The 61,740-nt window shown below is 46.6% G+C and overlaps 1 protein-coding gene across 1 annotated transcript; it reads left to right on the forward strand.

Annotated features, from left to right (window-relative positions):
- Positions 1 to 10,703: 10,703 nt before the first annotated feature.
- Positions 10,704 to 39,011, forward strand: Lhfpl4 (LHFPL tetraspan subfamily member 4). The gene is made up of 5 exons (XM_021165768.3): positions 10,704 to 10,738; positions 11,025 to 11,237; positions 12,165 to 12,650; positions 30,803 to 31,039; positions 35,209 to 39,011. The coding sequence occupies exons 3-5, from the start codon at positions 12,245 to 12,247 to the stop codon at positions 35,307 to 35,309; spliced, it is 744 nt and encodes a 247-aa protein (XP_021021427.1). The 5' UTR covers positions 10,704 to 10,738; positions 11,025 to 11,237; positions 12,165 to 12,244; the 3' UTR covers positions 35,310 to 39,011.
- Positions 39,012 to 61,740: the final 22,729 nt, after the last annotated feature.

The following is a 61,740-nucleotide window of genomic DNA, read 5'->3' on the forward strand; positions in this document are numbered from 1 at the left end:
CAGGCTGGCCTCATATTATGTCAATCCTATGGTGATATTCACAATAGCTTTATTGTCAAACTGAGAATAGCCCAAATATACCTCAAATGGTACATGGAGAAATGAACGGATTCATCCAAACATTGGATCACTTGTCACAGTACTACAAATAAATAAATGTAATAATAAAAAAAACACACCAAAGGGGGATAAACAAGTAAATGGCTGCCTGGGGCTCAGAGTGGGATGAAGATCCAACATGGAAAGGGCAGCAGGGAATTCTGGGAGCAGTGGAAATGTTATGTCTATGGTAGTGGTTATACAACTGCATGTTTTTGTCAATACTGAAAAACATGTGTTTTAGGTACCTAATTCTTAATAAACTTGACTTTAAAATATTGTGCTTAGAGGGCTTTAGATAGAAACACAACCAAAAATATGCAAACGACCATAACAATGGCATAGTATGGTTCTGAGCTAAAACATTCCCCACTCTGTTTCTATGTAGGTGGAGCAGAGACAGCCTAGTTTATTTTAGCTATCCTGTTAACGATGCGTGTTTAAAAATGTAAGGGTAAACAATAAAGGGGAGAGTTAAAATACAGGCATGTCTGGCTTACCAACACCAATCTCCTATAGAAATCAAAACCGAAGGAAGCCAGGTTCCCATTATCTCTGTTTTTGAGACAGAGTCTCATGTAATCCAGGATGGCCTCAAATTTGCTATGTAGCTGAGGCTGGCCTTCAACTCCTCATCTTCTTCCCAAGTGCAGGAATGGCAGCTGTGTTTGACCATGTGTGGGGAGTTCCCATTGATTTTGTTGTTGTTTTGTATGAGACAGGTTCTTGCTTTATAGCCCAGACTGTCTTGAAAACCCATGGCAAGCTTTAATCCATTATTAAAAAAAAAAAAAAAGAAAAAGAAAAATGACAAAGTTAAGCACATTGACATCAAAAACCAATTTCCTAAAACATGGACAAAATACAATTCAACATCAGTATGTATGTGACAATTTAAAGTCTTAAGTTTCTTAGCTCAAAACAGTTTGGTTCTGGAACAGGATGGACACAGAAGCTAAAGCACGTAGGCCTTGATGTTGGGATCCAGAATGTGTTCCAACCTGTGATGTGTAAGATGTCCCTCCTAGGGTTAAAACATTCCACCTTGCAGGAAGCTCCTTGAGCTGGAAGCTAAACAACACAAACTAACTTCAGGAAGTCCCTGAAACTGAACAGGTTCACCACACCCCTCTCTGCCTGAATAAGGAATAAAAGCTGAGTCCCTCTCAGATGGAAGGGAGCTGGGCTGCAAAGAAGGTTCTCATTTAGGCCAATACGACTCAGACAAGCTGAACTGCAATGAAGCTCTGAACCCCAACATCTGCCTAAAGGGGCAGAAAATAGTTGAGCTGCCTGGAAGAGGTTTGGACCAACTGAGGCACCCCAAAAGGACACTCTTCAAGCAGTATGTTTCCGGTTTCCCAGCTTTGAGTTGTCACTGGTGCTGGGGTTGGACTTTGGTGACGCAGCTGCTTTTCAGTCATTTCTGCTCCATTAAGTAACCCCTCCCCCATATTCCTATAAGGAACCACAATAAGATTCACTGGTTCACCAGGTTGGACATTGGTGGCCTCTGTGCTTTGGTCAGTAGTGGGCTCACACTGTGAGCACATGTATGCCTTGAGTCTCTCCAGGAAATATTTTGTCACACAACAATATGATAAGTAATTGCTCTAATTCTAAGTTACAGGCCCATCCCTTTATATGTTCTGCTCATTTTTGAGACAGGGACGCACCATGTAGCCTGGATGGCCTAAAACTCACTATGCAGACCAAGCTGACCTTAACTCATAGAGATTCACCTGCTCTGCCTCTCGAGTGCTGAGATCAAAGGCTTGTGCCAACACCTGGCTTTCCATTCCTTTCTGACTTGAGATAAAAATATTGCTGAGTTCCCCAGGCTGGTCTTGAACTTGTGATCCTCTTGCTGCAGCCTTAAATAACCAGTCTGCATGGTATAGCTGGCATAGTAAGTCAGCTGACTTGTAACAAGGTGCCAAAACCTCTGGGGAAAGGAAAGTCTTACTTTAAAGTTGTTAGAAAACTCAGATCTCTGTTTGAAAAGAATGAAGCCGAGTGGGCCCTTGCTTTATACTGTTCTGTTATTTACGTTGAGCTTAACCAGAAGGCCAAGAAGTGATTGTTGCTTTTTTTGTTTTTCAAGACAGGGTTTCTCTGTGTAGCCCTGGCAGTCCTGGAACTCACTCTGTAGACCAGGCTGGCCTTGAACTCAGAAATCTGCCTGCCTCTGCCTCCCAAGTGCTGGGATTAAAGGTGTGTGCCACTGCCTGGCTTGTCGATTATTTTTTAGTGCAGGTCTAAAAAAAAATTGTTTTCATTTTTCTTTTCCTGTTTTCTTTTCGTTTTTTCTTCTTTTTTACATTCTTTTAAAAAAAAATCTATTGATTTATTACACACACACACACACACACACACACACACACACACACACATTATTGCTCTCTTCAGACACCAGAAGAGGGCATCGGATCACAACAGATGGTTGTGAGGCATCAGGTGGTTGCTGGGATTTGAACTCAGGACCTCTGGAAGAGCAGTCAGTGCTCTTAACTGCTGAGCCATCTCTCCAGCCCTTCCTTTTTTGCATTTTTTTTTTAAATGTAAGTACACTGTCTCTGTCCTCAGACACACCAGAAGAGGGCACTGGATCCCATTACATACGGTTGTGAGCCACCATTGGTTGCTGGGAATTGAACTCAGAACCTCTAGAAGACTAGTCAGTGCTCTTAACCACTGAGCCACTCTCCAGCCCTCATTTTTATTTTCTTAGACTATATTATTATTTTATCTAATCTTTTTAAAACTTTTTTCTTTTTTTAATTAGATATTTTCTTTATTTACATTTCAAATGTTATCTCTTTCCTAGTTTCCCCTCTAAAAATCTCCTATCCCTGCCCTCCCACCCCCCCAGCTCCCTAACCTACCCACTCCCACTTCCTGGCCCTGGCACTCTCTTATACTGGGGATAGAACCGTCACAGGACAAAGGGCCTCTTTTCCCATTGATGATCAACTAGGCCATTCTCTGCTACATATGCAGTTAGAGCCATGAGTCCCACCATGTGTTTTCTTTGATTGGTGGTTTAGTCCCAGGGAGCTCTGGGGGTACTGGTTAGTTTATAATGTTGTTTCTCCTATGGGGCTGCAAACTCCTTCAGCTCCTTGGATACTTTCTCTAGCTCCTTTATTGGGAACCCTGTGCATCATCCAATGGATGGCTGTGAACATCCACTTCTGTATTTGTCAGGCACTGGCTTTATCAGGCTCCTGTCTGCTAGCTCTTGTTGGCATCCACAATAGTGTCTGCATTTGGTGGTTGTTTATGGGATGGTTCCCCAGGTGGGGCAGTCTCTGGATGGTCCTTCCTTCAGTCTCTGCTCCAAACTTTGTCTCTGTAACTCCTTTATTTTATCTAATCTTCAAACTGGGTTTTAGGGCATTTGGGGGATGTATCTCAGGGCCTCACTATACTTAGCCAGTGCTCTGCGCTACACACTTGACCAACACTAGACTTGATTTTATCACTTCCTGTATTCTATCTCGGTCTTCTCAACTTCAGTAAGTAAAAAGTCAGGGTGATATACAATCCTGTTTATTTTGTTTTAGTTTTTATCGTGTGTGTGTGTGTGTGTGAGAGAGAGAGAGAGAGAGAGAGAGGAGAAAGAGAGAGAGAGAGAGAGAGAGCTCAGAGGCCAGAAGAGGACCTCAGTTCACTTGGAGCTGGAATTACAGGTAAGTTACCCTCTGTGGGTGCTGGGAACTGAACGTGGATCCTCTGTGTCTTAGTTAGGGTTATTATTGCTGTGATGAAACACCATGACCAAAAGCGACTTGGGGAGGGAAGGGTTTATTTGGCTTATAGCTCCACATTACTGTTATCAATGCAGTGATTTAAGTATGAATGTCCCTCATAGGCTCATACATTTGAATGCTTAGTCACCAGAGGGTGCCACTATTCAAAAGGATTAGGGAGTATGGTCTTGTTGGAGGAAGTGTGTCACTGGGGGATGGGCTTTGAGGTCTCAAAAGCCCATGCTAAACCCAGAGTCTCTATCTCTCTCTGTCCACAGATCAGGATGTAGCTCTCAGCTATTTCTCCAATGCTTGCCTGCATGCTGCCATGCTCTCCCCAACAATATTGGACTAATCTCTAAACTATAATCAAGCCTTCAATTAAATGTTTTCCTTTATAAGAGTTGCTTTGGTCATAGTGTCTCTTCAGCAATAAAACAGTGACTAAGACAATCATGGAAGGAAGTCAGGACAGGAACTCAAGCAGGCCAGGAACCCGGAGGCAGAGCTGACACAGTCATGGAGGAATGCTGCTTACTGGCTTGCTCCTCTAGGTTTACTCAGCCTGCTTTCTTATAGAACTCAGGAATACAAGCCCAGGGATGGCACCATGCACAGTGGGCTAAGCCTTCCCAAATCAATCACTAATTGAGAGAATGCCCTACAGGCTAGCCCTCAGTCTTGTCTTATGGAGGCATTTTCACTACTGAGATTCCCTCCTCTCAGATGATTCTAGCTGTGCCAAGTTGACATAAACCTAGCCAGCACGCTCTACTACAGCAGTATATACTCTTAACCACAGAGCCATCTCTTCTACTGCTTACTTATTTTTATTTCATAAATGTATGTGATGGTTTGAAAGAAAATGGCTCCAAGGGGTTCATATGTTTGAATGCTTGTTCTCCAGTTAGTGGAACTGTTTGGGAAGGATTAGGGGGTGCGGCCTCATTGGAGGAGTTGTAGCCTTGCTGGAGAAGCTATGTCAGTAGAGCTGTGCTTTGAGGTTTTAAAAACCCATACCAGGTCCAGTGTCTCTCTTTCCCTCTGCCTGCTGCCTGCAGACAGTATGTAAAACTCTTAGCTACTACTCCAGCACCATAGCTGTCTGCTTCTTGCCATGTTGATCACTGAAACTTCTAAACTGTAAGCACCAACTAAATGCTCCTCACATCAAGTGAACTGTAAAGACAATGTGTTAGTCAGGGTTCTCCAGAGAAACAAAATTAATAGAATAATAATCTATATTAAAGGGGGATTTATTATATTGGCTTACTGTTTGGGTAGTTCATCAATAGCTGCCTTCACCAGACAGACTACCATCCCAATAGCTCTGAGCCTTGAGGCTGGATGCCTTCGCATTCCCAATTTGGTATTGACAATGGAGGATTACTGGGGAGTCATTGGTCTTCAGTTCACATAGAAAGACTGAAGAAGCTGGGCTCTGCTGTCAGTGAAGAATGGCAGTGGCAGCAGCAGTGGCAGCAGTGGGGTGGATGAACTCTATAGCAATGGAAAAAGCAAATAGGCAAAAAGCAAATGCTTTTCTTCCTCTGACCTCATATCTAAGGTTGGCACCAGAAGGTGCTGTCCACATTAGGATAGGTCATCCCACTTCAAGTGACCTGGTCAAGCAAAGTCCTTACAGGTTCCAGAGACTTGTCTCTTAGTCAATTCCAGATGCAGTCAAGAGAATCACCAAGTCTGACAATCATAGTGGACAATCAAAGGATCCCCCTACCTCCTGTTTTTCTTCCTTTCTTCTTTTTGTTTTTTTGCTTTAAAATAAATTCTCACTCTGTGGCTCAGGCTGACTTTAGACATAGCTATCCTCCTGTCTCAATCTCCCAAGTGCTGGGACAATAGGTGTGCACCAGAAATTTTTAAAAACTAATTTATATATATAGTCTTTGCCAGTCACTATATATATATATATATATATATATATATATATATATATATATATAATCTCAACATGTAGTTCCCGAGCCATCATGGCCTAGAACTTACTATGTAGGCCAAGCTGAACTTAAACTCACAGAACATTTACCTGCCTCTGCCTCTCAAGTGCTGGGTGCGCCACCATGTTCACCTAGATTGTGTGTCTTAACTGGAAATCAACTTTTTTTAAAGCTTCATGAGGTCTCTCTGCTTAGCCTACTTGCTGTGTCTTCACATGCTGGTGTCTTGGCCTAAGTCAGTGGTTTATAGCCTGCGTATAATGACCCATTTGCCAAATGACTCTGTCACATGGGGTCACCTAAGACCATCTGCATATCAAATATTTACAGTATAATTCATAACAGTAGCAAAATTACAGTTATGAAGCAGCAATAAAAATAATGTTATGGCTGGGGGTCACCACAACATGAGGAACTGTATTAAAGGGTCAAAGCATTAGAAGTTTGAGAACCACTGGTCTAAGCTCTGTCTGTGTCCTAACTTCTTTTGTAAGGATGCCAGTCATCAGATGTCCATGCACGGCAGCTCATTTTACTATGTCTCTTCAAGTCCTATCTCCAACTCCAGTTACATTGCTGAAAGTTAGGACTTTAACATAGGAACAGTGTGACACACGATTCAGCTCCTTACACTATGAAAGGGCTTACTATAGGTATTAAATGGAATAGTACAAGTACAGGATGGGGGACCTAGATGGTAACACAAGTCGAACTGTGCACTTAGGCTGGATACAGAGCTTTTCTGGGGACCTTCTGTTCTGGGTGCTCCTCCAGCAGGGTCCTTGCCTTATGGTCTCATGACTTGATTTTTCTCTTTCTTCATTCCTTTTTTTCTTGTGTGTGTGTGTATGATGTGTGTGGTGTGTATGTGATATGTGTGTGTGGTGTTTATGTGTGTGTGGTGTATATGTGTGTGTGTGGAGTATGCTGTATGTATGTGTGTATGTGGTGTGTGTGTATGTGGTATGTGTGGTGTGTGTGTGTTGTGGGGTATATGGTGTGTGTGTGTTTAGTGTGTATATGTGGTGTGTGTGTGTGTGTTTGTGTTTGTGTGTGGTGTGTATCTGGTGTGTATGTGTGTGATATGTGTGTATGTGTGGTGTATGTGTGTTTAGTGTGTGTATGTGGTGTATGTGTGGTGTGTGTGGTATGTGTGTATGTGGTGTGTGTGTGTTTGTGTGTGGTGTGAATCTGATGTGTGTGTGTGTGGTATGTGTGGTGTATGTGTTTGTGTGTGGTGTGTGTGTTCAAGAGAGCATGCAAAAGCATTTGATGGTCAGGATTCTATGTAGACTGTTTCCTTATTTCGCTGTTCATTATCTTTTGTCGAGCTCACTGATTGCACTTGCCTGGCTAGCCAGGGAACCATAGAAATCCTCCTGTCTCTACTGTGCTGCCTGTATACTGCTGAGACTGGTGGGGCCTTTGTTTTTGTTTTTGTTGTTGTTGTTGTTTACCTGTGTTTTTTTTTTTAACATGGATATTGAACTCAGGTCCTCTTACCTACATGGCAAGCACTTTACCAACGGAATCATCTCTCCAGTCCCCTTCTTTTTAAAATTACTACTGCTGCTGCTGCTGCTGCCGCTGCTGCTGGTTTTTTGAGACAGAGTTTCTCTGTACAATAGCCCTGACTGTCCTGAACTCACAGGGATCTTCCAGCTCCTGCCTCCTGAGTGCTGGGATTAAAGGTGTGCACCACCATGCTCAGCTTTATTTTTTATTTTCTGAAAGTGTCTCATATAGTCAGGATTGGCTTAGTATGTAGTTCAAGATAAACTTGCCCTCCTGATCCTTCTGCCTTCACCTCCCAAGTGCTAAGATTAAACACATGTACCCTGACACTTAGTATGCATTCTCCTGGTTTCTCTGCCTACTGCCACTGCTGCTGTTACTGCTGCTTGCTGTCTGCCTTTCCAACCTCCCCAACCTCCTGCTTGCCCCTTTCGGTAATCTCCTTTGTGTTGAGAATTTGGTGGCTGGGTGTGTTCCTCCCTTACAGATGGAACCTGGGGTCTCATGAATGCCAGGAAAGCACTCCACTGGACTATACATCCCCAGCCTTATAAATAGAGGGGCTCCTTCCTGTTATATTGCTGGCGAAGTTGTCTTCCTCCCACCCCAGACTCTGAAGCATTGGCATTGCAGGTGCACACCACCATATTCCATTATAATCTTTCCATCCTTGTTCCTTCTTGGTTCCCATGAGATGTTCTTCCTGTGAACAGACCTCGTGTTTCCTTTCTTCAACTGCTGTAAGTTCGCCCTTTAAAATGGGACACATCCCGTCCCAGGCCCTTACAGCTTAGCAAGTGCATCTCTAAGGCTCCTGCTGTATCTCTTCTTTGGAGACGTCACTTATTATTAAACTTTAATGATAATCACTTATATTTATAGCCCTTTTTCCATTTACAAAGCTCTTTTCTATCCATTATCTCTTTTAATCCTCTCAGCATCTGTGAGGAGGAGGAAGTGTGCTTTTCTCTACTTTACAAATGAAGAAAATAAGACTCTCAAGAGTAACATCAGAACTTGGGAGGCTGAGGCAGGAGGATTGCTACAGTTGGAGGCCAGCTAGGGCTGCATAGTAAAACACAGACTAAAAACAATAACAGCAGCAGCAGCAGCAATAACAGTAGCAGCAGCAGCAGTAGCAACAAGAAGCCTGGGAGGGGTGCACACCTGTAATCTTAGCATTTGTGAGGCTGAGGCAGGAGGATCCCAGTGAGTTCAAGACCAACCTGGGGTATGTGTCTCAAACCTCCTCTCACATCTTCCCTCCCTAAGAAATGTAGTCTTTGACTTGTAAGCCACACAAATCATATGTGGCAGAGTTTGGCCTCACATTCTGGTCTTTTGGTTTTGAATAGCTCATGTATTAGATAGTCTTCTATTAAAAAAAAATCAAGCAAAAGCCCACTGAAGCTGGTTAATGCATGCCTACCATCCCAGCACTTGGAATGTGGAAGCAGGAGGACCAGAAGTCTGAAGTCATCTTCAGTTATGTTTTGAGTTCGATGCCAGTCTGTGTTACAGGAAACCCTGTCTCAGCAAATAACTAAATCAATATATAAGCTCCTACTATCTCTTTTAGAGAAGTGCAGATGAATTATTTAAGACTATTTAGATTGGAAACAACAACAAAACATAAGTGAAGCTGGCTTAAGTAGAAACAAAATTTACTGGCTTACCCCAGGGTCAATCCGGGAACTGGGTGAGAAGGGATCAATGGGGCCAATGCACTATTGTCAAAGAGGTGTGGACAGAACTTCACAGAGAGCCTCTGCTCTACAGAGGGAAACCAAGACCCAGTCCTACAAGAACTTGCAGTGAATCTTTGATGTCCTTTTCTTCTGGGTGGCTCAGCGTGGCTCAGCAGGCTAGGAAAGAATAGTTTAAGACAAAGCGGGGAACAGGGCAGGAGATTGCTTGGAAAGCACCCAAACTGGGAGCATCTGCAGCAGGACCCCTCTGTCTTCTTCCGTCTTCCGTCTCCCGAGTCCTCTTGACTCCAGTACCCCGCATTGGAGTGCCACCCTTCAGGGGGCTCATCCCTGCTTATTAGATGGGTGAGATGGTTTGTGACAGGTTGACAGGGCAGTTGTCTCCTTCCATGGCATGTCAGTGTTCTTCCTTGGCTTCTATCCCCAACTGCAAAATGGGAGGAGGTACTGGAGGAGATTGCTTGCCCCATCCCTTCTGCTCATGCTTCCAGGACCACAGGATCCTTGGCAGGTGAAAAGGAAGGCTCCTTCAAAGTGAGTGGAAAGAGAAGCCAAATTCATGCCAGTACTCCGTCCCTGGGGATGGTGAATTCACATGAACCTGAGGTCTCAAGTTGTGGAATTTGCTAGGTCCATTCTCCCTTTATAATCTGGGATTCAAACGCCTGTTTCTTATAAAGACATCAAACAACACCAAACCCACCCACAACCCCACCCTGTTACCACCATTTCTTAAAAGTTGAAAATACTGGTCTAGGATGTCGCTCTGTTAGTAGAATGCTCCTCCTGGTTTGATCTCCAGAAATGTACAAAACAGACACAAAACAAGCGTGTTGGTGCATGCCTGCGATTTCAGCACTCGGATAGAAGCAGGGGGATTCCTGCATGCTCAAGGCTAACCTGGTCTTAACATAGTGAGTTCTAGGCCAGCTAGAACTACTTAGCATACTCTCACCAAATAAAGCAGACTTTAACAAAATACATAATCAGAAAACAAAAACAAAAGACAAAAAGAAGAACCAAAAAAACCCTCAAAGACCAAAAGAACAGTTTCTTATCTCACTGGAAAAAGACAGTTAAAAATATGACATGAGTTTTTGCATATAGATATGAGTTTCAACAAACATACTTCTCTGTGTGGTCCAGTGTTTGGGATCCATTAACATGTGTATGCTCGAGCACACACACACACACACACACACACCCCTCTATAAAATGGGGCATAATTTGTCCACTTCACAGATAAGGAAACAGGTCCCGATAGCTCAAGTTCAGTTAGTTTGTCTGGGTTTCAAAGGCTAAGCAATGACTGAGTCAAGCTGCTTCCCAGGAGTGTCCCTGGAGGTGTTCTTTGGCCTAATCACCACCCTTGACTTTGAGGTGTTGTTGTTTAGATCTTCATGATGTTCAGACTTCATGGCTTGCATCGATTTGAGCACCGGGGAGGATGTAAAGGAAAAACCAGCTTGCCAGCCCCTTTCCCTCCTGGTTTTGGTACTCAGCCTGGGTCTTGTTCCCTGGCTCCATCTCCTTGTGCTGTGGGCCAAGGAATCCCCAAGGCTGGCGTGGGGTGTTAACAGTTTAGGAGTTTCCCTCTCCCAGGGGGGTGTTGACAGTTTCCTAGGAGACTCTGAAAACCTTCAACGCCTCTAAGACGCAAAGGCGTGGAAGCAGAATGGAGAGACTGGAGGCATTGTCATAGATGGTAGGTGGTAATCAGGAATCAAGAGATTGAGTTCAACGCCTATCAAATAATCCTCATTTCGTTCCTTCCCCCATTTCCACGGGCTTTGTGGGGAGCTGGAACCCCACAACTCAGGTTGACCGAAGGGAGTCCCAATAGTCAGGAGGCCTGAAGCCGGGACTGGGGTAGAGGCTGTGTTTCTGGCTGAGGGACCTCAGGGTCACCGTGCCTGACCGTACCTCTGACTGTCAGAACCTGGAGGGCCCCTTTCCCTCCTCCTCCCCTGCCCCCCTTCCATTCCTCTCAGTTCTTTACGCCCGCGCGGGAACGCGCCCCGGCCGCGCCGCGCCAGTGCCCGGGAGCGCGCGCCTCGGCGCGGGAGCGCGTCCCGGGGAGAGCCGGAGCAAGATGGAGGCCGCGCAGAGGACGCCGCCTGGGCCAAGGCAACCGCTGCCAGGAGCATCGAGCCCCGGAGCTTGAGCCCTGCCGGTCCCGGATCAGCCGTCCCGACTCGGCCCAGGTTGGTCTTCCCGCATCCCTTCTCCGCGGCCACAGCCTCTGCGCGCGTCCGGCCTGGGCGCGGGGCAGCGCCCCCCCCCCCCAAGCTCTGGCCCTACCCGGGCCCAGCCGCTCCCCCGCGCCAGACACGGCCCCTGCCCACCGCCCGCCCCTCCAGGCCCAGACTGCCCGCTGGCCTCGATCGCCTGTTCCCTTGGCCTGGAAAGCCACTCTCCTCGGCCCTGGCCCGCCAATCCTACACTACTCCCCCCCCACCCCCCCCCCCCGCAGCCGACATCCAGCCCCGGCTTCTAAGGATCCCCCCTATCCCCGCCCCCCAATCCCCGCCACAAGTGCAGACCCTGCAGTGTCAGCCCCTGATTCCACGCTAGCTTCATCCTGATTCCAACACTTAGCTCTGGGTACCAGCTCCAGTCTTCTGCCTGGCCCTACTGTAACCTTCCTCGTGCCCTCAGTACCAGCCCCTGACAACCTCTTCTCTTCCTTATAGAGAAGCGGCTATCCGCTTTCAGATCCCCTTTAGACACCCAGTCCCAGACCCACTACCCCTAATAAGAGCTCCAATATGCCCTTCCCAGCTCCCTCTATTCGATGCTTGTTAATGCTCCAATATTGATCTCCATCTTTCATTACATCTCCCCACGTCCCCTTCTTAATCCGGCACCAGTTCCCAAGCCCCCTCTTGAACTCCCCCACGAGCACTTTCTGGCACCCCCCCTACTTCCAGCTCCCATGTCCTCATCCCAGCCCCCCCAACTTTCCCATGACTCCTTCTCAGGCCCCCCAATAGGAGGCCTTCAAGTCGCCGCCCCAACACTGTCATGACCCCCTCCTAGCTCCCCAGTCAGCCCCCAGGTCCCCAGCTCCGCCTCAGGCCCCGCCCTTGCGAGTTCCTAGACTCAGGGCTGCTTCTCGCGTGCGTCCCCAGCTCCCGCCCCGCGGCCGGTGGTCAGTCCTGGGCCGGCGGCCCCCTGTCAGCCGCTGCCGCCGGCCCCGCCCCCGGGCACCATGCTGCCCTCGCAGGAAGCCTCCAAGCTCTACCATGAGCACTACATGCGGAACTCGCGGGCCATCGGCGTACTGTGGGCCATCTTCACCATCTGCTTCGCCATCATCAACGTGGTGGTCTTCATCCAGCCCTACTGGGTAGGCGACAGCGTGAGCACTCCCAAGCCTGGCTACTTCGGCCTCTTCCACTACTGCGTGGGCAGCGGGCTAGCGGGCCGCGAGCTCACCTGCCGGGGCTCTTTCACCGACTTCAGCACCATCCCGTCCAGCGCCTTCAAGGCGGCCGCCTTCTTCGTGTTGCTTTCCATGGTGCTGATTCTCGGCTGCATCACCTGCTTCGCTCTTTTCTTCTTCTGCAACACTGCTACTGTCTACAAGATCTGCGCCTGGATGCAGCTCCTGGCAGGTAGGGGAGGAGTGGGCGCAGGACCCTTAGCAAAGACGCTAAAGATGGGAGCTCTTTCTTGGAAGAGTCAGGGCTGGATTCCTCTTCTCTGTGTTAAGACACTTCAGGCCAGCTCTCAGCAGCTACTGGGGAGAACATTCAACAATAGAGAGCCACCTTAGGGCAGGGGACAATCTTTAGAATTGGTATTTGGATCCGTCATGTTGAAAGCTCAGGTCTACTGATGGATTAGCACTATGTTCGTGTTTCGGGGGTCTTTATTGACAGCCTTTGAGGAGGACAATTTTTTTCCAAAGTGAGGGGTTACTATAAGTATGATCAATTTCTGTTATGCTGGGGGAGTTGATGCAGAAATTGGTGACTCGGGAGACTTGTCTTGGACCTTGAACTCACTGACATTATTGGCTTTTTTGAGATTTGGTTTCTCATCTGTAAAATGATGCAGAGGAGAAATCCTGTCCTGAGAGTGGGGAGGCTATCTGTGGTGTTGGTACTGAGAAGATGTATGTGGAAAGCTTGCAACACAAGCCTCTGAAGAGAAGGTTTCCAACCATTTAAACGTACCCCTGACCCATATTCAGGAAGGGTTCTGTGCCACAGTCAATGGTGATGAGTCCTTTGAAATCTCTGAATTGTTTGGCTGGGATAGTCATCTTCCCCTAGGGCTCAGGGAAAGACCTTTTGGGAATGAGAAATGCTGAGACAGTTTCCCCTGATCCATTAGTCCTGTGTCCCCACCCACTCTTCGATCGCAATCACATTTTGAAAACTCAGCAACCTGGATATTTGCCTAATTGCAGGAAAGAAAAAGAGAATTGGACCGGGCAAAGTGGAGCCTAGGGACTGCAGGGTGGGGAAGAAGATGGGTAGAGGCTAGGGGAAAGTTTGAAGCCTTCCAGGGATGGGAAGGAAAAGAGAAGGCTTGATAATGGTGCATTAGAGATGCCTCTGTGCAGTAAGCACTTCAGATCGTTCAACAAGTGTTCAGCCTTTCAAAAGGGGTCCCCAAAGGAAAGGTGATAGATGGCAGCTTGTAAGCAATCCCGCCGCAGGGCGTATTGTAGGGACTTGTCTCTGCAGTGTGGTATGTGTTCACTTGAACCTTTCCATTGGAAAGAAATCTCCATCTTTTCAAGGAAGAGTGTGAGTTTTTCAAAAGGGCTGGAAGTCACTCAAGGTCAAGTGCTAAGAATGCAGTAGTGATTAAGACTTGTCACTTAATCAAATTAAGACTTGTCACTTGGGCTGAAGGCCAGATGTGAGGTCAAGGCCATGAAGCTAGTTTGCTTCCCCAAGTGGACTCTTACAAATGTAGGGAGGAATGTCTGTCCTACTGGGGGATATCCAAGGTCTGAAGATGTCTGATTGGAAGAAGGTAGTGTATGTTCAGATATGGACGTTCTTTTATTTTTAAAGGTTTCTTTTTTTATTTTTAGTTACGTGTATGTGTGTGGGGTAGTGGTGGTGATAAGGTACATTCAAAGGCAGTTGAGTGTGGAGGCCAGAAGAGGGCATTGGATCCCATGGAGCTGAAGTTATGGGTGGTTGTTAGCTCTCTGACATGAGTACTGAGAACTGTGTTCTGGTCCTCTGTAAGAGCAGATAGCATTCTTAAACATAGAGTGGTCTCTCCAGCCCTGAGATGTGGACCTGTCTTAATGGGACTCTTTAAGAACCATTGAAAGGAACAGAGAAAGAGAAATGAAGGGAATGTGGACATTGTTCCATGTGTTCCAGCGATGTGCAGAGGTGACAGCATGGGTTTCCATTGTGTTCTCCCCTGAAGGCAAGCTGGAAAGATATATGCTCATCTAGAAATCCAACTCATCAACTCTAATTTGGACTGTGTGACCAAGGTGCTGACCTCTTGGCCCTCTGCTCCTCTGTAATCCATGTGAGATTCCATCCTGGGATTTGATGGACAGTCCAACTGTGCGATCACTGAAATTTAACAATCTTAGCGATCAGCACCTTCAAACTTCATTTTCACGTCTCCTGTTTCAGAGAGGCAACTGCCACAGACCCGTGAAAGACTTACTCAAAGTCACACCACTAGTGTGGGAGTAAATCCAGTCTATGGGCAGGTTTTGTTGTTGTTTGGTTGGTTGGTTCTTGGTTGTTTTTGGCCTCCTGGTCCAATACCTTTTCCTTTTCCTAAGGACTGAGGAGGCAGTTGGCAGAGTTAAGAACTTAGGTGCATTTTCCTCAGAGGTTTCTGAGTTCTCTAGATAAGTGACTGATACACATTGCTTAATAAAGTGGCGTTAGGAAACAGGCCAGCTTTGGACTGCAAGGTATGGGTCACAAATGCCTTGATTTACAGTCTTTTTACTTTTTTATGACATTCACTTGGATGTGTGTGTGTGTGTGTGTGTGTGTGTGTTTATGCTGTGGTGCATGCACGGAAGTCAGAAGACAATCTGCAGGGGTTGGTTCTCTTTTCCCATCTCCTGGGACCTCAGTTGGGATTTGTGTTTTAAGGTCTGGTGGCAAGTGCTTTTATCCATTGAGTCATCTTGCCAACCTCCCTCCTTCATGGTCTTAAATAAGCCTTTTCAGTTTTAATCCCAGTTTTCTCCTGTGGGGCTGAGGGACTGTCAGTTGGTTGAGAGTGTATCTTTCAGCCTGTAGGACTCCTGCAAACAACTCTTTGTCTGGGATCATTATGCTCAGAAAGTGAGCCATCACCGAAAGTGACAGCACAGGATCAAAGCCTTGTTTGTCATATAGGAATTAGAATGCTTGTCACTTGATTCTTGTTCCTTTGGATTCCTGCCCTCCAAACATTTTGAAGAAAACCTTCTCATTGAGAAACTACAGATCTCTTTCTCTCCTTTCCTCTCCCTCCCTCCCCTCCCCTACCCTCCTCTCCCCTCACTCCCTCTGCCTGGCTATGTTTTGTTTTTCTTACCTATTCTGTGGCCATCCTGTGCACAATGCTACAATGCTGGGTGTCTTAGTCACTGTTCTATTGCTGGGAGAGACACCATGGTCAATGCGACTCTTATAAAAGAAAGCGTTGGTTAGAGAGATGGCTCAGCAGTTAAGAGCACTGACTGCTCTTCCAAAGGTCCTGAGTTCAAATCCCAGCAACCACATGGTGGCTCACAACCATCTGTAATGAGATCTGACGGCCTCTTCTGGTATGTCTGAAGATAGCTACAGTGTACTTAGATATAATAAATAAATAAATCTTTAAAAAAATAAAAGGAAGCATTTAATTTGGGGCTTGTTTACAGTTTCAGGGATTAGTCCATTATCATCATGGTAGGGAGCATGGTGGCACACATGGCCAGCATGATGCTGGAGAACTAGTTGAGTACTACATCCTGATCTGTAGGCAGAAAAAGAGAGACTGGCATCGACCTTTTAAAACTCAAAGCAAGCCCATTCCCAACAACACACTTCCCTTAACAAGGCCACACCTTTCAATCCTTCTAATCCTTTGAAATAGTATCATTCCTTGAACTAAGCATTCAAATATATGAGCCTATGGGGACCATTCTATTCACATCACCATACTGGGGTACACAGGCTAGCCCCGACTGTGCCAGTGTTGCATGAAAACCCAGACTTCCTCTTAGATTAGTTTGACTAAGGTTGAACCCAAATTTGAATTCTTCACATCTCTCCCTGTCTCTTCTGTCTATGATTACTGATCTCTAGTCTGTTGTATGTCTGATCTGTCTGTCCTTGTTGCCTATGTTTGTGCTGTGTTTCTGTGCTTGAATCTGTGTCTGTGCATGTGTCCCTCACAGAGGGCTTTGCTCTTTATTGAATAGCATAAAAAATATGGTATGGGGGGAAATGAGAAATCTTTCCAGAAATCTTAACAGTGTTTTAGAAGAGAAAACTGCAGCTGCTTGAGAACAGCAGTAAATACTGCAAACAGATGTGATCAACCTATGGCTACACGTGGCTTCCAGCACTTGTGAGATATTTATTGTGTAAATGTCAACCTGTTGACTGCATTCAGCAAATGATTATCACAACACATACATATGTGTGCCATACATACATACATACATACATACATACAATACTCTGGGTCAGTAGCATATAAGAGTACACAATTTAAGATTAAAGCTATGTATTATTTTAGGTTGTTTGTTATAATGTCTGGTTGCACGGGAACTCCAAGATATAATAAGATTGGTTACATTTTCTTTTTCTTTTTTTTTTTTTTTTTTTGAGACAGGTTTCTCTGGCTGTCCTAGAACTCACTTTGTAGACCAGGCTGGCCTCAAACTCAGAAATCCTCCTGCCTCTGCCTCCCAAGTGCTGGGATTAAAGGCGTGCACCACCACGCCTGGCTACTTTGTTCTTTTAAAGGCAGTTTAACCATAAACCAGAGCACACAGTAGGACAGCAAGTTAAGTACATAGTCTTAAATAATCTCAAGGCATATTATTGGCTCAGCTGCAAGGTTCCAATAAAGTTCTGTCCCTTTATGGTCCAGGGACATTTTTAGAAAAATGTACCACTGCATCCGACCACAAGAATCTTAAGCCTACGATGTGCAGTCCCTGCTCTCGGGAAGCTGACTTTCTACTTGGTTCTTGATATTGTCAGCAGCCCTGGAGTGATAGGCGACAGAAACTCAGCTCAACCCATCATAAATAAAATAAATGAGCAGAATTGGGTTTATTGTCGTATATGATTTGAAAGTCAGGAGTTTCTGACTTCATATGGCTGCAGATGCTCAGGTGACATCCGAGGGATCCTCCTATCCCTTGGTCCCTGTGCCGGCTCATTTTAAAACCCACTACTTCTTCTTTTTCATTTTCAATTTTATTTATTTTTATTTTATGTGCATTGGTGCTTTGCCTGCATGAATGTCTGTGTGAGGGAGTCAGATCCTCTGGGTACAGACAGTTGGGAGCTGGGTGATGGGAATTGAACCCAGGTCCCCTGGAGAAACATCTAGTGCTCTTAACCATTGAGCCATCTCTCCAGCTCCTAGTCCACTGCCTCTTAAAGGTAAAAAATAAAGTGGCTCCAACTTCACGTAGCTCAGGCTTAGCAATGACTGTGGAAAATGAATGCCAGCAGCCAAGTGTGGTGGCACACATCTTTAATCCCAGTACTGGGGAGAGAGATAAAGGCAATAGGATCTCTGTGAGTTTGAGGCCATCTGGTCTACACAGTGAGTTCTAGGGCAGCCAGGGCTACAAAGAGAAACCCTGTCTCAAAACACACACACACACACACACACACACACACACACACACACACACACACACACACTCACACAAAGAATGATCGCAGTAAAAGTTTCAAGGCTGAATTCTGTCAGCCTGACTCCTGCCAGGTAGCTGCCTCCTAACGAATCGTGGTGACTCTGTCTAAGACCCAAATGTACCTATCCCTGCAACATGGCTCAATAGTGAGAAAGGTGAGTCCCCACTGAGACTGTAAAAGAAGGAGTAAGATGACCACAGACAGTTGTTCCCAACCCCTGGGGACTCTGATGTGTGCTGAACTACAAATGTTGTAGATACACAGTCAAGGCTGGCTATTGCTTAGCTGCGAATCAAGACTGGAGGTGGATCATGTTGACAGGTGCAGGCTGTATACGGGTTTAGTGTGAACACAGGGGGTTCCGGATGGACAGGTGTATCTGACTTGTGTGTTGTATCTCTATTGGAGCAACAGATTTGAGATGGATGGATGAGTGCCAGGCAGGGGAGTTTGGACTTTAATGACTGAGCAGTTTGAAGTTACTGTGACTGTTACAACAACTCAAAAACACTACTAGCTTTGAGTGGTGCCCAGGACTGTGATTCCAGAACAGGGTCAGCCAACACGGGCTACGTGAGATCCTGTCTCAAAAAGAAAAAAAATGTCAGCATATCCTAAGACGTTACTGAGCACTAGACTGTGTGCTAGAAAGTCATTTGCCCCAAGCCATAGATGTGCTGGGTCACGGAACCATTATTGTGACTCAGTCCTCCTACCTGAAGTCAGAGGACAACTTTGTGGAGTTGATTCCCCTCCTATCCCTATGTGCCTTCTGGAGACAGAACTCAGCTTGCCAGGTTTTGAGGCAAGTGACTTCCCCCAGCCATCTTTTTTTTTTTTTTTTTTTTTTTTTTTTTTTTGGTTTTTCCAGACAGGGTTTCTCTGTATAGCCCTGGCTGTCCTGGAACTCACTTTGTAGACCAGGCTGGCCTTGAACTCAGAAATCTGCCTGCCTCTGCCTCCCAAGTGCTGGGATTAAAGGCGTGCACCACCACCGTCCGGCTCCCCAAGCCATCTTGTCCGCTGGTTTCTATGCCAGATGTCTTCACACTGTTGCCCCACCCTTCCGTTACAATGGCCTGTCCAATCTCACATGTCTGGGACAGAAAGGAAGCTGAGTCTCAGTGTGCGTACTAATGAGTCCAGAACCTTCCTCTGCTCAGCTGGAACAAGAGACATGAATTCACAGTCGATGGGTGAGAGCCGCAAGAGTCAGAAATGGGGCTGAGGGGACCCACAGGAAACAGAGAGGAGACCCAAGCTGCTGCCTGGCGGCACATGCCAGCACCCGAGAGACCTCAGGCAAGAAGATGGTGACTTGGAGGACAGTTTGGGCTACAAAGTAAGCAAAGTAGAAGAGATGTGAATCTATCTTCATCACTGCCTGTCTACCATGAATGAGACCTTGGGTTTGACCCCCAGTGCCTCAGATACAATGAGACAGAGGAATGTGCCAATACTTCCCAGCTATGTGGTCTCAGACAAGTGGGTTTGCCTCTCTAATTCTGTTTTCTCATCTGCAAAAAAGTATTGTACCTGTTTCCAAGGATGATAGGAAAGAATGGAACAGTGGTTTTTATTGTGACTCCCATGTATGGTCGGCGCTTGAGACAGTCTGAGGGAAGCCATTGTGAAGGCTTTGCTGCTGAGTTTGAACTCATTGCGATGACCACCAGCCTTGAGAAGTTGTCAGCCATCAGCAGAAGAGGGAAGCTATTGGCTTGCCTGACTCTGCTATGAATGAAGGAAGATGCTCAGAGAGAAGGAACAGCTGAATGGTCACACAGTGGGAACCTAGGCTTCTCTGTCCCCAGAAGGAAGATGAACCTGGCCCCGGTTCAGCCAGGTGTGAGTGTGTGCACATGCCAGGCTTCACCTGGTGTGCAGAGGCTGGCAGGGGAGGCAGAAACTGAGTGCTAGATAGTGTCATGCAGGGGCGAGCAGCTTCAGGCTGTGGCTATCACCTGGGTCACAGGCTCTGGGATCAGAGGTCACAGGAGTGGGCATAACAGGAACTCAAGACATGCACTTGTGTCCCTTTCTACGTCCTTGGACTTTGGTTCAGGTTGCCTTTGGGAATGAATGATTTAATTATTTAGATAGGCTCTTGATAGGCAGCCCTAGTTATATTTTAGCTTGCAGCGATCCTCCTGCCTCAGCCTCTCTTAGAGGTGGGAATACAGGCCCACATTATCACACCTGGATAGGTTTCAGATTTTATTCATATAATAAAATCTAGAAGTTTAGTTACATTGAATATGTATTGAGTATACAAAATTTAGCGATCTTTGGTTACATTGCTAGGACATTAGCATATGAGAGGGACTCCCTCCTTCCCTCTCTCCCCACCCCTCTCGCTTTCTCTCTCTTCCTTTTTCCGTACTTCCTTGTGCCTCTCTCCCTCCCTCTCACACTGACCCTGGAGGACTCCTCTGTTCATCACTGTGCTGGGCTCTGGGAATGCTGGGTAACAGACCTTGCTCAGCATCTTAGAGCTCAAAAGACAAAAGTGGGGGGGTCTCCTCCTGTGGCACACACATGAAGTGACTGGGTCACAGAGGTACTTTAGGGTGCACAGCTAAGGACAGATGCACATGCAGGCAGAATACTCATACAGGCAACATACTAAAATAAAATAAGTACTTTTTTGGTTTGTTTTAGAAAAGTTGAGTGGGCATTCACCTCTCCTGGCTTCCTTCACTTGCATGACCAGTGCCTTAGGTGCTTGCAGCCAGAGCTTGAGCTGAGGTTGTTGCTATGTCTCCCTAACATGGTAACATGGGGGCATTATTCTTTAAGAGGCCCTTAAGTACTTAAACTTCTCTGGGATTAAAGTAGTTGATAATGATGAGGCACAAGGAACGGGAAGTAAGGGGAAAGATGAAAAACCCAGCCTTGTCCACTGCACCCCCAGCCCAGATCTGATTGCTTCTCCAGTGCCTAAGTGACACAATGGGAGTCTTGGGCCAGAAGGCTCCACTCGGCATACAGTAGGTGCCTAGTAAGTGCCCATTGCTTTGTTGTTGCTTTGGTTTTAGTGCTTTTTATTTTTGAGATAGCATCTTACTATATAGGCCAGCTGCAGTGAACCTTGTGTCAATCTTCCTGTCTTAGACTTTCTTTTTTTGTTTGTTTGGTTTGGTTTTTTGGTTTTTTATTAATATGTAAGTACACTGTAGCTGACTTCAGACACTCCAGAAAAGGGTGTCAGATCTTGTTACGGATGGTTGTGAGCCGCCATATGGTTGCTGGGATTTGAATTCATGACCTTTGGAAGAGCAGTCAGTGCTCTTACCTGCTGAGCCATCTCACCAGCCCTGTCTTAGACTTTCAAGTACTGGGAGTGTAGGCACAAGCCACTATGTCCCCAGAAGTGTCCTGTTGAATGGATAGGTGAAAGATGACGCCTAAGTCCTGACTCACTCTACCACCCAGCTCCTTTGGAGGGAGCAGATACCTGGTGCTGCATTCTGGTTGTCACAGTGATTGTGAGTCCTTAGGGATTTTCCCATCATTTCTGAGTTTCCTGTCATATACAATGAGCAAACTCATGGTGTCTGAGTTGGCTTTGTACTGCAGAAACAGGATGTTACATGGGCAATTTGTAAGGGACAGAAGTTTATTTATTTATTTTGGTTTGTTCAGACAGACTTTTGCTACGTAGCCCAGTCTGTCCTCAAACTCATGGGCATCCTCCTGTGTCTACCTCCTGAGTTCTGAGGTCATGGACATACTATATTTGTATGTCTTTGTTGTTTGTTTGTTTGTTTATGACAATCTCAAGTAGCCCAGGCTGGCCTCAAATTCATTGTCTAGCTGAAGGTAGCTTTGAACTCTTGCTTTCCTTTTTTCCCCCCTACATTGGAAACTACATTGGAACTACAGGTGTGTGCTACCTTGCCTGGATAACATGATTTCCCCCTTTTTGCTTTTCTGGTGATCATGACTGTTCTCATGAAGCCATTTTTAAAAGCGCGTATGTGTTATGGTGTTAGGGATCGATCAAGAACTTCACACATACTAGGCAAACATGCTCTGCTACTGAGCCGTGTGCCCAGCTGGTTAATGAATGGTTCTCGAGGCTGGACAGTGCACGGCCAAGGAGCTGGCCAGCTGATAAGGGCCTGAGTGTTGATCAGTCACATGCAGAAGACATTACAGGACTGGGGGCAGAGGGGACTGACTTGAGTGGGGATCTGCTTTGTGGAGGCGAGGGTCTGACACTTCTGAAAGATTCCCCCGCCCCTTTTGACATTGCCATTCAGGGTTATAATCCACGATGCTGGGAGACATGTTTGAACTATAACAAATAGGTCACCCCTCTTTGGAGTCATTGGAAGGGTGTCGTGGGCACAGGTGTGTGCACTGACATAGGACATGCTTGTGACTGTGAATAGCTGTGATGTGACCACGGTCTAATGCTTTTGCCACGGAAGCTCTGTGCAAGAGAGGGAGGGGAAGTGAAAGGCGGGGGAGGGTTGGAGGAGGCGCTTTCCAATAACCTTCCGCGTCCAGCCTTGGAGCGTAGGTCTTACATACAAGCCGTGGCAATCACTTTTGGGAGTAGGAAGTGAGCAGGGCTGGCGTGGGCTCCCGAAGCTCAGGTGGCTGCCGGGAGGATGGATTATCAGAAGGCTTCCTAGGGAGCAGGGAACAACAGAGAAACAACATGCAAGTGACTGTCCAGGCAACAGCAGGGAGAGGAGCCGGAGCCGGTTTGGGAGACCACTGGGTTTGTGTGCTGAGGCTAAGGCAGGGGCAAAGCGTCCTTTGTGGGTAGCCAAGCCTCTGAAGTAGCATTCACAGAGGAGCGCTGTGTTTCTGACAAAGAGAGATGAGCTCCTCTCAGGGAAATGTTGAGTTTGGGGGCCCTGGGAGATGTGTAAGGGGGAGAACCCAATAATGGCTGCATGTTTGGGTCTGAAGTCAAAGAGAAAGGTCTGGAGTCAAATCTGAGGTAACATCACATGACTCTTAGTGTGAGCAGAGTTGCCCAGGGACAAGGTGAGGAAAAAGAGGGAACAACATCTCAGGGCATCAACCATCACAGAACGGGCAGCAGAGAAGCCAGAGAAGGAGGCCGAGAGAGCAATTTGAGCAACAGAGACCACGTAGCAAGTGGGAAGCTGAGGAAGGAGCACGGGGGACTCTGTGTGAGTGGAAGCCTCAGCATCCCCTGGGATGTGCTGAGAACAGCTGGGACCTCTCAGTGTCAGCGTTAGTGATTGGACCCTGGGCCAGTGGGTGCCTGGCAAGTCCTCCTCCACTGTGGATTTTCAATCCTGAAGGCTTGCACTCCACGGAATTGACCTTCAAAACAAAGCAGAAAGCTTGGCACGATGGTATTTGCTTGTTATCCTTGATACACTGAGACCTGAAACAGGAGGATCATGACTTCAAAACAAGGAGAAATAAGGGAAAAGCTGAGGGGGGTCTCTTTGTGGTGGACCTGTCTTAGAAGTTGTGTGTGCGCGCGTGTGTGTGTCTGTCTGTCTGCGTGTGCACATAAGTGACAGGTGTCATCCCTCAGGAGCTATCCATCTGTTTGTTTGTTTGTTTGTTTGTTTGTTTTTGAGATCAGATATCTCACTGGGACCAGGGCTCTCCAGTTAGACTAAGCTAGCTCACCAGAGAGCTCAGGAGACTCCCTTTCTCCCTTCCCCAGCACTGGGATTCCAAAGACATCGCTGCCAGGCTCTTTAAAAGGTTCATTTTTTGTTCTTTTATTTTTAAAAACATAAATAACCAGGGCACAAAGAGGAAAGCGTGGCAGACAGAGTAGGTATGAGTCTTGCAACATCAGCAAGCATGCTGGTGCCAGTGGCCTAAATGTGCCAATTAAGACCATCCTCAGAATGGGTGAAAACAACTGACTCACCTGTGTGCAGCCTACCAAGGACCCACTTCAGTTGTAAAGAAACAGGAATTAAAAGCAAATAAAGGAAGACAGGCTTGGTCTTAGGTATCTGCAGTAACAGCTGTTGGGAGGCAGGAGGCAGGAGGATTAGGAGTTCAGGGTCCCCTTGGCTACATCGTGAGTTTGAGGACAGACTATGATACATGAGACCTTGTTTTGAAACACATGGAAGATGACCAAAAGAAAAGAAGTCCAGCTGCCAGAAAATCCCTCAGAACATGACCGACTCAGCAATAGCATCAATCACTCGATCCAATAGCTGGCTGGAGGCTAGTGCGTCTACCAGCCGCAGGGAATACATTTTTCTCAAGTTCACATAGAATGTTCACCATGACAGTCCACATTCTAAACCCAAAGCCACACGGTTGTACAATTACAAAGCTAGAAACCACACTGTGTCTGCGCTCAGAACAAAACTGACTTAAGCCAGAAGCAACAGAAAGATAGAAGAGTTGATAACGCTGGACATGGTGGCACACGCCTTTAGTCCCAGCACTCAGGAGGCAGAGGCAGGCGGATTTCTGAGTTCGAGGCCAGCCTGGTCTACAGAGTATGTTCCAGGACAGTCAGGGCTACGCAGAGAAACCCTGTCTCAGAGGGAAAAAAAAGAGTTGATAACATTTGGATATCAGAGAAATCTTTATTTATTTATCTATTTTTTTTTTAAAGATGGGGTCTTACTGTATAGACCAAGCTAGCCTCCTAGAACTTGCTAAGTAGACCATGCTGGCCTCAAAAGCACAGAGACGGCCATTTCTATCAAGCAACATGTAGATCAATAAACAGACCAACAAACAAATCCCAGGAATTTTGAAATATTTGTAAATACATGAAAACACACCAGGATTTGTGAGCAGAAAAGCTAATAGGGAAAGTTGTAGCATTGACTGTATGTACTAGAGAAGAGACAAAGATTAATCCACATTGCAGTGCTGGAGATCAAACCTAGGGACTTGTGCTTGCTAAACAACTCTACCACCCTAGTGTAACATTTTGTTGTTGTTGTTTTTGTTGGTTTGCTTGTTTTATGGTTTTTCAAGACAGAGTTTCTGTCTGTCCCAAGCTGTCTTGGAACTCACTCTGTAGATCACGCTGGCCTCAAACTCAGAGATGCACCTATCTCTGCCTCCCAAGTGCTGGGAGTAGTGTGCCATTACTACCCAGCTTAAAGTTTTTTAAACCATTCATTCAAGCCCCTATATTTATAAACTAGAAATAGAAAAGGAAATTGAATTAGTAACATTCTAGGGCATGGAAATACTGTCATTCATATAACAAGTTCCCTTGTCATAGACGTGTCCATACCTGTGTTGGCTATGCAGTCAACCCACTGTATGTATTTTCCCTGTACATGCACTGGGAGAACTATGTACAAAAGTGGGGAGGAGGACAGGGGGTAGGAGAGGAAAAAAATTTCCAGCTTCTCTTGCAGCTAGATGCGGCTTCAAGAAAACACATGTAAATGGATTTAGGGGTAAGCACGCTCAAAAGAGCAAACACTATTTTGATGGTGGTTACCACTCAGTCTACCTTGTAGCTCGAGAAGTAGATATCACCATTCTTAGGATCATAAAACAGAGGTTCAGAGAGGTGAAGGGACTTCCCCAATGACACACTGTTGAAAGTTTGTTAATAAACAAAAATGGCCCGGTGTGGTGACACATGCCTTTAATCCTGGAGCTTGGGAGGTGGAGGCAGGTGAATCTCTGTGAGTTTGAGGCCAGCTTGTTTTAGGAAAGCCAGGGATACACACACACAAACAAACAAACAAACAAACAACAAAACCCCCTTAGTCTTGAAATCCAATAAACAAAACCAAAAATGTTTAAAAATTAAAGGGAATATTATTACATCTGCTAGAACTGGGTGTGTGTGCAATTGGAAGACCTTAAATAAGTATGGTTTAGTCATCTAAGATTTAGTTTCTCTTTGAGAATTTTATTTTAACTTTAATTTAAAAATTTTAAATTAAATTTAATTTTTTGAAGATTTAATTTTATTTGTGTGTGCGTGTGCGTGTGTGTGTGTGTATGTATGTGTGTCTGTGTATGATGCCTGCAGAAACTAGAAGACAGCATACGATCCATGAAGCTGGAGTAAATAGAAGGTTCTAAGTGCCCAGTGTGGGTGCTAAGCACCAAACTCTCTCCAGCCCTGATTCCAGACTCTTAGGTTAAAACAAATGTCCAAGAATCAGGCAGCCCAGAAGCAGTACAACAGTTGCTGAAGTTGTTAATAACATTCAGCTTCCTGCTCCCCCGCTCCTAGAATGTGACCCTTCTTTTCATTGCTAAAACTGATTGCAAGATTCCTTGACCTTACATTTATATTCTGTGCATCAGGATGGATAGAGAAATACATGAAGAAAAAGGAAACAGAAAGTATAGTCAAGGGACTTGAGAGATGGCCCAGTGGTTAAGAGCACTGGCTGCTCTTGCCAAGGATCGGGGTTCAGTTCTCAGCACCTACGTGGCAGTTCACATCCAGTTCCAGGAAATCTGATAGCCTCTTCTGACTTCCATGGGTACCAGGCACACAAGCAGTGCATATATGTTCAGGCAGGCAAAACACACATATACATTAAATGAATTAAACAACTTGAAGGAGTCTGTCCCAAGATAAGCAGGAAGTACCTGTCTGGGGTTGAATACAGGGTTTGTCTGTTCCCAGCTGGGTGACATTCAGTAAGAGACTCTGTCGCTCTGAGCCTCAGTTCCCTCATCCGTAAGTGATGTCTTTGTTGACCTCATAGATTACGAAAAAATATTTATTATTGTGCATACCACCATGATGTGTATGTGTGGGCACACGTGTCTCAGATTGCACGTGCAGGTCAGGGGGCAACTTTGTGGAGTCAGTTTTCTCTTCCATCTGGGAATCACAGTCAGGTCACCAGGCTTGCGTGACAAGCATCTTTACCTGCAGAATCATCTTGCAAACCCTTATTTTTTTTTTTTTTATAGGATTAAATGAGACAGTGAAACAATGTAGGAGCTTAGCACTCTGGTCTATAGTTAAACGCTCAGTACTGTTTATCTTTGGACAGAGGCCTTGCAATGCAGTCTAGGCTACCCTCATTCTCATGTCTTTCCCTTATTGTCCCTAGTGCTGGGGTAATATGTGTGGGTCATCATACCCATCTTCAGTGTTATTGTTAAAGATAAATTATTATTGTTGCTGCTGTTGTTATTACTATTGTTATTATTATTGCAGTACTGAACTTAGGGCTTTATGCAAGCACTTTGCCACTACTACACAACACTGGGGCTACACTCCAGTATGATATTATCAATCTAAAATTGTCATAATGCCTCCAGGCTGCCTGCATCCCAGGGTACCAGTAGACTCTAGGGTCAATGACTGGTCTATTCCAGGACCTTTACCTCTACACCAGTGGTTTTTTGTAAGCAATCTCGTTCTCAAATGTTCTGAGGGATTTTTAATACAACAGTAACTATTTGCTCCTATGATCTCGTGGGTGGAGGCCAGGGATGCAGCAGAGCAGCCAACAGTGGACAGGGCAGTCTCTGCCATAAAGTCTGTAGGCGGAAGGTTGTGAGTCCTTGCCACCTGCTTGCCCTGCATCTGAGTATCAGACTCAGGAGCCGCTGATGTTTCAACCAACATCTGACTTCTGAAAGAGGCTCACAGTCCACAGACCTCAGTGAGCTCATCAGGCAGGTGAGTGCTGAAGCCTGTCTTGTCTGTGGTACACCATAGCCATACTTGAGAGGCTTGGGTGAGGCTGACTTCTTCTGCCCCTCTCTCCCTCCAGACCTAAGAGAACCCATCTCAGTCTGGCTTTTCTTGAGTAGTTTGACCTCTGGTTCTCTCCCATTTCTAGAGAAGCCCCTAAGGCCTCATAGCCATCATCTGGTGTTCTTCAGAGCCAAGGAGGTAGGGAGGCTGTCTCAGTCTTCTCCAGCTGCCCCTGATGCTCTGGCCTCTGTTCCCAGTCTGTTTCCTTTGAGACAGCCCTTCGCACACATGACAGCCCTTCGCACACATGACAGCCAGTGGGTGACTTGATTTTACGCCTCCTTTCATGCTGAAGATAGACACCATGCCTGCCTGTGTCTGTGACACACCGCTCCTGTGGGCCCAGGATGGGGTCAAGGATTTCAGAAATTTATTTGTGAGATGTTCAAGGGTAGAGGCAGAGGCAGAGGCAGAGGCAAAGGGAGATGGAGAGGGAGGGGTAGGGGGAGAGGGAGCGGGAGAAGGAGGAGAGGGAGGGAGAGGGAGAGGGAGAGGAGAGAGAGAACACAAAGGATGGGGGGATAGATACAGAGATGGAAGAAAAAAGGAATAGAGAGGTCAAATGTTAACTAAAAAGAAGAAAGGAAGGTTGAAGCTCAGACTTGAGCACAGTGAGGGAGGGACAGGGGAGGGAGGAAAGGAAAAGATGGAAACAAAGGCAAAGAAAAAGAGGGAAAGAGAGACCAGCAGAGAGAAATGAGGTGTGTGTGTGTGTGTGTGTGTGTGTGTGAGAGAGAGAGAGAGAGAGAGAGAGAGAGAGAGAGAGAGAGAGAGAGAGAGAGAACTCGAAAGCACAGGGAAGAACATCTCACTGAGGTCTCAGTGCCCGTGTTGGAAAGGCGGAGGAAGCTAGGGCTCCGGGATACAGGAGTGGTTTCCATGGAGATGAGGATGCACCAGGAGCGAGCAAAAACAGCGAGGCCAGCCATTCTGGCACCTAGGGAGAGGAAGGCTGGGAAGCAACTGAAGGGATCGTGTGTGTCTGTTGGTCCCCTGCAAGCTCCTAGTCCCATTGCTGCCTTTTGCTAGAGCTCCTCAGCCCAGGAATGAGGAGACAAATCAAGGGCATCTAGGGAGAATGACATCCAAGTCTCCTCCTCCTTTTCCTCCTCTTACTCCTCCCTGCTCCGTGGCAATGATTGAGCACCTCAGGGCTTAGTCCCATGCCTACTTTCTGCTTTCCACAATATCAAATTTAAGTGCCCATGGATGCCTGAAGCTTCCAGGGTTAACCTCTGGCTCCTGTTCTCCCCCTGCCCTGGGGTGGGGTCTGCACTTGTTTCTCTATCTGTGCACCAAGGTGCATCTTCAGACTTTAATTCTCTAGCTCTCCTGGCTTGGTTCTGCAGCAGAGCTGGAGATTTCTTTTATGCCCATCACAGTGGGAGGTCCTGTCTCTGAAGATACTGAAGGCAGCCCTGGTAGAATGAGAGATTGATGACAGTGCTGTTGGGGACATTACATCAGGCACGGAGGATGGGTGGGTGTGGGATGGAATCCAACTTGCAGAACTCTGGGGAGGGAAGAGGAGTGTAGGGAGCACTCCCTTTTACTGGAGATGGGGGGAGGAGTGTCAAAGCCCTCACCCCTCTCCCATTGTGGGGACTGGATGGGCCACATATAGTGGACAGAACTGAGAACAGCTAAACTAATATCACCTAATGTCGTCTAATATCCAGGTTAAGCTCTTGGGCCTGGAGGAGTCAAAGGTCATACAGCTCAAAAAGCTTTGTGCAAGCTGCAGACCTAAATACTGCAGAGGGACTGAGCTGAGCAAGTATTTTCCATTGCCCATTGAGCCTGGTCCTTCTGATTGGTCTGCTGTGGGGCCCTGTGCCACTCATAGACAAGACAACCACTGTTTCCAAAGGAACGCAGTGGGATGATTGGCTCAGACTTGCCCCACCCCCTCCCAGCCTAGGCTGGTGTTGGGAGGGTTTGGTAGTTTAACCCAAGTGGGTGGATTGGATGAAGGAACTATCTTTACAGGGTCATCCTGGCCTGCCCTTTCTACCTTTATCTATCTCACCTGAAACCTACTGAACTATTTCCTTATTTGTGTAATTATTATTTTTGTTATGACTAGGGTTTTTGTTTTGTTTGTTTATTGTCTGTTTTTTTTTTGAGATGGTGTCTTGTTGGGCAAGCTGGGTTGTAACTGTGTAGATGAAGATGACCTTGAATTATTATATTTTCTGTGTGAGTGTTTTGCCTGCATTTATGTATGTGTTCCATGTGTGTGCAGTACCTACAGAGGCCAGAAGAGGGTGTTAGATCTCCTGGAAGTGTTGTAATACAGTTGTTGTGAACTGCCATGTTGGGTGCTGGGAACAGAACCCAGAACCTCGGCAAGATCGGCAACTACTTGTTATAACTAGTTTTGATATTGACAACTAACATTATATGGAAGTTACTGTGCAAAACACTTTGAGGCCCCCTGTCATCTTTACAGTCATTTGATGATAGTCTTAATCACCCCCATTTTACAGATTTGGAAACTGAGGCACAAATATAAAGGAATTGAGGCTCACAAAGCTATCAGAGAGCTGGGGCAACATTTAAATCCTAAAACCTATACTGCAACCTTCCTTTCTCCTATGTAAACTCCATGAGTCACAGATCCAAGAGCCTCCCTGAGCCCTGCTCTAGTGCCTGACAGACAGTAGGCCCACAGAAAAGATTGAACAAATTGGCACTTTGCTAAATGTCTCTGAAGCACCATGATTCCTATTCCACAGAACGCATAAGCCTGGCACCTCTTACCTCCCAATCACAGCTAGAAGTGGAGAATCTATAGGCTGGCCCAGCCATCAGTCCTCTGCAGTCTGTTTGCCTAGCATCTTTGAACGAATGCAAAGTGTCAGTGAGCTACCGTTGATCGAATAACAAAATTAAAACCAAAAACCAAAGACAAACTCATAAAAACGGGAGTAATGAGGATGGGGGGTGAGGGAGAGCAAGAAGCTGTCAGGGGGCGTGGCCTAGCATTGATATTTTCATGTTCCCTAAAGGCAAGGTGAAGCAGGAGAGGTCGAGGGTTCCATTTTCTGCTTCTTTGGGTCAACGTCGCTCTCCCAATGCATGAAAAGTAGTTATCAAACATTCAGATTGGTAGATGGGGCTGGGGGAATTCTCAGGACCTAGCCCCCACCCACCGTCTCTCTTCTAAGGAGTAATAATGCCTTCTCTTTCCTCCCTACTCCACGTCGGTGTGGGTCCTGCTCCTGATGGCCAGCCCTGTGCCTCGTCTTGGGCTGTATGATCTTCCCTGATGGCTGGGATGCTGAGACCATCCGGGACATGTGCGGGGCCAAGACGGGGAAGTACTCCCTGGGGGACTGTTCGGTGCGCTGGGCGTACATTCTGGCCATCATCGGCATCCTCAACGCGCTCATCCTGTCCTTCCTCGCCTTCGTGCTGGGCAACCGGCAGACGGACCTGCTGCAGGAGGAGCTCAAACAGGAGAACAAAGGCAAGTGTGTGGACCAGAGGGCAAGGCCTGCTGTGAGGCAGGAAAGGGCAACCACAGATGCAATAAAAGGAGTGAAGCAAAAATTACACACAGGGAGTTGGCGGTTCAAAGCACTGGCTCCTCTTCCAGAGGACCTGGGCTGATTCCCAACATCAACGTGAAGCCACAGGACCATCTTTAAGTCTAGTTCTAGGGGATTCAACATCCTCTTCTGGCCTCCTCTGGCGCTGTACACATAGTGCGCATAAATACACTCAAGCAAAATCACCCATACACTTAAGATAAATCATTTAAAAAGGTATACATAGAGGCCATTAAGATGGCTCAACAGAAAAAGGCACTTCATGCTAAGCTCGATGATCTGAGTTTGATCCTCAGGATCCACAAGGTGGAAAGAGACCCTGGAAAATTTGTCCCCTGGCCTACAGACACGCACACGCACGCACGCACACACACACACACACACACACACACATACACACACACACAGGGAGAGAGACTCGTACTCATTCAAGCATGTACTCATTCAAGCATGCACGCATGCGCACAGAGAACCTGAAAAATAAGCAAACAGGCTGAGGTTCAAAGGTTGTGGGTTCTCATCATCCCATGCCCTGTGAAGTGAGGGCACAGAGGTGACTGAGAAACTATATGTGGAGAGGGAAAAGGTAAGTTCAGAAGTGACTGAGCAGTGTGTTCATTAAGTCCCAAACCAAGCAGAAATAAGGGATGCATGGCTTAAATAAAAATTTAAAAAATGGAAGTTGCCAGGCAGTGGTGGCTCACACATTTATTTTAATCCCAGCACTTGGGAGGCAGAGGCAGGTGGATTTCTGAGTTCGAGGCCAGCCTGGCCTACAAAGTGAGTTCCAGGACAGCCAGGGCTATACAGAGAAACCCTGTCTCGAAAAACCAAAAAATAAAATAAAAATAAATAAAAATAAAAATAGGGTCTTACTCCATACCAGGCTGGATTTGAAGTTGACAGCACTCTTCCTGCCTCAACTTCCTAAGTATTTGGATTACAGGAGAGAGCCACCATTCCCACACATTTTGTTGTTGTTTAGACAGCATCTCCAAGCTGGCTTTCAAGTCACTATATAATCAAAGATAGCCTTAATCTTCCTATAATCACACTTCAAGTATTCAGGTTACAGACCTACACCAACACACCAGGTCATATATACATATATACATACACACACACACACATATATATTATATAACATATATATAATTTGTTTTATATAATATATAATGATACATTAAAATATAATATATTTAAATATATTACATTTATTAAATATATACTTAATATATTTTCATTTATAAACAATGTATTTAATATATATTAAAAACAAATAAATAATGGGGCTGGAGAGAGAGCTCAATGGTGAAAAGCATGTGTGGTTCTTCTAGAGGACATGAGTTTGGTTCCTAGCACCCAGGTTGGGCATCTCACAGCTGTCTGTTGACTCTAGATCCTGGGGAGCCAAAGCCCTCTTCTGGCTGCCACAAGCATCTGTGTGAACACATGTGACTTACACCAACACAGAGATACACACATAAATAAAATTTTAATAATAATCTTTTGTTTGTTTGTTTGTTTTGTTTTTTTGAGACAGGGTTTCCCTGTGTAGCCCTGGCTGTCCTGGAACTCACTCTGTAGACCAGGCTGGCCTCAAACTCAGAAATCCATCTGCCTCTGCCTCCCAAGTGCTGGGATTAAAGGTGTGTGCCACCATGCCCGGCAAAAGTAATCTTTAAAAAGATAAATACAGAAGCTGGGAGGGTGGTCATCTGGGATTGGGTCTGAAGGGGAGGAACCTAGGGTGTGAGACTGGGGCTTGTGCTATATGCAAATTATCAACAGCTACAGCTTTGAATGGTACCATTCACAAATTTATTACACCATGCTGTATGACTGGTGTATTACATATTGCATATATCAAGTAACAGTAAAATACAACAAGGAAATAATTTAGGCCATCAAGATGGCTTGTTATGAAACTCTGATAATTGAGTTTGAAGCCTAGACCCCGTCGTGGAAGGAGAGAACCAACCCCCAGGCTGTACTCTGATCTCACATAACCTCACTCTCTTCCACAGACATGAATAATAAATTTCATTTAATTAAAAAGAAAAAGAAACAATTTCGGTCATGCATACCTGCATAACCCCTGTTCTCTTGTGGCTGGCATTGGAGGATTATGATCTCAAGGCCAGCCTGAGCCACATATCAAGATCCTGTCTCAAAACAACAGGAAACAATTTACACAGAAAGCCAGACTCTCAGAGGTTAACTGCTTTTAGCGGATTGGTACCCACACACGTCATCGCACGGGTTGAATGGTAGTTTATTTTATTCTTCTTCCTATTAGGGAAGGTCTGAGGTTTCCTGATGACACTACAGTGAACATCTTTCTTCTACCTCCACACACATATTCACAAGTTTTTTCCCTTGGGGCCTTCAGATATAAAATATAATAACAGTGCCAGATAACCTCCAAAGGGCTGAGGCCAAGCAGAGTCTTCTGGCCCTAATGTCAGCCTACCACCAGTTCTGAGAGAGGCATTGTGGTGGATGCTTGTGTGTATGGGCACACAGTCTTTAGACTAAATCTCAGAGCAGTGGTTCCCGCCGTTCAACCTATGCTTAGCTTGTCCACTCCTTACAGTCATTTCTTACGGTCTCTGCTCACCATACAATGAGCTTAAATGATAACATACACAGCTGCGTGTCTACTCATCTAGCAGGAGACCTCAGTGTTGTGCTTAAAGTTTTCTTGAATGGTGAGCACAGACTAGAGTGGAAGTGGGTTAAGCCTAGGAATTACTTGACCTCGAGTTTCAGTTTCCCATACTTCATAAAACCAGGGTGATGAGAGCAGATCCATCTCCCAGGACTGTCACGTTGAGGGGAAAGTTTGTGTTTGCAAGGCGGCTGGTCTGGTACTTGGGGTCTGGTACTTGGGGGATGCTCAAAACGGTCAGCTCTAACAGGCCTCTGCAGGCAGGCATTATGAACACCGGGTTACAGGTGAGAACAAGGGTGGGGGAGGGGATGGTGTGCAGATGGAGGGAGAGCTTGCGCCAAGTCATCTAAGTAGTGAAGTCAGGGCTTGAATGCAGGTTCGAGTCCAGAACCAAGGTTCGACAACACACTACCTATCTTAGAGCTCAGGGAGGCCAAGGTTCGACGACACGCTACTTATCTTACAACTCAGCCAGGCTAGAGACTTTCTGTCCCCTTTTATTAGCTTCCTGGGACATTTCTCTGCTAATCTGACCTTAAAAACTCTGACAGATCCCTCCCATCATGTAGGTTCTTTGGTCTTGGTTTGAGGTCAGGACCTACCCCCTGGTGGCAACTTCCAGAAGTGCAAGGCTAAGCCTATGTGGATTCTCTGATGCTACCCTGGCAATGGATGGATGAATCTCTCAGTGGATGATGGGTCCATTCAGTGTCTCTCTCCTGTTCCCACATGGCTCCCTCACAAGTTCATTTACTTGAAAGACATGGCTCTGCTTTGTAGACTAGGATACACTGGAACTCACTATGTAGCCCAGGTTGCCCCCATACCTGTGGCAAGCCTTATGCTTCACTCAGCCTCTTGTTAAGGGTTAAGATTAAGATGGGAGCCAACTTTCCCAGCTACAGCTCATTGTTAAAATGATATGGGAGGCCAATCATGGTAGTGTATACCTGTAAGTTTTGTACTCTGAAGGCATAGGCAGGAGAATCAGATCAAGGCTAGCCTCTGCTACCTTGTAAATTCAAAGCCAGCCTAGGATACAAGAGAGTTAAAAACAACCCCTTCCTGCCCAATAAAACTCCCCACACTAGTGATGTGGGGGAGCTCCACCCATCTGCATCCTTAACTGCTTCATGGAGGTGGACACTGTAGGCCAGTTCCAAGTCAAAGGCATTTGCTATGACCCTTCAGAATGGCCCTGTGGAGTGGGAGATGGTCTTTATTTCACACATGAGAGCTAATGGTATGCTTAAGGCTGACCTGTCATTCAAGGACTTGGTTCTAGTCACTTCTGGCCATTTGTGTCTTGGGGAGTGGCTGAGGGGGCAGCTGGGACCTCACAGGCTCTAACATTCTCCCTTTCCCTCTCCCTCTCCCTCTCTCTTTCTCCTCTCCCCTCCCTTCCTCCCACAGATTTCGTGGGCACTACAGTAAGTTCCGTGCTGCGGCCAGGAGGTGATGTGTCTGGCTGGGGAGTCCTACCATGCCCTGTTGCTCACACACAGGGACCCTGAAAGCCGGGATTTTATAGCCCAGGAGTTGGCCTGACCTCAGCATATCCCGTCTGCTGCCCTCTCATTCCTGCGTTCAAGCTCCAGACCCAAATCTCGAACTGGCTGCACACGGACCTCCGGGCTCTGAAGAGAGGCAGGGGCTAGGTGGCAGCCTGGCAGAAGGCAGAGTCCTTGAGATCCTGAGAGCCTGAGTCTGGCCCCGCCTCCATTGGACCTAGTGGAGCCTGGGCCTCCCTCTCTGGTCCCTCGGTTTCCTTCTCTCCTGTGTAGACTAGCTGGAGGTCCTTGGGGATCCCCAGGGAAAGGACGCTCTGCCGCGCAATCTCCTTGGACCCCTTCAGTGTGCAGGGCTGCCTGCTGCGTCCTTGCCTGCCAGTCCTGATCGCCTAAAGAGACTTACTCAACACACTGCCCCAGGAGGGCCAGACTCTTTCCTACTTTATTTTTATTCGCTGATGATGGTCCCACCACATCTGCCACAAAGCTCCAGGTGCCACCAGCCCCCCAACGGGGCCTCCTCTGCCTCCATCATTCAAGCCTGCACCCAGCTCTCAAAAGAATCTGAGCCGTGCTGAGGGGGAAAGGATAGGGTCTTCCTTCCTGCTGCTGGTAGTCCTTCATCACCTCAGAGTCTGAGGGGGAGACACGGGCTCTGGAGGCTGTGGGAGGAGGCAGCTAGTCCCAGCCTGAGGCTGGTCTGGCCTCTTCCCTACTGGGATATCTCACTGGTGACTGGCCCCTCGAGCCTGGCCTGTTTTGTACAGCATAGACTTCTCAGGCCCATTGTCAGGGTTGGTGGCTGTGGAGAGGGGGCACAGAGGTGGGGACTTAGGGGTTACCCCTCTCCTTCTCATGCTTCCTACACCCTGGACATCTGCCAAGGGCAGAGACTGTCTTGCGTCTTTGATACTTTTCTGCCTAACTTGAACTTGCAGGTCACCTCTGAACAGGGTACCCTTGTCCCCACCCCAGGCCCTGTTACCCTGTCCCTGCCTCTTTCTCCTCTTTGCCCACTTCTCGCCTTGCGATAAGCCCAGGGTCTGCAACCTCATGGGCAGTGCTTGGAGCTGAGGTAGGTGTGTGTGCATGAGTGTGTGTGTGTATGTGCGTGTATGTGTGTGTATGCGTGTATGTGTGTGCGTGTATATGTGTGTATGTGTGTGTATGCGTGAGTATGTGTGTGCGTGTATGTGTGCGTGTATGTGTGTGTGTGTGTGTGTGCATGTGTTAGGAAAGGGCAGATGAGAAGATCTCTCTTCTCCTGCAGTGGGGGGCCCCTCCCTCCCCCTTAGCAGAGAGAAAAAAGAGGGAGATTCCAGGTGTTTTTGTTGTTGTTGTTGTTGTTGTTGTTTTGTTTTTTATTTTGTTGTAGTTTTTGACCATCTTTGGTTACCTTATGGATCTGGTTGGCAGAGCCATCTAATCATAGAAAAGCCTCCAGTCTCCAGTGGAGGGGTGGCAGATGAACGTCATCAAACATAATGTCTCCGAGGACACGGCCTGCTGCCTGGTCCTTGTGTCGAGGAATGTGTGCCTCCTATAGGCTGTCCAAGAGGCGTCCCATTTCCCTGTGTTACACAGGCCTCCGCCAGAGAGGAAGTACGGCTAGTCTATGAGTTTGCTGTCCTTGTGTTCATTTTCAGAGGACTTGGAGCTGAGTTAGGATTCCTGAGCCAGGCCCATGACCCAAGGCTGCCCCAGCAGGACCCTCCCTGGAATCTGATGCTGGTTCCTGGCAGAATTCCTGACACTTGGAACGTTCCAGATCCCATCTCCACATTTTCTCCTCTCTCCTCCAGGGTAGACACCTCCTCCCGAGCTTTGGCCACTGCCCTTGTGTTCCCCAGCTCTTGTCCCAACCTGGTCCCTCCCTGGAGCCAGAGTACTGGAGTCATCTTCAGCAGGTAGCCAGGAGACTGAGAATGGATAGGGAGGGCGGGGGAGCCTTGTCAGAAGGAGAAGGGAGCAGGAAGTCAGATCCTCGGCTTCAAACCAGAGGGGAGGGTCCAGGTAGTGGCGAGAGGGGCAAGAGTGAGTGAGTGACTGAGAAGTGGGCAGGAGCAAAGCTGGTGAAGTAAAGATGAGGCAGGAGACAGGTGACAGGCATGGAAAGGGAGGAATGGAGAGAGAGAGAGAGAGAGAGAGAGAGAGAGAGAGAGAGAGAGAGAGAGAGAGAGAGAGAGAGAGAGAGAGAGAGAGATCTGGAGAGGCACACGCAACGATGGAGAAGTGAAGAACTAGAATGGGTTGTCCATGGGTGGGCAGCAGATGAAGAAGCCTGGGAGGTGGGAAATGAAGGTGTAATTCACAGTGAGCAAGAACAAAATGTAGAGAAGAAAGAAGGTAGTGGGTGTGTGTGTGAAGAGGAAACGCTAAGGGTTGAGGAGGGCAGCCATGTGTGTGCTTGGAGAGCCTGTTTTCCTAAGAACACTTGCTGCCCAGGGGGGATCCTTTGTGCTTTGGCAGACAGGATAGAATTGACTTCTTAGAGGCCAAGGGGCTGTAAGTCTGCGGCAGCTCTGATCCTTTGGAGAGAACTGTGTGTGTATAAGGGACCAAGCAGGCCAGGCTGTGTTAGAGGTGGGCTAATCACGATGATGGGGAGGAAGGGCATGAGTTCCCTCTGAGGAGTCATCTACCAGTGTTCTCGCCACCCTCCAGCCAACCAGCTGCTGCCCAGCGGTGCAGTGTGGAGTTTCAGGCTGGCAGGCTGAGGTCTGCAGTCTGCAGGAGCCCCAGGGTAGCGCGGGGAAAGAAGAGAGGGAGTAATGGGAACCAAAGTGTGGTCTTGAAGGCTTAGAAGAGTTAGGGACAAAGAAAATGGATGTTTCGGCCAAGAACTCAGGTGAGGCTCTAACTGTCCTCCTGGCAGTTGACGTGAGACAGTTAGGGCGGGGAGCTGGCGTTAGCCTTTGGGGAAGGATAGGCTATGGATATCAACATCTCTGTTTCTGATCACCACCAAGAGCTTCCTGACGGGTCCCTGAAAATCCTCAGCTATTTGTGACTGGATGGAGAGGCTGGTGTTTGGTGTTAGCGGATTTCTTTGCTCTTGACAGAGAGGGGAGAGGAGAAAGCAGTTGTAGCTTCAATGGGGTCCAGCCTCTGCTCCAGAGCACTGTTTAGACTAGTCCTTGGGGTTGAGGGAAGTAGAACACTGCCCCCTAAGAACCAGAGCTATGGAGAAAAGCTGTCCCAAGGGCCTGAGGATACCGGGAATATTAACATCCTTCTGGGGCCTGCAAGAGCCAAGATGGCAGCTTGCAGATGGTGCTTGGGAGGACGGGGAAGCTTCTACAAGTTGAGTCCCTCTTGAGCACAGAGGGACTAGTCCTTCTCCAGCCTCTGGTATGAACCGAAAAAGGGAAACCCTCTTGGAAGGGCTGGACTCCTTCTAGCATGAGAGGCTTCTGGGGGCCCTTGTCTGGCTCAGAGCTAGCTTTTGGGTGGGACAGGAGGTATTCCTGAGAAGAGAGCAGGAGCCACCAGCCATCCCAGGACTCTGGCTGGCAGTCCTCCAAGGACCTGTGCTGTGTGTTAGGGTAGCTTGGTGTTGTCTGTGCCCCACTAGTAAGTTCTGTCTGAATGAGTCTTTGATGTTCACTGTCCAATTTGGTAACATTTCTTTTGGTCCCGCCCCCTTCTGCTGCTGGATTTGTGCTTCAGTGCAGGTGGAATGGTGTTCAAATAAAGACACAATTTATATCACCCATGCTAGCTGCTGCTTCTGATTCCTGACCCAGGGCCTCATGGGTGGGATACAACCCAACCCTTCATTCATATCAATGGCTGTATATTCATGGAGTGCTAATGTTCAGTGTGACTTAATGACAGTTTCTTTTTACCACAGCTTAAAAAAAAAAAAAAAACAAACCAAACCAAACCAACTTTGGTAATACATACCTGTGATCTCAGAACTCAGAAGACTGAAGCAGAAGGATTATACATTCATGGCCATACTAGACTACATGAAGAGATCTAGTCTCAAGAAAGAAAAAAATGTCTGGGTATTTCTATAGTGTGACCATGGCCCATGTTGGGAGCAGGAGCCCGGGTCCTGTCTGCATGTCCCCTGTAGCCATCACCTTTCCTCAAGCATTGCTCACAGATGTGGGGTTGGCACTGGAGGGATGGCCCAGCAGCGACCGGCAAGGGCTTCTCTTCTAGAGGACTGGGCTCAATTTCCAGAATCCAGGAGCATCTGCAACTCTAGTTCCAGGATACCTGCTACACCAGGCATGCATGTGATTGTAGTACGTGCATACATGCAGACAAAATGCCCTTGCACATAAAATACAAATTAAAAAAAAAGGCAGGGGGAGGCAGGCATGATGGCACAGGCCTTTAATTCCAATACTTAGGAGGCAGGGGCATGTGAATTTCTGTGAGTTTGGCACTAGCTTGATCTATATATCCAGTTCCAGACTAGCCAGGGCTACATAGGGAGAGAGAGAGAGAGAGAGAGAGAGAGAGAGAGAGAGAGAGAGAGAGAGAGAGAAAGAGAGAGAGAGAGAGACGGGGGTGGGGGGAGGAGGGAGAGAGAGAGAAACCCAATAAATTAATAAATTAATTAATTTTAAAAAAGTATCTCATAGCCTAGGTTAGCTGCTGGTGTTCCAGTCATTTGATCTATGAGCCACTTGAAGCTGCCTGGAAATGCCACAGAACTGAGTCACCTGGCACATGTAACTGAAAGAGGCTAGAAACATTAACTGGGCACGTTGCCAACGCAAATGAAACTGGGGTTCTGTGACACGGCAAAAGGAGACAGCAGCAGCGGCAGTCTGGATACTCCCTCTGGCACAGTCTTGATTCTGCATGCAGTCTTCTGACCACAGTAACAATGCTCCACTCTTTTGTGAGGACTTAGGGAAACCAGGATATCTCTTTCTAGAACACATACGCGAAGGGAAGAAAATAAAAATCCACACTGTAGATATGAGAATTACGACATTCACCACATTCCAGGGCGTGGTCAGGTGGTTGGGGGCACATATGTGAGCTGCACATGTGGACCACATACTGCACACAATGACTTGTTCTAAAAGTGCATCTGGATGGAGATGAGCATGTCAGAACATAGCAGGCTCTGCTGAATGCCAGCTTCTTGTGGGTGCTCTTAGGGGCGGTACCTAACATGGCTTCTGGTGGAATGCACGTATCCAGAGGAAATCTTACTGTGTGGGAACGAGAGACAGGCAGGCCACAGTGGAAGAGAAAGCAGCTTGAGTGACAGGTTGGGTGGATTATATCCCCGGGAGACTGAAAGCAGCGAGGACTGGTGAAGCAGGAAATGTGAGGTGCGGAGGGGTCAGAGACAAGCCTGGGGGTCAACAAGGGTCTGAAAAAGCTCAGAGTTAAGAGTGGTGGAAGGATTATTTAATTATTTGGAGGTGGGTAGACCAAGGTCTACCTGTGTATCCCTGGCTGGCCTGGAGCTCACTGTGTGGAGCAGGCTGACCGAGGACACTGTTTGCTTCTGCCTTCCGAGTACAGAAGTTAAAGGTGTATACCACCACCCATGGCAGGAATCGTTTGTTTTTGAGACAGGGTCCTGGTGCGTATCCCTGGGTAGATTGAACTCAAAGAACCCTCTGACCTCAGCTGGTAAGGGCTGGGATTACAGGTGAATGCCACTGTGTCAGTTAGGTTTCTCTCGCAGTCATAAACCAGAGTGACCAAGGCAACTTAGAGAAGAGTTTATTGGGGCCTTCTGGCTCCAGAAGGTTAGAGTACATGATGTCAGAGCAGAGCAGGTGGCAGGAACCTGGAGCAGTTTCAAAGAGCTTGGACACAGAACACACTAGGAGTGACGTGATGTTTTGGAAATCTTTAAACCCCACCTCCAGTGACATACTCTGTCATGGAGGCCAACCTCCTAATTATTTCCAGACAGCCTCCAAACAGGGACCAAGTATTCAAGTACCAAAGCCTTATAGGGACACCTCACTGAAACCACCACAGCCCCCAGGTCTAGTTCCCGGAAGTAGTTTAAACAGGGCTCACATTCTCAGGAGGATTACTTTGGTGTGGTGATAATGAATGGGTCAAAAGGCGACCCATTGGGAGGTTGCAAAGATGGCTCAGTGGTTAAGTGGTTAAAGAGCCTGCTCTTGTCAAGGACCAGTACCCACAAAGCAGCTCCCAACCATCTGTAACTCCAGTTCCAGGGGAGATGATACTCTCTGCTGGCCTCCAAGATCGCCAGGCACACACACACACACACACACACACACACACACACACACACACACACACACAGAGGCAACACACACACACACACACACACAGAGGCAACACACACACACACACAGAGGCAACACACACACACACACACACACACACACACACAGAGGCAACACACACACACACACACACACACAGAGGCAACACACACACACAGAGGCAACACACACACAGACACACACACAGGCAACACACACACAAATTAATTAAAAAGTAAATTTAAAAATATTTTTTTTAAAATAACAAATTTGGGGGCTGGAGAGATGCCTCAGTGGTTAAGAGCACTGGCTGCTCCTCCAGAGGATCCAAGTTCAATCCCCAGTAACCACCATGGCAGCTCACAACTGTCTATAACTCCAGGTTCAGAGGATCTGACACCCTCACACAGACATGTATGCAGGCAAAACACAAACGCACATAAAATAAAAATAAATAATAATTAAAAAATAATAAAAATAATTTTAAAAAAAGAAGATGAATTTTGGATTGAGAGATGGCTCTGTGAGTAAAAGTGTCTACTCTTAAACTTGGTGACCTGAGAACCAACTCCCAAAAGTGATTATGTTACCTTCACATGTGCACAGTGGCTATGTCCTTCCCTAGATAGAGATAGAAATAGATAGATAGATAGATAGATAGATAGATAGATAGATAGATAGATAGAAAGATAGATAGATAGATACATGCATACATAGATAGAAAGATAGATACATAGAAAGATAGATAGATAGATAGATAGATAGATAGAAAGATAGAAAGATAGAAAGATAGATAGATAGATAGATAGATAGATAGATAGATAGAAAGATAGATAGATAGATAGATAGATAGATAGATAGATAGATAGATAGATAGAAAGATAGAAAGATAGATAGAAAGATAGAAAGATAGATAGATAGATAGATAGATAGATAGATAGAAAGATAGAAAGATAGATAGATAGATAGATAGATAGATAGATAGATAGATAGATAGATAGATAGACAGACAGACAGACAGACAGACAGACAGATGTGAAAAATTTAAAATATGGAATGCTTCACAAACTTGTGCGCCACACTTGCAGCAATGCTCATCTCTACATTGCTTCAGGTTGAGTAGATGTGATGTCAAAGTTGGGAGGACACAATTTAAAGAGGAGACAGTTTAGATGTGAGAGAGCTAGACACCTGGTGTGACATGAGGTTGTGGCAGTAGATCTGAGGGAGGGAGTGAGTCCATGCTCTGGAGTGGAGCTGAGGATACTTGCTAACTGGTTTTGGGATAAAAGAAACAATGTCTGTGACATTGAGGAAGACAGGGAGCTTGAAAAAAAAAAAGATCTTTTTTGAGGGACTAGAAAGATCTGCTAAGATGTCAGGAGACTTCTGATCAGCTCATATGTGGGAGGCTCTCCTGACAGATGTAGGCCTTGGGCAGCTGCACTTGGGTCATAGCTGCAATCAGAAGTGTAGATGAGCCTATCCAATGTAACTGACTGCTCAGTGTAAAGAGAGCTGCCAGGGGAGGCTAGAAGATGCCTGGTGTAAAGGCCAGTCAGAGGAAGAGATGTACACAAAGAGAGGACAGAAGCATGCCAACTCGTGAGAGAACTTCAAGTGTGCTGCTATGGAAACCAAGGATGAGCAGAGAGGTCCAGCATTACAGGGCTGATGACAAGGCCACCAGGGAGTTGGTAGGAACATCGGAGACAGCCAAAGTGAGGTTCATTCGGGGCAAGACCAGTTGGTGATAGAGTGGAGATTATCCATCATCTGGCAAAGAGGGAGAACTATGCAGAGGTTCCGTCATGATCTGCTAAGTGGACCCATGACCCAGCAGAGGATAAGAACCAGCTTTTTACCCAGAGGCGGCAACAGTCTCTAAATATGTGGGTGTTTTCAAAGCTCACGGATGTGAGGAAGGTATGGGAGAGAGGACTGCAAAAGGGCCAGCTCTGAAGGGGTGGGAGCCAGCCCAGAGTGCAGAGGTGGGGGCTGAAAAGATGTTGTTTTGTGTTAGAGTTGGAGCTCTGGCCTATTGGAGTCTATTTTCTCAGTGAACCAAGAGGCTGAGATGGTAGTGGAGGTTAGAAATGGATGCTCAGGTAGTTAAGTCTGAAGACAAGGCCTGGCAGGTGGCCACAAATCCGCCATAGTCCCAGTCAATGGGAGGGAAGGCTAAGAAGGGAACAGGTCTGCCCTGAGATCTGAAGAGGGTGTTGGACAAGGAGGGCCTGAAAAGAGGCTCTAAGAGGAACTAAGGGATTGGGCTCTCTGTCTCTCTCTCTCTCTGTCTCTCTGTCTCTCTGTCTCTGTCTCTCTCTGTCTCTCTGTCTCTCTCTCTCTGTGCCTGTGTGTCTCTCTTTCTGTCTGTGTGCTGTTTTGTTGGCTTTTGGGGGGGACAGGTTACTGTACTATAACAGCCTTGGATGTCCTGGAACGTGCTCTGTAGACCAGGCTGGCCTAGAGATCTGCCTGCCTCTGCCTCTGCCTCCTCTGCCTCCTCTGCCTCTGCCTCTGCCTCTGCCTCTGCCTCTGCCTCTGCCTCTGCCTCTGCCTCCTGCCTCTGCCTCTGCCTCTGCCTCTGCCTCTGCCTCTGCCTCTGCCTCTGCCTCTGCCTCTGCCTCTCTGCCTCTGCCTCTCTGCCTCTGCCTCTCTGCCTCTGCCTCTCTGCCTCTGCCTCTCTGCCTCTGCCTCTCTGCCTCTGCCTCTCTGCCTCTGCCTCTCTGCCTCTGCCTCTGCCTCTGCCTCTGCCTCTGCCTCTGCCTCTGCCTCTGCCTCTGCCTCTGCCTCTGCCTCTGCCTCTGCCTCTCTGCCTCCTCTGCCTCCTCTGCCTCCTCTGCCTCCTCTGCCTCCTCTCCTGCCTCTGCCTCTGCCTCTGCCTCTCCTGCCTCTGCCTCTGCCTCTGCCTCTCCTACCTCCTCTGCATCGCCTCTGCCTCCTGAGTGTTTGGATTAAAGGTGTGCACCATCACTACCCAGGACTGAGGTTTTTGTGAAACAGAAGGAAGGACAAGAAATTGTGAGGACAGACCCTCGATGGTCACCTGAATATTCCCAGGAAGACTTTGGAGAGGAACCTGTATACACAGTTTCCCCCAATTTGGGGAAAATGTGGTATAAGTTAGTCTGGAGAGCCAAGCACCACAAAGCAACCTAAAGAGGCTTGCTAGGGAGCAGAATGGTAGGTAATGGTAATGAAAGGGTGTAGAGCAGGGGTTCTCAACCTGTGGGTCACGACCCCTTTGAGCTGAATGACTCTTTCACAGGGGTCACCTAAGACCATCGGAAAACACAGATATTTGCATTATGAGTCATAACAGTAGCAAAATTACAGTTATGAAGTAGCAATAAAAATAATTTATGGTTGGGGGTCACCACAAGATGAGAAACTGCATTAAACTGTCACACAGCACTAGGAAGGTTGAGAATCACTCTGCTAAAAGACCAGAGCCTCAGGAGGGAGGGTATTTTAATCTTGTGGACAAGATGCTAGTGTCTGGGAAAGTCAATGAGAAGCTCGACGCAATCAGATGAGAGGGACTGAGTAGTTATTTAAATGGTCTGTAAGGATGAGGCAGTGCGTGCTTTGCAATCCCATCTCTTCCCACAAGGGAGGTAGAGGCAGGAGAATCATGAGTTCAAGGGCATTCTTGGCTAGTAAGAAAGAAGAAGGCAAGTCTCATCTACATGAGACCCTGTCATTAAACACACACACACACACACACACACACACACACACAGCACACTTCTTCGGTGGAAGCGTGATCCTAATAAAGCCAATGGATGATCTGAAGGAGGTGAGGTTTATCTATAAAGGAGAAGCATGTTCTGAAACACAGCAGAAAGGCCAATGAGAGAAGAGATAGGGGGAAGTGGCTGCAGGGCAAGAATGGTATTGGGAGCCAAGATGAGTAGCACACATTCATTCTGGAAGGTCAGTCCTGTGGTGAGACACATGAACCAGGGTAGGTCGATGTTGGCTGCTGGCGCCTTAACAGATGGAGTCTGGCTGCAGGATTCACCGGGTTGACTGGAATGTCTTCAAATTCATTTGGTCACTAAACAAAGCACTCAGTGGACATCCACCCTGGCTAGGCACCTAGGCCCTAGGGGTAGAGAAATAAACCACTTGTGGGGTTGTCAACCATCTCAGGCCAATTTCTAGTGGCCTGTCATTGATTATGCATGAGAGATGCAGCATAGAACACATGCAAAAGTTAATGAGCTATAAAACACCCTTCAAACCACCCTTAAAGAGAATCCTGCTTGACACCTCAGGAGTCCTTCATGTGCTGCTGAAGTAGGACGGCCTCAGCATTTTCTTCAGAGTGACTGTGGCTTGACTTGTATGGTTTCTATATTTTCTGTTTATGCTCCTACTGAAACTCTCAAAAATATAGCTCATCCCTTTTAAAAACGAACTATCGTCCTCTACTTATTTGAGGCTAAGCACCCAAAGTGGAGTTTGGCTGGCTTCCTGCTTGCTGGGTAATTCCTTTTATGTTTTAAAAAGTATTTATTTATAATGTATGTATACTTTGTGAGTTTATGTGCACAAAGTGTTTGCAAGAGCTCTAAGATGCTGGAAGAGCGCATCAGATTCTCTGGGCTGGAGTAACAGGATTGTAAGCCGCCATGTGGGTGCTGGGAACTGATCCTGGGTCCTTTGGAAGAGCAGTAAGTACTCTGAATTGCTGAGCCATCTCTCCAGGTCTGGTTTATATTTTTGTTTCTTAGTTGTTTGGTTGCTTTTTTTTAATTTTTTTTTTAATTTTTTTTGTGCCTCTAATTTTTATTACAATTAGCTAGGTGGCTCATTAATTACTCCAGAAAAGTACAGCCTGTATATCTTATTATACAGTTCACACTGAATAAACATACCATTACCATTCATTTAAAATTATCCTCATCAAAGACACTACCTGTAGCTCACTTACCAAACAAACAGCATAGGCCTGAAGTACAGGGGCTGTGCAATGGGAGCTGAGAGTCCCAAGGGGTGGGCCCAGTGCTTGGGTCAAGTCACCTATCTCTCTTTACAATTAATACATAGAAGTTAGGTAGCATATTGAGTGTACCGAGCCAGATACAGCTGATGAAGAGTGTCATATATAAAGTATTGTTTTATTAAAAGTTTACTGGTACCATCCCTGCCTACCAACACACTGATGAGTGCTCGCTTTGGTAGCATATATACTAAAATTGGAGGTTGGTTGCTTTTTAAAAAACCAGATATCACTATGATGTTCTGGTTGGCCTAGAGGTCTCTATGCAGATTAGGGGTATACTTGGCAGTGATATTTCTGCCTTTGCTGCCCAATGGCTAAGCTGACAGTGTTCAAGACTATGTAAAGATTCTCTTGTTCAGTAGTTGGGTTGTGCCTTTTTTTTTTTTTTAAATTCAAGCAAACTGGTAATTGAACATACTTAGTCAAACTCAAACATGTATATGTGTTTTACATTTTTTATCCTGTGTGTGGGTGTTTGGCTACAGGCATGTTTGTGTATCACATAGGTCAGGACATCAGATCCCCTGGAACCGGACTGGCAGATGATTGTGAGCCACAATGTGGTGTTGGGAATCAAACCCAGGCCCTGTGGAAGAGTGCTCCCAACCAGTGAGTCATCCCTCCGGCTGCTGATACATTTTAATGACTTCTTGATAGATTTTTTTGAATTAAAAGATTATATAATTTTTGTTGTCAACATCCTGCTTATTGCTTAGATCTTTAGTTCATTATGGAAATATTTCCATAAAGGAAGTGCATACTTGTAACTGTTGAAGTCTTTACCAGTTTAAAAAAAAATCAAAGGCTAGAAGATGACTAGAGGGATTGTTCAGTGCTTACGTGTTACAAGATTTTCCTGTCCAATTACATTAGCGTAGCAGAAGGCCTGTGACTAGACAGGGAAAAGGAAAGCGGAATGAAGAGTTGCAGAGAGAGGGAGTGTCTCAGGGGAGAAGGAGGAAGAACAAGATGGAGGCAGATGGGAACCAGTGTGGCTTTAACCAGCCACAGGTAGTTATGTATCCCAAGCTTTTGTTCCCGCCGGCAAGAACACACTCGGGACAACCGGAATCTTCTGCAGCAAAGCTTTATTGTTTACTTCTCAGGAAGACCCCGACCCCAGAAAATGGAGTCGCTTATATAGCCCGCAGCGTGACGTTTCAGCACCTGATGTGGCGTGACAGCTCCTGATTCGTTGCTCGCCCATCACCCCATTACTACGCCCCGAGAATGGGCAGTGACTAGGAGTGAGTTCACTCTCACACCTGCGTACAAGATTTGTTTACTAGTTAGGCACAGCGGAGGCCAGCGCCATCTTATAATGGCGATTGCTCGCTGCGCGCAAGGCTCTCCACAGCGATTGCTCGCGGCACGGCTCTCCACATCTCCCCCTTTTTATTTTATTAAATTGAGGCTGGACTAGGTCTGTGTAATTATGCCCATCCACTGTGGCTCCTGTCTTAGGTCGTTCCTCCAATGTCACAGCCTTTCCTGTCATAGGGTAACCCTATCGCCACCGGGCCCCGTGTCTTAGGTTGATCTGTGCATGAGGAAAGTTGCCTGTCCCTGGATACTGCAGTGCTATGTGACAGTAACTACTAAATGACCTAGGGCAAACTCTACAAAAGAGGCCAGCCACCAATGTCAACTAATTTTTGAGCATAGATAGCCAGATTTCGGGGGAGGCCCCTTGCTCAATGGCAGCAAGTGCTTGAGCTATCACAACCTTGTCACGTGTTTGTTGGGTTCTGAGCTTGCAAACCAACCAGAGCATGAACACAAGTCCACAGCAGGTGGCAACACCAAATAAACCCACCCCCACCCATTCCTTAAAATAAGAAAATGCAGATGAAATTCAGGAGGAGAGGCCCTCTGTCAATGACAGGTCCACTCGCGTTGAGTTGATCTTTAAAACTGCCACCCTCAGGGCCTCTAGAGTCTCATCGAATCCCTCGGACCAATTTCCTGCAAGATACAAGGAAAACTGTCTAGACAGATTAGCTGCATAAGTTAAATTATCATATTGGACACTGGTAATACACAGAGTGTCCAGTTTTCTTTCACAACCCAACTGGGCCATCTGGTATAGAACGCCTATCTGTTCCTCCGCCAGGTCAAGGCACTGATTCAAAATCATCAGCCCTCCCTTTAACTTGCTACTAACAGAATTTTGGACAGTGATGACATCAGCCAGATCTGCTGAAAGCTGATTTAATTTTGTGCCTGATTGAACCGTACTAGCCATAGCGTACCCTGCAGCTGTAGCAGCAGCTGCACTGGCTGAAATTGCTATGATCACGGCAGCAGTAATGCCAAAATCTCTTTTTTGTCGAAACAGAGATAAGGTGGAAGGTGTTTCCACCAGAACAGGGATCCAACGTGGGATCCGTGCCACCATGGCACGGGTGTTCTTTGTTACATCCCAACATTGAGAAATCCAACAAGAATCATTGGAACAGACTTCAAATGAACATTTGAAAGAATAAACAAGAAAGGGGGGGGTAAACACAGACTGGGGTAGATGGATAATTAATCTGGTTTACCAAAGTTTTATTGAACCCAGTGATCTCTACACTGGTATTAGTATATCCATAAGAGTCCTGGGAGGCAGCATGTATTCCCCAATACTGAGCAAATCTTGAGATGCCAGTAAAAGAAGCCTTTCCAACTGCTCCTCCCTGGATAAAGATCAAAGGATTGAGTTCTGTACAACTGCCATTGACTCCACAAAGCACCCACTTGTGAAAGGGATGCATTCTAAAGTCCTGTATGAAAAGTCCCTTTTTCATAACAAATTCCTTCTCTGGGTCATCTATCATGTTGGGAGAAAAGGAAAAGGTTTTACTCTGATCTGCCCAACGAGTGATGGAGGATTGACAATCAGACCAAGGCAGGATCAGCCTTTCATCTTCCAAGCTACAATGAGGGACTATTTTTGGTTGGTGGGGACGTTCTTTGTCTGAAAAGTTAGGTGGTAGAAATGTACCATTAACCCAAATTGCCTCCTGCCAGAAGGTCCGATTTGTAAAGGTTATATCTGTGTTGGAAGTATCTTGGGTTGTGCTTACCCAACTTGCTCAGTGCTTATAAAACTTCCTCAAAGCTCGAGCTATGAGGTTGATACATTTTCCTGGTCCATTAATTTGAAAACATAAAGAACCCTGTTCTAATAAAGAGCGATTTTCTCCTAATGGTGCTTGGGTAGGATCATAGGGTAGATATGGTAAATCTAATGTTTTATTAGTAGTAAAGAATTTTGGAAAAACTATAGCATCACGGCGAACTGGCATTGGTTTAGGGAAAGTCGAGAGAATGGCCCATCTCTGTTCGCCCCTCATACTAGGAACCTGAGACAAGTTCAGCATTGTCAGGATCAGGAGCAGTCCTCGGGAGGTCAGCATCTTCTGCACCATCCTTGATGAATATCTTACGGGTGAGTCATTTCGGCAGCCAAAATGGGTTGTCTTCACTCTGTGGAAAACACAAACAGCTCCCCTGGATCTTATCAAAATAGGATCCGGGCCTTTCCACAGACCAGTTAAGACATCCTTCCATTTGACCATTTCTTTTGGTCTATCAGGGTCTGAGCTATGTCGATCAGCTGCAGAGCGACCTTGCTCATCAAGATTCAAAAAATGAAGTGTAAAGAGTGCCATAGATACAGCTACTCTTGGCACTGAGGGCAGAGTCTCAACTCCCCCTTTTTGTTTTATAAGATAAGACTTGAGTGTATGATGGGCACGTTCCACAATGCCTTGTCCTTGAGGATTATAAGGAAGGCCAGTCAAGTGAGTGACATCCATTTGATGACAAAATTGCTGAAATTTAGTAGAGGTATATGCTGGCCCATTATAAGTTTTAAGAATTGTGGGCTTTCCCCAAGCACTCCACGCTTCTAAACATGAGAGGCTTTCTCACCTGTTAAAGGTGTAGCAAACATAACACCAGAGCAGGTGTCAATGGAAACATGTAAATATTGATTTCTTCCAAAGGAGGAAATATGAGTGACATCCATTTGCCAGACCTGTAATGGCCTGATGCCTTGGGGGTTTACCTCTACATGAGGAGTAGGCAGAAATTGACAACAGTTTTGACATTGGGTGACAATATCATGAGCTTCTTTCCTGGTTAAGGTGAAACGGCAGCGTAATGTTTCAGCTGTCACGTGGAAGCGTTTATGAAACTCCCTTGCAGCCTCTGCCTGCGAGGACAGAGCAGCAGCCACGATTCTAGTGGCTTTGTCTGCCAAGTCATTTCCATGAGACATGGGGCCAGGAAGGCCAGAATCAGCCCTGACATGAGTAATATACACAAGATGTCTTCTATGTAACAAGGCTGACTGAATTTGCTGCAAAATGTGAGCAAGCTTGCTAGAGGGTCTAATTAAGCCAGCAACTTCAAGCGTATTAACTGCATTGACCACATATAAGGAATCAGATACAATATTGAGCGGTCCCGGAAAAGTTTCAAGGACCTCTAGAACTACCAAACACTCTACAACTTGGGGTGATGTCTTCATTATATTGTTTAGATGTTACTTGGCCATTTACTACATATGCACCTATGCCAGATTTGGATCCATCTGTATACACTACTACCCCATCCGGAAGTGAGTGTTTGGCTGTTATTACTGGAAACACTATGGCTTGGCTTAAGGCAAATTGTAAAATTGGATGTTTTGGATAATGATTATCAATTTGTCCTGAATAAGAGGCAACCAAGACTGCCCAATTGTTAGTTGTTGCTGCCGGGGTTTGAACTTGAGCAGAAGGATAAGGCACAATTAGCATATGAGGTTCTTTCCCAAAATGAGTAATGGCTGCTTTTATCCCCCTAAGTGCAAGTTGAGCAACTGCATTAGGATACCACTCAATGATTTTTGCAGGGGAAGCATTAGGGTGGACCCACAATAAGGGTCCATTTTGCCATAAGACTGCTGTTGGTAACTGTGCAGTTTTTAATATGCACAATTCAAATGACTTTGACTCATTGATGCGTTGTAATTGAGCATCTTGTAAGGCCTTTTCTATCGTTTGTAAAGCTTGACATGCAGCTGGGGTAAGTGCTCTGTGGGAGGATATGTGGGTATCTCCCTCTAATGTGTCAAATAAGGGCTTTAATTCTGCTGATGGAATTTTCAAAAATGGTCTTAGCCAATTAATATCTCCTAGCAATTTTTGGAAATCATTCAAAGTATGTAGTTGATCTTTGCGAATCTCTAATTTTTGAGGAACAATTTTGAGCTACTGACAGCTAGTGCCTTGAACTCATCTAATAGCGGATAGAGGCTCCTTTCCTTATGTGCCTCTCCAGTTCTTTCTCTCTTCTTCTCTCTCTTTCCATCCCTTTTTCTAATCTCACCCAAGGCATTCTTTCCTTTGTATCTCTTTTCCTCGGGCTCAAGGCCCGTGGAAAGGCCTAAATTCTTCAGTGCACCTTGTTTCATCCCAACTTTCAATCTCTCTCCCCACTCTGCCTCTGATAGACTGTCTTAAATTTCGTCCAAAATCTTCTGCCCTGCCTCTACCATTTGCTGACAACCCTCGTCTGTTAAGCACGATCTCACCAATTTCCACAACGGCATGATCCCTGCTTTAAGTTTGCTGTTCTGCTGTTCCCTAACTAGATCTCCTTTCAGTTTGTCCCAAGAGGCGACAGTTAATGAACCTGAGCAAGCATACCATGGTGCCACACGGTCTACCTTCCTGACAAATCCCTCTATAGTCTTAGTGACAATTTTTAGGCCACACTGCTTTAGGACTGACCGTAAAGACACTACTAGAGAGTGAGAAATTCCCATACTGCCGCTGTCCAGTCCTGACCACGACTGAAACTGGTCGCTGTCCAGGCACTGTCCAGGACTGAAACTGGTCGCTGTCCAGGCGCTGTCCAGGCCTGACCACGACCGGGAACCAGTCAGCAGTTCCAGCGGTGGAAGCAAAACAAAACCGAAAGGGAAAGTGCAATCACCATGCAAACAATCAAAAGGGCATCTAACTCTGGAGAAATTTCAAGACTGCACGTACCTTGCAGAGCTGTAATGTCCCGCAGTTCTGGTTCCGCCCCACGAACGGGGGATCTCCCTTGCGCAGGTGTGATGGTATAAAGTCCCCGGGTCTTCGGTGCCACTTATTCCAAGCTTTTGTTCCCGCCGGCAAGAACACACTCGGGACAACTGGAATCTTCTGCGGCAAAGCTTTATTGCTTACTTCTCAGGAAGACCCCGACCCCAGAAAATGGAGTCGCTTATATAGCCCGCAGCGTGACGTTTCAGCACCTGATGTGGCGTGACAGCTCCTGATTCGTTGCTCGCCCATCACCCCATTACTACGCCCTGAGAATGGGCAGTGACTAGGAGTTCACTCACACCTGTGTACAAGGCTTGTTTACTAGTTAGGCACAGCGGAGGCCAGCGCCATCTTATAATGGCGATTGCTCTCCACAGCAATTGCTCGTTGCACGGCTCTCCACAGTTATGATATCATAAGGTTAGAATAATTGGGATAAAGCTTTTACCATTATCAATTGGTTCTGAAATTATTGTATTGGCATCTTGTAAATTGAGAATTTATTGATACATAAATCTGGTTGGTTAATTACAAGCTTTAAGAGTTTTGATTTACGTGGTTGGTGGGTGGTGTGGCAGCTGACCATGGAGTAGACGGTTGTTGCGTGGGGCTGGCATGGTAGAGAAGAGAACTTGGGAGGTCCAACCCTGCTGGAGAGTTGTCAGGCAGAGAGAGTAGCCCAGCCCCACCAGAGAGACCACTGAGTTGAGATCACCAGGCTGGAGCCATGTGGTCCACTGGTTGCTGGCGGTAGCGTGGGAAGCCTGACAGTCCATTTTTAAATATTTCCTGCTACACTTACGAGTACTCACTGACAAAGGACTGGAGTTCAGTTCCTTTGTCACCTCACAATAGCCTGGAACTCCAGTTCCAGGGGATCTGATGCCCTTTTCTGGCTCTGTGGGCATCTGTACACACATGATGCAGATACATTACTCAGGCTCACATGCATAAATAAAAAATAAGTAAACACTAGAAAGTATGGTGTGGTCTTTCTAATAGCCTTCAAAATTAACAATTGTTTTGGTTATGAATACATGGATTTAAACAGGTTTAATTGTCTATATGATTGTATCTTTGATGAGCAGACTTTTCTCTATGTTGGTGAGAGTCCTTCCAACTTGACTCTTAATTATCTTTGAAATCCTTGGGTCATTGATGTGTTCCAGGCTAACCCTGCACGTATCTTCTTTCAAACTTGTAACCAGTCATTTCCCTGAAACAACTAGAAACCATTTCTGCACCCTGACAGTCATCAGAGCCAAGACATCCACTCTGTCTGCCACATCACCAGTAAGATGACTGGAAACACCTGGTACTCACTTATGGTGGTACTGTATCTACACTGCAGGTAACAAGCTTTATGGCTAAAACCCTACTTAGTCCGGTGTTCATTCACAGTTTTGTGTCGTAGCAGTAACACTGCCAATGAGATTTTAAGTTACTATCTGTCAGGCTCGACTTTGATGTCAAGGGTTTGGTCAGCAAAAATTGAAAACCCCAAGGTTCACGGCAGTGGACTCCCTCAAGTTCTTCAAAAATGTGCTGTTTTTGATACAAGTTCTCCTTATGCAGCTAAGGCTGGCCAGGAATTTCAATTATAGCTAGCCTGAAATTCCCTATGTAGTATAGGAAAGCACGAGACTGACTCACCATCCCCCCTCACTAGCTCCCCAAGCACATTACTACATCCTGCCTAACTTCTGCATATTGATTCCACCAGACAGAATGATTGGTTGGTGTGTGCCTAGCATGCACACGGCTGTGGGTTTGATCCCCAGTACCACAAGAAAGCAACAAGGAAAGGAAAGACATCCTACTTTCCTATAAAATAGTCTCAAAACATTGATGTGGTCTAACTTTCATTCCACTATAAAATAGGAGACAAACACCTACATACACACACACACACACACACACACACACACACAACTTAGGAATTTTTCCTTTACTTCAAAATCCAGCTATCTGGATCAGTGAGATCAATCAGTGTGGTAAATGGACCTGAGCTAAGCCTGGTAACCTGAGTTTGATCTCTAGGACCCACACTGGAAGGACAGAACTGACTCACACAAGCTGTTCTCTGACCTCCACACTGGGACGGTGGCACATATACACTAAATCTATACATTAAGTAAAATGTAACACAAAATAAAATCCAATATCTTATTTAGAATTTCTTTGTTTATATTTCAAGTGACAGACTCAGTCTACAACAGTGGTTCTCAACCTTCCTAATGCTGACTCTTTAATACAGTTTCTCATGTTGTGGTGGCCCCTAACCATAAAATTATTTCACTGCTACTTTATAATTTTGCTACTGTTACAAATCATAATGTAAATATCTGATGTATAGGATATCGAATATATATGATCCTCAAAAAGGGCCATGATCCACAGGTTGAGAACCTCTGGTCTACAAGTCTAGGCTGATCTCAAATTCAGTGATCGTTTTGCCTCACTCAGCCTTGCAAGTGCTGGTGTAAGGCACTATCTGCCTCACGATGTCTTGATTCTGGTTATCTGAGATTAAATCTACTAAGTATGTGTTCTAGTTTGCTTTCTGTAGCTGTGATAAAACACCATGACCAAAGCAACTCAGGGGGAAAGGGTTTATTTCAGCTTGCACTTTACAATTCATCATCTGGAGACACCAGGGCAGGAGGAAGCAGGAACCTGGAGGCAGAAACTGAAGCAGAGACCACAGAGGAATGCTGCTGACTGATTTACTTAGCTCGTTTCTGATACAGCTTAGGTCCAGGGGACCTAGGTATGATAAGGCCCAATCAGTGTCTTAGTTTGGGTTTTATTGCTGTGAAGAGACACCAAGGCAACTCTTATAAAGGAAAACATTTTCATTGAGGCTGGCTTATAGTTCCAGAGATTTAGTTCTTTATTATTATGGAGGGAAACATGGTAGCATGAAGGCAGAGGTGTAGAGAGTTCTACATCTTGATCTGAAGGCAGCAGAAGGTGACTGACATATTGGGTGTAGTTTGAGCATAGGAGACCTCAAAGCCTACCCCCACAATGACAGACTCCCTCCAACAATGCCATACCTACTCTAACAAGGTCCTATTTCCTAATCGTGTCACTTCCTATGGGCCAAGCATTCAAGCACATGAATCTATGGGGGCCATACCTGTTCAAACCACCATGTTCCATTTCCTGCCCCACATAGGCTTGCAGCCATAACACAATGAAAAATGTAGTTAGTCCAACTTCCAAAGTCCCATTGTCTTAACAATTTTGTAAGTCCAGATTTCAAAGTCTGTTCTAAGATTCATGCAATCTACTAACCATAACCACCTATTAAACAAAACAAAACAAAACAACAAGAAACCAGACCACGCACAACCCTCTTCCGGTCAGAAAAGCACCTGAGCAGCTGGGGCGCAGGGTCTGCTGACACTCGCCAACTGCCCACAACACCCGCCACAGGATCTTAAGACTTCTGGTGAGGGGAGCACAGCTTCTGCTCCAATCCAATTGCGCGGGACCTGAGACTACATTAGTTAGGGAAGCAGAAACCAGCCTGAGTAGGGCCACAGGCCTCACCCGGCCGGATCAGCGCCAGGGTAGCGGGAGCGCAGGGTTGCCTGACACCCGCCAGCTACCCACGACCCCCGCCACAGGATTTTGGGACTGCTGGTGAGCGGAACACAGCTTCTGCTCCAGTCCAATCACGCGGGACCTGAGACTGCTCTGGTTGGGGAGAGAGAAATCCGGCCCACACAGGGCCACAAGCCTCTTCCGGTCAGAAAAGCACCTGAGCAGCTGGGGCGCAGGGTCTGCTGACACTCGCCAACTGCCCACAACACCCGCCACAGGATCTTAAGACTTCTGGTGAGGGGAGCACAGCTTCTGCTCCAATCCAATTGCGCGGGACCTGAGACTGCATTAGTTAGGGAAGCAGAAACCGGCCTGAGTAGGACCACAGGCCTCATCCGGCTGGATCAGCGCCGGGGTAGCGGGAGCGCAGGGTTGCCTGACACCCGCCAGCTACCCACGACCCCCGCCGCAGGATTTTGGGACTGCTGGTGAGTGGAACACAGCTTCTGCTCCAATCCAATTGCGCGGGACCTGAGACTGCATTAGTTAGGGAAGCAGAAACCGGCCTGAGTAGGGCCACAGGCCTCACCCGGCCGGATCAGCGCCAGGGTAGCGGGAGCGCAGGGTTGCCTGACACCCGCCAGCTACCCACGACCCCCGCCGCAGGATTTTGGGACTGCTGGTGAGTGGAACACAGCTTCTGCTCCAGTCCAATCACGCGGGACCTGAGACTGCTCTGGTTGGGGAGAGAGAAATCCGGCCCACACAGGGCCACAAGCCTCTTCCGGTCAGAAAAGCACCTGAGCAGCTGGGGCGCAGGGTCTGCTGACACTCGCCAACTGCCCACAACACCCGCCACAGGATCTTAAGACTTCTGGTGAGGGGAGCACAGCTTCTGCTCCAATCCAATTGCGCGGGACCTGAGACTGCATTAGTTAGGGAAGCAGAAACCAGCCTGAGTAGGGCCACAGGCCTCACCCGGCCGGATCAGCGCCAGGGTAGCGGGAGCGCAGGGTTGCCTGACACCCGCCAGCTACCCACGACCCCCGCCGCAGGATTTTGGGACTGCTGGTGAGTGGAACACAGCTTCTGCTCCAATCCAATTGCGCGGGACCTGAGACTGCATTAGTTAGGGAAGCAGAAACCAGCCTGAGTAGGGCCACAGGCCTCACCCGGCCGGATCAGCGCCAGGGTAGCGGGAGCGCAGGGTTGCCTGACACCCGCCAGCTACCCACGACCCCCGCCGCAGGATTTTGGGACTGCTGGTGAGTGGAACACAGCTTCTGCTCCAATCCAATTGCGCGGGACCTGAGACTGCATTAGTTAGGGAAGCAGAAACCGGCCTGAGTAGGGCCACAGGCCTCACCCGGCCGGATCAGCGCCAGGGTAGCGGGAGCGCAGGGTTGCCTGACACCCGCCAGCTACCCACGACCCCCGCCGCAGGATTTTGGGACTGCTGGTGAGTGGAACACAGCTTCTGCTCCAGTCCAATCACGCGGGACCTGAGACTGCTCTGGTTGGGGAGAGAGAAATCCGGCCCACACAGGGCCACAAGCCTCTTCCGGTCAGAAAAGCACCTGAGCAGCTGGGGCGCAGGGTCTGCTGACACTCGCCAACTGCCCACAACACCCGCCACAGGATCTTAAGACTTCTGGTGAGGGGAGCACAGCTTCTGCTCCAATCCAATTGCGCGGGACCTGAGACTGCATTAGTTAGGGAAGCAGAAACCAGCCTGAGTAGGGCCACAGGCCTCACCCGGCCGGATCAGCGCCAGGGTAGCGGGAGCGCAGGGTTGCCTGACACCCGCCAGCTACCCACGACCCCCGCCGCAGGATTTTGGGACTGCTGGTGAGTGGAACACAGCTTCTGCTCCAATCCAATTGCGCGGGACCTGAGACTGCATTAGTTAGGGAAGCAGAAACCGGCCTGAGTAGGGCCACAGGCCTCACCCGGCCGGATCAGCGCCAGGGTAGCGGGAGCGCAGGGTTGCCTGACACCCGCCAGCTACCCACGACCCCCGCCGCAGGATTTTGGGACTGCTGGTGAGTGGAACACAGCTTCTGCTCCAGTCCAATCACGCGGGACCTGAGACTGCTCTGGTTGGGGAGAGAGAAATCCGGCCCACACAGGGCCACAAGCCTCTTCCGGTCAGAAAAGCACCTGAGCAGCTGGGGCGCAGGGTCTGCTGACACTCGCCAACTGCCCACAACACCCGCCACAGGATCTTAAGACTTCTGGTGAGGGGAGCACAGCTTCTGCTCCAATCCAATTGCGCGGGACCTGAGACTGCATTAGTTAGGGAAGCAGAAACCAGCCTGAGTAGGGCCACAGGCCTCACCCGGCCGGATCAGCGCCAGGGTAGCGGGAGCGCAGGGTTGCCTGACACCCGCCAGCTACCCACGACCCCCGCCGCAGGATTTTGGGACTGCTGGTGAGTGGAACACAGCTTCTGCTCCAATCTTTAAATAGTGACAACGATAACAACTAACCCCAGAGATTACCAGATGGCGAAAGGTAAACGTAATAATCTTACTAACAGAAACCAAGACCACTCACCATCATCAGAACCCAGCACCCCCACTTCACCCAGTCCAGGGCACCCCAACACACCGGAAAAGCTAGACACGGATTTAAAAGCATATCTCCTGATGATGATAGAGGACTTCAAGAAGGACGTTAATAACACACTTAAAGAAATGCAGGAGAACACTGCTAAAAAGGAAGAAGACAATAAAGAGGAAGCACAAAAATCCCTTAAAGAATTGCAGGAGAACACTGCTAAAGAGTTACAAATCCTTAAAGAAAAACATGATAACATAATCAAACAGGTAGAAGTCCTTACAGAAAAACAGGAAAACACATCCAAACAGATGATGGAAATGAACAAAACCATACTAGACCTAAAAAGGGAAGTAGACACAATAAAGAAAACCCAAAATGAGGCAACACTGGAGATAGAAACCCTAGGAAAGAAATCTGGAACCATAGATGCAAGCATCAGCAACAGAATACAAGAGATGGAAGAGAGAATCTCAGGTGCAGAAGATTCCATAGAGAACATCGGCACAACAATCAAGGAAAATGGAAAATGCAAAAAGATCCTAACTCAAAACATCCAAGAAATACAGGACATAATGAGAAGACCAAACCTACGGATAATAGGAGTGGATGAGAATGAAGATTTTCAACTCAAAGGACCAGCAAACATCTTCAACAAAATTATAGAAGAAAACTTCCCAAATCTAAAGAAAGAGATGCCCATGAACATACAAGAAGCCTACAGAACTCCAAATAGACTGGATCAGAAAAGAAATACCTCCCGACACATAATAATCAGAGCAACAAATGCTCTAAATAAAGATAGAATACTAAAAGCAGTAAGAGAAAAAGGCCAAGTAACATATAAAGGCAAGCCTATCAGAATTACACCAGATTTTTCACCAGAGACTATGAAAGCCAGAAGATCCTGGACAGATGTTATACAGACACTAAAAGAACACAAATTCCAGCCCAGGCTACTATACCCAGCCAAACTCTCAATTAACATAGATGGAGAAACCAAAGTATTCCACGACAAAACCAAATTCACACATTATCTCTCCACGAATCCAGCCCTTCAAAGGATAATAACAGAAAAAAACCAATACAAGGACAGGAACCACGCCCTAGAAACAACAAGAAGGTAATCCCTCAACAAACCTAAAAGAAGACAGCCACAAGAACAAAATGCCAACTTTAACATCAAAAATAACAGGAAACACCAATTTCTTTTCCTTAATATCTCTTAATATCAATGGACTCAACTCCCCGATAAAAAGACATAGACTAACAAACTGGCTACACAAACAAGACCCAACATTTTGCTGCTTACAGGAAACTCATCTCAGAGAAAAGGATAGACACTACCTCAGAATGAAAGGCTGGAAAACAATTCTCCAAGCAAATGGCATGAAGAAACAAGCTGGAGTAGCCATTCTAATATCTGATAAGATTGACTTCCAACCCAAAGTCATTAAAAAAGACAGGGAGGGACACTTCATACTCATCAAAGGTAAAATCCTCCAAGAGGAACTATCAATCCTGAATATCTATGCTCCAAATACAAAGGCAGCCACATTCATTAAAGAAACTTTAGTAAATCTCAAAGCACACATTGCACCTCATACAATAATAGTGGGAGACTTCAACACACCACTTTCACCAATGGACAGATCATGGAAACAGAAACTAAACAGGGACACAGTGAAACTAAGAGAAATTATGAATCAAATGGATCTGGCAGATATCTACAGAACATTCTATCCTAAAACAAAAGGATATACCTTCTTCTCAGCACCTCATGGTACCTTCTCCAAAATTGACCACATAATTGGTCACAAAACAGGCCTCAACAGATATAAAAATATTGAAATTGTCCCATGCATCCTATCAGATCACCATGGACTAAGGCTGATCTTCAATAACAAAATAAATAATAGAAAGCCAACCTTCACGTGGAAACTGAACAACACTCTTCTCAATGATACCTTGGTCAAGGAAGGAATAAAGAAAGAAATTAAGGACTTTTTAGAGTTCAATGAAAATGAAGCCACAACATACCCAAACTTATGGGACGCAATGAAAGCATTTTTAAGAGGAAAACTCATAGCTCTGAGTGCCTCCAAAAGGAAACTAGAGAGAGCACACATTAGCAGCTTGACAACACACCTAAAAGCACTAGAACAAAAGGAAGCAAATTCACCCAAGAGGAGTAGACGGCAGGAAATAATCAAACTCAGGGGTGAAATCAACCAAGTAGAAACAAGAAAAACTATTCAAAGAATCAACCAATCAAGGAGCTGGTTCTTTGAGAAAATCAACAAGATAGATAAACCCTTAGCCAGACTCACTAGAGGGCACAGGGAAAGCATCCTAATTAACAAAATCAGAAATGAAAAAGGAGACATAACAACAGATCCTGAAGACATCCAAAACACCATCAGATCCTTCTACCAAAGGCTATACTCAACAAAACTGGCGAACCTGGATGAAATGGACAAGTTCCTAGACAGATACCAGGTACCAAAGTTGAATCAAGATCAGGTTAATGATCTAAACAGCCCTATATCCCCCAAAGAAATAGAAGCAGTCATTAATAGTCTCCCAACTAAAAAAAGCCCAGGACCAGATGGGTTTAGTGCAGAGTTCTATCAGACCTTCAAAGAAGATCTAATCCCAGTTCTTCACAAACTATTCCACAAAATAGAAACAGAAGGTACTCTACCCAACTCATTCTATGAAGCCACAATTACTCTGATACCTAAACCACAAAAAGACCCAACAAAGATAGAAAACTTCAGACCAATATCCCTTATGAATATTGATGCAAAAATCCTCAATAAAGTTCTTGCTAACCGAATCCAAGAACACATCAAAACAATCATCCATCCTGACCAAGTAGGTTTCATCCCAGGGATGCAGGGATGGTTCAATATACGGAAATCCATCAACGTAATCCAGTATATAAACAAACTCAAAGATAAAAACCACATGGTCATCTCCTTAGATGCGGAAAAAGCATTTGACAAGATCCA

This window comes from Mus caroli, unplaced genomic scaffold (genome assembly GCF_978045245.1).
Source record: "Mus caroli unplaced genomic scaffold, Mus_caroli_1 scaffold_7, whole genome shotgun sequence".
NCBI classification, from domain to species: Eukaryota; Metazoa; Chordata; class Mammalia; order Rodentia; family Muridae; genus Mus; species Mus caroli.

Excerpts from the sequence above, each read along its gene's own strand:
- Lhfpl4 (XM_021165768.3), top strand. The coding sequence starts at position 12,245 with ATGCTGCCCTCGCAGGAAGCCTCCAAGCTCTACCATGAGCACTACATG. Across the intron at positions 12,651-30,802 it reads CTGGATGCAGCTCCTGGCAG|CCCTGTGCCTCGTCTTGGGC; the intron begins GTAGGGGAGGAG and ends CCTGATGGCCAG. Across the intron at positions 31,040-35,208 it reads GCTCAAACAGGAGAACAAAG|ATTTCGTGGGCACTACAGTA; the intron begins GCAAGTGTGTGG and ends TTCCTCCCACAG.